The sequence below is a fragment of the Artibeus jamaicensis genome, unplaced genomic scaffold, assembly GCF_021234435.1.
Source record: "Artibeus jamaicensis isolate MK-2021 breed Jamaican fruit bat unplaced genomic scaffold, CSHL_Jam_final contig_777, whole genome shotgun sequence".
Lineage (NCBI taxonomy): Eukaryota > Metazoa > Chordata > Mammalia > Chiroptera > Phyllostomidae > Artibeus > Artibeus jamaicensis.
The window spans coordinates 1,535,206-1,607,294 of NW_026521966.1; the positions used below are offsets into that span (position 1 = coordinate 1,535,206).

The 72,089-nt window shown below is 47.3% G+C and overlaps 1 long non-coding RNA gene across 3 annotated transcripts; it reads right to left on the reverse strand.

Moving 5' to 3' along the window:
- Positions 1–13,028: 13,028 nt before the first annotated feature.
- On the reverse strand, positions 13,029–39,111 carry LOC119035430 (uncharacterized). Of its 3 annotated transcripts, XR_005079800.2 has the most exons (6): positions 38,894–39,111; positions 38,576–38,662; positions 28,273–28,863; positions 26,952–27,002; positions 16,473–18,743; positions 13,029–14,532 (listed from the first exon to the last, which is right to left on the reverse strand). It is a non-coding gene; the product is annotated as an uncharacterized LOC119035430 (long non-coding RNA). The 3 variants fall into 3 exon arrangements; XR_005079799.2 differs by lacking the exon at positions 13,029–14,532 and having other exon boundaries at positions 14,616–18,743; XR_005079801.2 differs by lacking the exons at positions 13,029–14,532; positions 38,576–38,662 and having other exon boundaries at positions 14,616–18,743.
- Positions 39,112–72,089: the final 32,978 nt, after the last annotated feature.

Here is a 72,089-nt window from a genome sequence, read left to right on the forward strand (position 1 = left end):
CAGGGCCAAGCCAGCCATTTGCAGCCACTGGTCGAGGTGCACATTTGGCACCTAATTGTGGGGTAGGGAAGGGTTTGGGACTCCGACAGCCCAGCTGTGTGACCTTCTCCAGAGGAGCTGACCTCTCCGGGTTCCAGTCTCCTCCCGTAAAGAAGGAAGTGATGTCTTTCCTTCCTGTGTCAAGGACACTGGACCCAGAGTTGAGAGCTGGTAAGATATGTCCACGCCCATCAGAGAGGAAGAACGAGGCACCCCATGGACAGAGGGGCTCTGATGAAGGAGAAAGTGGGAGTCTGTGACAATGATGCTAGAGACCCCGAGGGGGGTGACAGTGATACCGATCACTCCCATTCTCCCACTTTCTCGTCCCTCGCATATTCCTGCACCCACTGCTGTTCCTCTCCATGATGAGGGGAGCCAGTTCAGCCACACTGAGTCTGGATCTGCCATGTGACTTGCTGTGTTCAGTGGAATGCACCACAAATGATGTGCCTGCTCCAAACCTAGGTCTCTGCAGAGCTGCCCATTGCCGCCTTCTCTCTTGCCCCTCTGCCACGACTGTGAGAGCGTGCCTGGGCTCGCCTCCAGGGGACAGGGTCACAGGACAGAAAGCTATATCTCCCTGGTTGGCCCAGACAAGCCATTCCAGATTGGCCAAGAGCGCACCTGCTTACAGACATGTGAATGAGCCCAGGCAAGATCAGCAGGGCCACCTGGCCGGCTGCAGCTGACTCCGGACACATGGCAATGAATAACAGATATGCTGCTCTAGTTTCTGAAGCTTCCAAAATCTAAGTACAGAAAACAGGTACCAAAACATCCTTCCTTTTGATCAGATGAAACTTTGAGAATAACAGTTGAGAATTGTAAACAAAACTGGGCTTTCTACCCAGTTTAAATGTAACCACCCATGACTTCCTGGATGAGCATATCACAGAGGAGAGGACACCTGCCACTGTGGTCACGATGCCAGGTGGGGCCAGGGCCCAGAGCAGGTCTGCCTCAGACCAGCCGGTAGTGTGTGGGTTCTTGGCTTCGTGTAGGAAAAATTGCACAGCATGAGTCCTGGTGATTTTGAGAGCATGTTTATTAAAGCTGGGGTCAGTGAGACAAAGGAGAGGATTAAGGTAAAGGAAGTAGCAGGAGAGCTTAGGCAGAGCCTCTGTCAGCTCAATGGGAAGTCAGAGAAAGGGGGACCTTGGAGACAGGTGCCGGCGTAAGCCCGGGACAAGCTGCTGCTGCCCACTGCTCCGCTGGTTACAGGTCTGGTGGTGCCCCTTGGACTTTAGGAGAAAGAGAGCAGATACAAGGTGTGGGCGTGCTCTAGTGAGAGTGCCACGGGTCCTTTGTCTCAAGGTTTTTTATCTTTTTTGGCAGGCTGGGACCCCAGGGTAGATCTCAGAGAATTGTCTTAACAGAATATCCATCAGCTCTCCAGTGTGTCCTTCAATATGTTGATTCACCAAAATGTGCATATAGAGGGGTCAGGGTTATTTTCTGGTTAGTTTTATTTTCAAAGAACGTCATCCAAGAGGGACTAGACCGAGGCTGGAATGTGTAAGCCACTTGCTTCTAAGTGTCCTTGATTAGGGAAGACAAATTGTTTGGCCTTGTTTAATTATTTTGTCTATGTTTCCCTTATTCCACTTGTCAAGGAATTTCCCTAGCTTCTCATTATCCTGCCACAGTCAGACTAGTCAAGGAAGAGAGCGTAGTGTGTCTACAGAGACTGAGCTTCACGCTGACCTCACAACCAGATAAGATACTTCGTCTCCCTTGGGTGGAGACCAGGGCAAACACCTGAAGTTCCTGTGTTTATTTTTAGGGCAGAAACTTCCCAAAGTGATAATATGATGGTGATGGTGATGATGCTGGTGGTGACAAGGACATGGGTGGTGGCCATGACAATGATGCTTTCCATAAGCAAGCCCCACCACCAAAGCCTCCCAGTGCCCTTTCAGGCTGGACTGTCCAAACTGTGAGCAGGCTTCCTGAGGAGCAAGGGGACTTCTGTCCTAGCCCCATGGGCCTTCTTGAAGTTTCCCAGTCACAGAAGTTGCACTTCTTCCTCAGATAAATAATGTCCTTTCTGCCTGGGATATTCTTCTCCACCTCACCCATCTGGAAAGCTGGTCCTCATCCTTCCAGACTCCATTCAATGCTGCCTTTCAGTGAAGTCTTCACTCCACACACAACCTGCCTGGCTGAGGGAGATTCCTCACTTCCAGTTCTCCCCCTGCCCTTCGTGCATCCCCCAGTTTGAATTCATCCCACTAACCTGGCATCTTGTTTACCTACTTCCCCACCAGGACCTTGCAGGCTAAAAATCCATCTTATCCATCAAGGGATTGTTCATGCCCCACATTGGACCTGAATTGCATAAGTGCTTCATAATTGTTTGTTAAATCAGTTCAGTCTCTACTTACCAAACAAAAATAGTAAAAGAAGGGGGTTAGGTGCATGGAAAAGGCTTCATGTGTAACTGTGGAAGCCACACAGTCCAGAACATGAACTACAAGTGTGGTTTAGCTGACGCAGCAATACTGACTCATCAACCAGTTCCTCTATTTTTCTAAGAATTAGCTTTTTGCAAAAAATCATAGTTATTTGAACCGAGGAAGCAAGCAGGCAGGCCTCACTTGACAGGATATTGACTTCCTGTTGTACATTTTATTAAGACCCATCAGGCTGGGGTTCTCTGCACCCTTGAGGGGCCCAGTGCATTCAGGAAGCAGAGTGAAAGGGAAATCAAATGCAGCAGCTGGCTGCAGCCTCTGAAGCTTTCCTAAGCTGCAAGGCTAGCCATTCCACCATGCACATGGCTGGAGAATGCTCCCATCCCAGCCTTCCCCCCAAGCAGGAGTCTTCTCTACTTAGCCAAGTCAGGTAAATACTCCTCCACCGTGCTCTCACCCACAGAATCTGGGATGCCCATAACCATGACCGTGGATCGAGTTTGTGTAAAGCTTCTGCCGTGATAGCTTCCAATACTCAAACACATATTCATGCACATGGGCATAAGTGTGCACACATACACACAGTGCTGATGTCACACAACAAGGAAAGTTAAAAAGGAATTGAAATATCAAAAAGAAAAAAAGGAGAGATTGACTTGATCATTGGACCCATGGCTTATGGGGAGGTCAGGACCTACAAATGTTTTCTTCCCTGCTCCTCCACGGCTGCTCCTCACACTTGCCTCCCTTCCACTAGACTTGCCACATTTTATTCAACAAGTCCTAACCCAAAGTCCTTGATGTCTCCTTGGCATGTCTGGAATGAAGTCCACCTTCAGGGCTGACATTTCTGGGTCTTCACAACCTGACTTTTCTTTCCTTTTTGTCTTTGAACTTTCCTGTTCCACCCCACACAACCCATGCGGCTGTTACTAATAAATGTCATTGTTGTCACCACCCTCACTTGCATTCATTGAGCGCAGACCCTGCCAGGCCCTGGACCAGGGGCTTTCATCCATCACCTTATTTCATCTCTGTAGTTCCACTCGACTGTCCTCAGCTTGCAGACCAGGGAATTGGGGCTCAGGTTGGTTAAAGGACTTGCTGTAAGTTACACAGCTTACAAGTAGCCAACAGTCCCCAGACCAAACTTCTTGCCTTGGCGAATGATATTTCTTCATCAGTGAATTCCGGCTTCTACCGTCTTTACCTGATGATCTTCTGCTTCAGAGCCCCAGTGAATAGTTCTCTGATGTCTGACCATTCCTTCTCTTATCCAACTCCCCTCACTCCAAACAAATACCACTTGGCTAATTCCATTTCTCAAAATGGAGTGAAATGAATCTTACCATAATGAAATGAAACTTCCCCAGAGTTTGGTTTCCACCCTGCAAGTCAGCAAATCTCTGTCGAGAGCCTGGGCTGTCCCAGGCTCTCTGCCCTGTGCTTCTGGAAAGAAGCACATTCCAGAATTTCACACAGATGGGCATGTGCTCATTCATGGGGATTTATGGTATTAAAAAAAAACCTCTCTAGTCTGATTGTGGACATTTTCTCTTTTCATTCTGAATATTGTTCATTTCTACAATCTCTCTCTTTCTGATCAGTGTTTCATGGTTTGTTAAAGTATTGGCCTTTGCAAGCAACTCACTTCGTTGTTTTTGTTTCTGAAGATGTCTATTTGCTTTATTGTTTATTCATTTTTATCTTTGCCTTTATTTTTCTTGTGGTTTCTTTTATTCTTTTCCTAGACTCTTGACTGTTTGGGTTTTAGATTATGTGCAGCTGTTATGATTTCTAAATAAATGTGTTCAAGGCCATAAATCACCCCTGTAAGAAACAGGTAAACAACATCAGACGAGCTTGGATATGTGGCACTTGCCTTATTTTCAATTCATAGTACTTGCTCATTTCTGCTGTAATTTCCTTTTTTAACCCATGGCTAATTTAGAAGTGTTTTTAGTCTCCGAGCATATACATAAACTATCTCTTCATTGCTGATGAGTACTTTTATTGCATGCTAAAATATGTCATAAACTTGCAACAAAACTTATTGATAATAAAAACTCTTTAGAATTTATGGAGACTTTCTCTGTGATCTAGTGCATATACCTTTTTTTCACATGAATTCTCTATTTGTGCAGTTCAAACTTCCATTTATATGCATACATGATCGTTTATTATTTTCAATCTATCAGCTTCGAAGAAAGATGCGCTCAATCCACCCACAAGCATGTTGGCTTGTCAGCATGTCCCCCTGCAGTGGAACGTTTGTCATCGACACTCTCAATACCTTTCACCTGAATTTCAATTTTAAGTACTGACAGTAATTTCTTTTTCAGACTCATTATCATTTTATCTCTTCATGTTTAATATGTTGGTGTAATTTAATTTCAACTGTTTTGCTCTTTAATAGCATGCAGCTGGCTTTTTAAAAAACAAATTTAAAGAAATATTTTGATTGCTAAATTTAATATGTTTGCATTTATTGTAATTAATGATATATTTACACTTAATTTTGCCGTCATATTTTCTACTTTCTGGGCTTTCTGTTTTAAATTTTTTCTTTCCCAGTTTTCCGTGGCCTTCACCAAGTTTTTCGTTGTTACTGCAGGCACTTCTCCTCTATTGGATTAGAGGTAATATATTCTATTTTTAGCTTCTGTATCTTTAAATTAAGGGCAAACCACTTAAGGTTTTTTAAAAAATTTTTTGCATATCATAGCATTAATCTATAAATACAGCCCTCTGCTCCATGGAGACCACACCTTCACTCTAGTTCTCGCCCCACCTCAGTCAGATTCTCTAGAATTTTCCTTTCAAGTCATCAGCCTTGCCCCACTTCTGCGTCAACCCTCCTGAACACAGAAATGTCACCATGGACAAAGCCAGGGAGAACCTGACTCAGAAGTTCTTACTACCCGGCTGAGTCAAAGGCTTGGAGAAGAAATTGGATTCAGTCACAGAAAAATGAAGTTTCTTTTATTTGCATAGCTGACTTTGTGAACTGAGGATATGACCACCATTAGTCAGTCCCCATTCCAAGACTGGGGGGCCAGCACCCCAGGGCAGCTCTCAGCCTTGGTGGTCTCTTGATGAGCACAAATGATTTCACAAGATGCCAACATCAGACAAGGAGACTCTGATAGCAAAACTAAAACGAAACTCCTCATACTCATGTTTGAGCACAGACAAAACCTGAATGTTATCAAAACCACAAAAACCACCAAATAGCCTCCAGTCCTGGCTGATGTGAGTGGCTGTTGCTTCTTTATCAACCACAGCTTTGATGTCTCTCTGTTCCTCTCGCCTTATAGAAAAGAATTATTAAGACACCAAGTCATAGAATTACCTTCACTTCCTGACAGCATCCAGCCCAGAGCAAAGCTTCATTTCCCTAAACCCTGCCCAAAATCTCCTAATTCAAGCCCAAATCCTCTAAGTGCTTCCTAATAATCTCTAAGTGGATGCCTCAAGGTTGCCTGTGGTGGGCTCCTTGTTGCAACAACTGCCTAAACCCAACTTAATTCAGCTGCGTGTGCGTTTATGGTAGTCCCCGGCATGGTGGGATGTGACCCTGGTCTGACTCTAGTCCAAGAGACAAAATTATCAAATGTTGGTTGAATTAAGTTGAATTCTCATAATGGTCCTTGGAGTGCCGGGGGAGGGGAGGAGACGACATGGGCCGCGCCCCTGACTGCCTGCTCCTCGGGAGCCCGCGTCCCACCAGACCAGCTGTCAGGTTCTCCAAGCAGCTGCCTGAAGGGCTCCTTTCACAGCGGGAAGCCTTATGTCCATCCTTCCCATCTCTGCGTAATGGAAGGAAGCCTCCCCCAGGCAGAGCTATTCTCAGCCATTCCCTTAATCCAAGGAGTGGCAAAGCTGAACTCAGAGCTACAGCTCTGTTTGTGGGAATTTGCTGGCCTCTATGCTCAGGGTATGGGGTCTGGTTACTGTGAGGTTCTCAGACTAGGGGCTGCCTCTTCCCAGTCCTGCAGGAGGCTGGTAGAGACCAAGGCCATGACTCAACATCAGTGGACAAGCACAGCATGGATTTGCTGCCAGGTGACTGACTCCTCCCAGTGCCCACCGCTTCGCCCGACTCCTCCGCACACATGGTGGCTCTTGGTGAGCAGCTGCATGGGTCCAAAGGCTCCGGGAACTGAGCTGCTATGCTCTGGGACTAGCCCTAATACATCCCCCCTGTCAGAAACTGCCAAAGAGGTATTGAGTATACTGTCTCCTCTTCACCTCGAAGAAATTGAATCAAGCAAGAGCAGAAATATCCATCTGATTCTTGACAAGAAAAGGTCAGCCTGAAGGTGCACAGCCCACGTGATCTACACAGATACACACACGCACACACAGGGGTGTGCACACAAACATGCACACACTCAGTCCCATTGGGACGCCTCCTGCATTCTCAGACCTGCGGGAATGCAGTCAGACACTGGCTTCCTTCCAGAACTGAAATGTGTCACAGAGCCACAACAACTGCCCTCCACTTTCAGTAAATTCCTAATTTCTCCCGGTGCGTAGTATGGTGTTCAATCAGAGAAACTGTGAGAACACATCACTGAGCCAGAAGCAAGGATTCCAAAATCCCCAGAGCAGGCAGGGCTCCAGAGAGGGACAGAAACTGCTAACCTGTCCTCCCGGCCTGAAACGTCCAGTTCCTTCTACAACACCTTGCTCACATGCCACCTCCTCTGTCAAGGCTTCCCTGATTTTTCCAGGTAGATTTTGTCCCATCCTCTTCTGTGTTCCCATAGCAAATTGTAATGACCTCTTATTGTAGGTCTCTGTTATTTTGCCTGCTGTACGGAATTTGCCTCAGCTGCAAGTAACAGGTCTGTGAATAACCTGGCTTAACAGAACAGAAATTTACTTATCCCCACACAGAAGACCAGGGTCGTGAGGGCAGTTCTACGACCTTCTGGAATCCTCGCTGCTCTGGCTTCCTCTTCAGTCACTCCCGGGGAATGGCGCTAGTGCTGTTGGTCCAGGACAGCAGCTAGAACGACAACCGTTCTGTCACACTCAGTGCCACTAAATGGAGCTGGCATGGACAGGGAGAAGGTGGAAAAGAATTTCTCTTTTAAGGACAACTTATGAGGGCTGCCATATGACACTTCCACTTTAATTACATTGACCGGAATTTAGTTTTGTGGCCGTGCCTGCTGACCAGGAATGCTGGGAAATGTAGTCTTTGTTTTAGGTGGCCGTAAGTCCACTAAAAAAAATTGATGCCAAAGAAAAAAAGAAGAAGAACGAGTACTGGGCCAGCCATCAGTCCTGACTTTCCTACGCAGCACCTCCTCCCCCGACTCTGGTTATAGGGTGTAGGTTTTGTGGGGAAGCTGCCTCTCCTCCTGTGGGTACAGCCCTGCTACACCACCAGCCCAGAGGCCCTGACCACGCCCAGGGATGCTCCCGTGACCCAAAGAGATTCTCTTCCAGGGTATTAAATTGTCACCAAGTGAGCTAAGGCGAAAAATGCCTGGAGTGACCTTGCGCCTGATGCTGGAACCCTGAAGGAACCGCCCATTTCCCCTGCCTTGCCAGGTCCACAGAGCTATTTGCTTACCTGACCAGTCGAAAGTCTGGTGCTGTGGGTGTCCTTCAATTCTGTGAGTCACCCCATATCCTTCCAGTTAATTCCTTTTTTCTCGTTTGAGTTACTCAAAGTTCACTTCCGTTGCCGACAACTAGAAAACCCTGAACTGACATTCCTGCTACGTCCTTTATGAAACCATCCACATTTCTGTGTCGTTAACTAGCAAGCTCTTCCAAGTAGAGTGTGTACTGTGTCCCTGCCCTAAAGACCAACATTGCCCCGCTAGGAACTCTGGAAATGTTTGTTGGGCAAGTGGATGAGAGACTTTAGGTGATTCCATGGACACACGTTGTGATCTTGAGAACGCCCCCCCCCCAAGTTGTGTGGCTCACTATCCCCTCAGGACCTCACTCCGAGTGACGGTTAGGTGGTAGTAATGATGAAAAAGATTCTTCAGTCCACGACTTGCCCCTTCACTCTCAGAAGCACCAGAACAGAGTCTCCTTGGAGAGGAGAACCCTCTGTCAGAGTTACAACCACCGCCTGTTTTATGTCCATTGCACAAGGAAGTTTTCCTACTAACAATGTCAAATTCTCACTCTCCTGATTTTTCAGTTACTTTATGTCTCTAAGTGGACTCGGATTCATCAGATTTATCTTAAATGATTGATCACTAACTGGAATTCAGGAACCAGAAGGCCATTCTCTCTCCAACACCTGTACCAACTCATGGGCAACCATGTTAACACTATACAATCCTCAGCCTGCCATAGTTCACTGGAGCAAGAGCACACATGACCCCACGGTGCACCAGCCGGATTCTATCCTCTGGGACATTTTTACTGTAGTTGAGACACACTGGTGTCACTCTAGGCCGTTCGCAAGGGCAGAGGATAGGTGAATACGGAAGAGATGGGGAACTTCCGCTCCGTGGCTTCTATTAAAGACGTAGAGAAAGTCAATCTGTGGAGAAAGAGGAAAGAAGATGAGCAGGACAAAGCAGAAAGAGACACCTGTGGTCCCAGAGAGGCGGAACCAAGAGAGGCTCCTTCCCTTTCCTGGTGGCTTTACGGGTCCCAGTTCTGGTCTCCTGACTGGATCCCTAGGACTCTCCATCCTTGAGTTGGTTCTGCAAGACACCTGTGAATCCATGGAGTAAATACTCCTTTATTTTCTTCAGCCACTCTGACATGGGTACCTACAACCACAAGTACAAAGAAGACACCTGCTCCAGGTCGGGCCACGTGGTTTTTCCAGAAGACTCTGGCCTCGGCTTCCTCACCAGTCTCCCTGCCTCCAGTCTGCCTCGGCCCCAGCTCCAAATGCCCCTTGCGCGTGGGCTTCCAGGCTACGCTCCCCAGGTCGGGGCCCCTGTGTGCAGAGGAGGCAACCCTGCAGACCCGAGACGGCGCTCCCTCGCTAGGCCCGCCTGCGAGCCGGCCCTTCCCCGTCTGGGAGCTTTGCTATCAGGAGGGTGCTCACCCTAACTGGTCTGAGAGTCTCCCTGTGCCTAAAGTGCTGAGGTGAGCAAAGTGGTTTATGCTAAATACTTGCTTCCCTTACCGGAGTCTGGGGTTTTGGTAAGTCTCAGGCCAAGTTGTCTAAGTGACCAGTCCCCAGTGAAATTCCTGGACACATCATCTCTAATGAGCTTCCCTGGCAGACAACACATGTCATCACCGCTAGTCTCACACCCTGCATGAATCCGCTGGGAGGGGCCCCGCTTCGGCCCATGCACTCTTGCCCTTTGCTGACCTTGCTCCGGCTGTAATAAACCTTGGCTACAAGTGTGACTATAGGCTGAGTCTTGCGAGTCCTCTCAGCACAACATCCACATGGGGGTGGTCTTGGGGACACTTACAAGTACCTTTCAGGAGAAGGCCCATGTCATTTTACATCAGTACCATTATGAGCTGGCTGTGACTGGCCCCTCAGCCTCACCTTCCATGGTCCCCACATACCACCCCACGTCCCAACTACACCACTGCCTCCCGCATTTCCACTGTGTCCACGTCCCATACGGTGGTGAGTTCTAGGAAGTTAGGAACTTGGTCCCAAGGGCTGCAAACCAGGGACCCTATTAACTAGGACAGGCCCTGGCACACAACAGGTGCTCAGTGAAGTTATTTTAGCTTTATTCTTCCTCCCTCCTCTGAAAACCTGGGAATGGATGGCCCTTGCACCTGAGACATGACACTTATGATTTATAATAAAGATGCCAGGATCTTCTGATAAGATCTAGATTCAAATTCAGACTCAATATATATAGCTGAGAATCTGGAAGTAGAAGCCAACATGTGATGTGTCCTTCTCCCCATTTTGCAGGCAAGACTCTCGGAGAAGTTAAGCAGCCTGTCCAAGGCTGCACAGAACTGGGACTCAAGGCAGCCCCAGAGCAGTCGGGTCCCAGAGTCGAGCCTGGGAAGCTCTCCTCACATCACTGCGTGCAAACCCAGCCTGGAGCTCGGGGGCAGGCCTCATCTCTGTCTCTCTCCTCTCTGACCTCTCTGAAGGCAAGGACAGTGACACTGACACTTCTCTCACCACCCAGGCTACCAGGACATGGCAGCGCAGACAGTGCCCAGAAAGTCATACTGGTGATGCCATGTCGACCCCCAAAGGCCTCCATTAACTCCCCCTCCTGCGTGAGTGGGCCGACCGCAGACAGGCCGGAGGCAGGGCTCTGACTCCCTCCCAGCTGCAGCGAATGCTCAGAAGATCAATCCTTGTGGAAAGGGGGTGGCCGTAGCTTCCTTCACTGTAGCCTGAGGGCCAGCTTCAGGGTCCGGCCACCCCAGAGAGCTCCAGGTTTTTTGGGGCCGAATCTTTCTGACATTTTCAATAGTAAAATAAATTTGATTTGCAGAAGCCATGAAGGAACCGGGGTGATGTGATTTCCAAAGTGCACTGTTACTGGATATGATAAAAGACTGAATGAGTCAGTAAACGTAGCAGTTTAGTAACTGTTAAGAAATCAATACCCATAACAGCCTGGAGGAGGAGGAGGCTGTGATGGATGGTGTGGAACAGGGAGGTCTCATGCCTGAACTCACCACACACGCGTGCCTGAATCCACAGCCCCCTCACAGACACACAGGAAACACGGACTCACCCACCCCCTCCTGCATGCACAGGCACAGATACTCACAGACGTGCAAATGCTCAGACACGGGCACACCACATGTGAGTGTGTGTCCACCAACAGCACTAACAACAGGTGCCCTCTGTTGCCAGGTGCAAATGTGCCAGGAACTGACATAAGAATTGCAAACCCTTACTTGATTACCATCTTATTCATTTTGCATCATATATGAGGTGAGGAGATTTTTATTCCCATTTTACAGGTGAAGAAATTGAGGTACAGCCATCTTAATTAACTTCCTCATGGTCATCCCAGCTAGAAAGCAGAGAAGCTTGGATTAGAACCCAGACTGACTTCAGAAGTCTTGTTCATTTGGGGGGGGAGCATATTTAATTAATTCTTTTATAGTTTTATTGAGATATTGGTGTCTTCTAAGCTTCCCATATTTAAACTGCACCATTCGATGAGATTCGACGTGTGTCTGTATCCACAGCATCATCACCACCACCAAGATAACAAACACATCCATCACCCTTAAGAGTTCCCTTCTGCCCCCACCCACGCCCCCTGCAGCATCCAGTCTGCTTTCTATCCTTATCAGCTAGTTTGCTTCATCCAGAATCTTATATAAACACAGTCGTACAGGATGTTGTCTTTGCTGCTGGCAGCGGTGATGTTCACAATGACCACACTCCAGGGCCTCCCCACAAAGATGAGACAGGTGTGAGTGTACTCATGCTTGCACACCCATGTCCAAAAGTCCTTGTACACCCATACCATTCCACTGGGCACTGCACATTCCACGATGACCAAGCCAGCACAGTGCCTACCCCAGGGAACTGGACCGAACCGCCTCCCGAGCCAGCGTGGCCACCCCTGGGCTGTGGCCAGGGAAGGAAAGCCTCCAGCACCGCCAGGCTGGGTGAGGGCCACACTCAGAGTGAAGAAAGCAGGAGGGAAAACAGGAAGACAGGAGAAGAGGGGTGGGTGGGAGAGGAAGCAGTTGGGGCGGCAGACCAAGCTCAGGCGGGCGGGCTGGCTGAAGGGGAGTCTTCCTTCTAGAGTGCACGTGGAAAGATCACGACAAGATGCCTGGGAGGTGGGGGTGGAGAGAGTGGGTGGGGAAGGAATGAGCAGAACTCCCCTGCAGGAGCACAGTCCGAGTGCCGGGGGGCCACACCGGAATGGAGCCCACGGCTGACCCTCAGCCCTCACAGGACGCAGAGTCCACTCAAACCTCCACTCAGCTCCCCCTGGCCTCCCCCTGCGTGCACACAGAATCACTCCAGGAGTTTAAAACAATCCTGAGCTCTGGGTTGTTTGGGGGTAGGGGTGTTCGGGGCATAAGAATTTTTTTAAGTTCCCCAAGTGATTATCTAACATTCTACCAGCAGGAGAGCCGCTGTAATTCATCATTCATCTCTAGTCTCAGGACTGATGCCTCCCCCGAGGGCCCCAAGACACTGAAAAGCCCAACGGGGCCCTGAAAATGCAGCTGGGGAGGAGTCTCCGAATCCTGCCTCCCTACAAATACCCTGTTAAAAACTTAACTGAGTAACCTGTGCTGACTACATACCAATGAATTGGTAGCAGAGGACTGATGGTTTTATAAAAAATAAATTTGATTATCATGTTCTTAACCAAAATTGGCACAAGTTAAGTAACTACTCAGTGATAATGACTTTCTTATCAATATCAGGTATTTAAAGTCATTCACATTTTACTGGTAATTTAACATTCTGACAACTAGATATCAATCAGACACATTACATGTTATTTACATCGGCTGCTGTTTTTGGAATCTACGGCAGTGGAGACTGCGCCTCCTTCTGTCCTGATGGCTGCTGAGGACGTGAGACCTCACAGCCAACGCACTGACAAGCACTGGATGGGATGAACGCGAAGTATGAATCACCACTGAGCGCAGTGAGCACAGAGTTTATTTCAGCTTCACACCCTGGTGGCAGGAGCAGAAGTCCAATCTAATGTATCATCTCAGTTAAGCCAAGGCACTGAGGGACTGCTGTAAAATCCTTTTTATCTTAATTACATTTTACTTTTAATTAATCAGACAACTTTACAGTTACCTTGAGGCCGACTCACGTGAACCAGATTCTTTCGGACGCATTGACCCTCTGCTGCCCTGCAGGTGTTTGACCTGCAGAGACGGTGGTGGGACTGGAGGCACCCAGGCGTCGTTGGGGAGGAAGACCATGGATCTGGCCCTCGGGGCTCAATGGGCATGAGTCTGAGTCATTTCAATGTGTCTTTGCAAAGCAGAGAAAGCAGGGCCTGAGCAAGTTTAGGAGAGACTTCATGGTGAGATGGAAGATGCAGGCTGTAGAGTGGCCATGATTAATGAGATGGAATGGTTGCCCTGAAAACAAATTCATTGGTGATATTTTGAAAACTGTTAAAAATGTTTAAATGGGTGATATCCGCCAAAGGCCATATGATAGAGGGGCAATTGGCTCCTTTGTAGGTGCTGGTCCTGGAGAGAAGGTCATGTCCATCTCCAGTGAAGAAGGTGCTGGGTAAGAATGTGGTTTTCAGCCCTGACCACTGTGGCTCAGTGGGTTGGGCGTCATCCCCAAAGCAAGAGGTGACCAGTTCGATCCCTAGTCGGGGCACGTGGCTGGGTTAAGAATCCTGTCCCTCACTGGGACACATGCAGGAGGTAACAATCGATCGTTCTGTCCCTCTCTCCTCCTCCCTTCCCCTCTCTCTAAAAATAAATTAAATCTTTGAAAGAAAAGAATGTGGGTGTCAACTTTGAGACCTTGGGCCAATTCCCCAAGCCTGGATTTATGCCTCTACAAAATGGGTATAATGACATTATCTCCTTTATTGGGCTGTCGTGGGGGCTACGGGGCAAAGTTCTTTAAAGCCCACAGTGCTGTGCCCATGGCAGGAGTTCAGTTAACAGTACTTGCTACTGTTACTCTGCTCCTATTTCATAGTGATCTTGGTCCCCTTTACTGCCATTCACCTTCAATTTTACTTTGATATTATTGGCACCCCTCCTCCTTGTGACCGTCGTTGGGGGTGAGGCGATTTGGGGGGCATCTTTTTGCCCACCACTTGGTTTTGACCTTTTCTCAATCGCTCTATTCTGGATGAGAGTCTTATAAACACCATGGAGACCAGCTTGGTTTCTGAACTCGGTCTGCCCTGAATCGGGAATTTAGCCGACCATTCTCACAGCAACGAGGGACACTTCGTCTCATTTCTTCCATCTGACGCTCTGGTTGCTCTTTATTGTACTTTGTTGCTGCTTCCTTTCCCCTTTTCTTTGATTTATCTCGCTGTGTCAAGCCACTACTTATTCCTGTCTTCCCCACTCTCCATTATTTTGACAATTGTCTCTTGCTTTTCATTCTTCTCATGCTGATTGTCCTAATTTCCACCAGCATAAAATACCCCATATTCTTCTGTTGCTGTATTAAAACAAGATATTGATGATTAGTCTACTCCCTCCCACACGCCAGAGCTCTTTCTGCCTGGTACTCCTCCTTCTCTCTCTCTCTCTCTCTTTTCTCCTCTTTAAATTTAAGCTCTATATTTTCACATATTTCTACACCTGATCTTGTAATACAACCATTACTTTAATTCTCCAAAGAAATAATCTTCTAATTCATGTCTATATTTTGAAATTCAGGAGCCACTTCCTTCTAAGTTCCGAACATCTCTACTTAGTTACCACTGGACCTCTTCAGGAGCTCCCATTCTCCTTCGTTGTGGTGCTCAAGTCCCCTTGCTCTCGCCCAGATCCGTTTCAGGAAGACACAACTGTCCCAGGTCTTGCTTGGGTCTGCTTCCCCGGTTTCCGTCCCCATCGCTGCAGTGGTCTTCTGCGCCTGCACCAGTTCCACAGGTCCTGGTGCACGGTTCCTCCAGCCATCCAAGCCCGACCAGCGTGAGAAAGCCCACAGCTTCTGCTCCTCTGAGCTCTGCCTCCAGGGCAGCCCTGCCCCAAACTCAATACCTGCGGCCAGCAACTCAACCATAAATGGCAAAATTGCTGTGGCAAAACACAGATTTTTAAAAATAGCCTGCAAATTGGTCATTGGCCAAATTGACCATGTGACAACTTGACCACCGTTGAAGTGATTTGTGGCAAATTGGTTTGCTTCCCCAGAAAAGCACTGGTAGACCAGCCTTGCTTCGGAGAGGGCACTGAGAGGCAGCTGGCGAACAGGCAGGGAGGGGTAGCGTTCAGGCTTCATGCCCCCAGAACCTCCTTGTGTTGCCATGAAAGTCATTCTGCTTTCATTTAGACAAGGCAGACTGTCCTTGTATACCACAGGTACCCGTGAGAGTGTATCTCGATACGTCTGTAATTGCAAGTCTTGTGTTGGTCACCTTTCAGCCTATTAACAAACATGCCATAAGAAGTTCTAATGAGAAAAAAATCTGCCTTAGTTTGGAGTGTGTTTGCCAGAATTCGGACAGCAGCTCTGACTCCCGGTTCTGCCCGCAGTGGGCAGATGATGGGACAGAGCCAGGCAGATGGGCCATGTCCCCAGGAGAAGGCCAGACTGGAGACTTTGTATCACAGAACACCATGGGCCTGGGCTTGGGGGGCTGAGGGCAGAAAGGGTGGGATGGAAATCGGGGCACCCAGCCTCAGCTTGGAGACAGTCAGACACTATGTCCACAGTGGGCACATCAATAGGGTGATGTCCCAGGAAGAGCAGGTTCTCTGTGTCCCCAAGGACTGGGACTGAGCCGGCTGTGGAAGCCGGTCCGTGATGGACCAGTCGAGGAAAGACCAAGTTCCCCTTCATGAAAGGCACGCAAGCCAGACCTGAGACATCACCCGATAGGGATGTTACTAGGAGGTCACCTGATTCCTGGGGATAGATTGGATGATTCCAGGATTCCCGACTGCCTGGGAATCTATAATCCTCAAGATGGCTCACATGCATTGGAGGGAAGGGTCCCGCTTCCTGCCCCTGGACACTGCGATTCATAAAAACTTAGCATGTTGAGCCCTGGCCGAGTGGCTCAGTGGTTTGGAGTGTCATTCCATACACCAAAAGGCTGCGGGTTCAGTCCCTGGTGGTGCACAGACCTAGGTTGTGGGTTCAATCCCTGGTTGGAGCACAGTGGGAGGCAAGTGACGGATGAGTCTCTCGTACAACAATCTCTCTCTCCCCCCCTCTTCCTCTCCAAAGTCAATCAATCTATCCTCAGGTAAGGATTTAAAAAAAAAAGCTTAGCATGTTGAGTTGGTGAGTGTGGTCTCTCGTGCTTAAAAAAAGAAGCCACAACACCTTTATATTTGCTCCTAAGAATCTGGCATTTATCTTACAGAGTAAACTCTTTATTTTAGGAAAATCACCATGATGTGCTTTTTAGTTACACAAATACTCACCGGTTGTTTGTGGAGAAAACCATAAAATCACCATTAACCTGAAAACAAATTTTTTAAACCAAGAATTATCTTAGGCTTCTGTTCAGCAGCGGTGACCTACATGCCCTTCCATGAGGCAGAAGGGTGGTGGGGGTACGAGTGGAAGCTGTAAGAATTTTTTCTTGCTTCTGTAAGAAGTGAATGTGCTGCAAACTGGAGCTGGCTCCTGAGGAAATGCCGGTCCCTTGCGGGGCACTAATCCACAGAGAGGCTCCCGACCTCGGAGAGAGCGTGCTGACATCACTGCCTGACCCCTTGTGGGAGGAAAGACTGGGAAAGGGAACTGGACGGGACCCAGTGTCCTTGGAATGGAGTTATTTGAGGTCAATAAGCCTGACTAACTGTTCCCGGACACCTGTGGAGTGGGGCTTCCCTTGAAGGGACTGGATATTTCCACTGTCAATCATGTTGGGAAATGAGTGGCCCCAGGGAAGGAGGTGGGGAAAGGGGCAGATGATAGACGGGGATGAGGGGACTCCAGCCTTCTCTGAGCTGAGCCGGCCTTTGTTACATGAGGCAGCTGGAAGTGAAGTTGCCCTTGCTCGGCAGGGTCCGCAGGTCCTTCGGATCTGAGCACAGCCCCGTCTAGAGCAGGAACAAGTTCCTCTTGGTACAATTCTTCCCTTCTCTGAATACAGAACCTTTAGGAAAATGTATCTAACGTTGAAGTTTCTTCTTGGCTGAGCTATAGAGAATTAAGAGAAAGGCCAGCCCTGTGCTTGGGTTTGCATCTGGGATGATGAGGGATGGGAGCCCCTAGCGGAAAGCAGTGACACCACAGCCCCCATCAGCCATCACGGGCAGGGCAGTGGAGGGACAGCCAGGATCAGCACTGAAGACTCATGAACAAGAACTAGCCTCACAGGATTTCCCAGACAGTAGGAGTCTAGCAGGTAAGCATTTGCAGTCAGTGGTAATTGGGTACTTTATCAAGATGTGACTTCACGTTGTCATCAGGGATGGATGAAGTACCTTTCCACAGGTTGCTTCTCAGCCGTCATATGAAGTGAGCTAGTGTACCTGAAACCAAGACTCGGAGACATAAAGCGATGGGCCCCAGCTCACCCAGCCAATATGTGGTGCAGCTGGACTGAGGGTCCGTGTTGTACCCTCTTTGCAGTGAACCGCGGTGCCTCTCTCCTGGCTGGGGTCATGGTAGATCCAGGCAATATCTACCACAGACAATGGGTAGAAAAATGCAGCAGGGAGTTGGGGGCAGAGCTGAAGAGGCCCCAAAGTGAGGGGTGGTTAATAGCCAGAAACCAAACAAAACCACAAATCCAATTAGGGAAAACAGACTTTGGAATTATCCTCTTTCAACGGAAATAGAGGAGGCTGAGGCCTGTTGCGAGGCACCGAGGGGGTGGAAGGCTGGGTCTCCTGAGCAGATAGAGGAGTGTCTGAGTCCATGACTTGTTCCAAACCCCACCAGCCTGTAGGACAAGTGGCCTTGATCACACTGCCCACAGACCCTTCAGAAATCTCTACAAAGTGTCACTGGTGACTCCTAGTTAGCAGGTGCTCATTCCCAAGAATGGCCTACACCTAAGACAAGGGCAGCCAATCATTCAGGTCAGGTCAGTGGACATTTAATGAGTCCAAGTGCATCCCAGGCCTCAGGCTTGGCCTGGAAGAAATGTGGACACAGCACACATGAATGAGGAGTAAGGCAACAAGAACAAGAAGGTGAGACAAGGGTTGTGACAGAGTGACCCAGGGACACTGGGGACACACAGAGGACAGAGGAGGAGAGGCGTGGAGGCTGCCTCTCCTTGGCCCGCTCAGCCCACCCATCACAGAACTTACCACACGGAACTGAGTGTGAGCCCGAGCCCTGTGCCAGACTCTGAGCTGTCCAAGGACGGGATGGGGCCGGGTTCCTGTGTGCGTCCCTTACCGCAGGACAGAGTCAGTCATGCAGGAGGCACATGGTGAAGAAAGCACACACAGAGTGTGTAGCATGGACAGGGGTGATGGGAGCAAGGCCTGCAGAGGTGGCAAAGGCTCCATGTAGGAGGTCCTGCAACCCCAGGCTGAGGTGCGGAGCTCTGTCCAGCAGGTGACAGGGGGCACCAAGCAGGGATCAGATTGAGGGCACAGCGGGAGGCAGCTGTGGGGCAGTGATCTCTGCCTGTATCCATCAGCCTGTGGGACATCCTGCAAGGGACTAGCAGGACAGTAGGCACTCCAGAGCTGTTCCATCCAAAGTGTGCCCTGGAGCAGGAGAGGAACCTGTGGAAAAGCAAGCTGATATAAATCAGAGCTAACCTGTGCTGATCACTGACTCCCTAAATCAAGAACCTGGCAGATTTTCTGGGCGGGAATCAATCTTTCTGTCCCCACAGTAAATACCGTAATCTTTTTTCCAGTGTGGTTTAGAGAATGTAACTGCCGTGCTCATGATTTATTCGAAAATATTCTGCCAGGTTCTGTGAATGAATGGGGAGTCGGTGTGCTTTTAAATAGGGGGTCAGAGCATGTTGTACAGTGGTGTTGGGCCTCCCTCCCTTGGGACCCCTTTCCAGCAGGCTGGGGGCTTCCACGCTGGCCCGTGAAGGAGCAACCTGTGGCCAGCCACCTGGGCCAAGAGGGACCTGGGGCCTGAGGACAAGCGGCCCAAGGCACCAGAATGCCCACTCCCTAGCCAGCAGGGGACAGAGCAGAGGCAGTGGAGACTGCCAGCACCAGGCCTGTCCCTCCAGCCCTCTTTCCACAGAAGCCAATTCAAAATTTGTATTTTTTTGTAACTTTTAAAATTATACAGCTAATACAAGAACACGTTCTTGTTATGCATCATTCAAACAAGGCAGAAGTTTCCAGAATAGTATGTAAAATCTCCCTCCAGCTCCCTCCCCCCCCCCGCCACCCCCCTTCCTACTTCCTCCCTCGGGGACAGTGCTGCACACTGTCACCACCTCGTGCCCACAAACACCGTGCCTTTGCCACAGGAGCTGGCCCACACCGCATGCAAGGGGTGCACAGAGTCATGTGACTTCCCGGTGTTTCAACCTCTCTAAAAAAATACTGCACTAAACTTCTTTTATATGTAAATGTATTTTGAGGCATATGTATGAGTTTTCTTTTCATATAAATTATACATAAGATGTTCCTGCTTACGGTTTTGACAGGTTCTGCTACGTCGCCCTGCAAACATATTTGCCAATAAGATAGAAGCCTCTCTTTCCCCACAGTGCAAGTGATACGTTCGTTCAGCCTTTGCTGCACTGACGGGCAAAGAGACCTCATAGCTGGTTCTTGGGAAGGTGGGGCACACTTTCCTCCCTGGCCATTCCTGCCTTCAGGGTTCTATTAGGCTGTCTTTTTCCTGTAGAATTTCAGGATTTTAGTTTTGTCTTTTGAATAGATTGCAAATATTTCATTTCAGTCATTGCTCGTTTTTTAACCTTGTTTGTCTTCCTTGTCCGGAGATGTTACACGTTTTAAGGAATTCAGACCTATCTTTTTATTTATGCCTTCTGGGTTTTGGGACTCACACCGGAAAGCATTCCTTCCCTAGGATTACACTGTTATTTTTTTTCTGTATTTCCTTTTGATGTTTTTATGTTTCTACTGTTGCGCCCATTCCTTGCCTCCCAAATCTCTGTCTGCTCCCTCGCTTTTCCCCTCTGACCTCCCACTCTCTCCCCAGGTGATTGACTGTCCTCCAGCCATGACTGCAGTCACTGCCCTCAGGCTCTGCCTCCAGTCTTTGCCCTGGGCTCCAGACTTAGTGCCCACCTGTCTACTTGACGTCACAAAGAGGTCACAAACTTGACAAATCCAAAACTGCAGCCGGGGTCTTTCTTTCTAAACCTGACTATCTTTCTCTCTTAGGAAAAGGCTTGCGAGCCCAGGCCCGGCTCTTTGCAGGGCCCTGCTCTTTGTGAAGCGCTGTCCTTCACCCTCTACATCCACACCCCACCAAGAGCGTGCAGGGGGTCTCAGTGGCTGTACCTCCTACACTCCCTGCCCACTGCTTTCTTCCCACCCTCCCCACCCTACACCCTAGACCAGGCTGACTGCACCTCTGGTCAGGGCTTTGGCCTCAGCCAGCTAGCTTGCCTTTCCAGCTCCTCTCTTTCCTGCTGAATCCTCTCTCTACACAGTAGTCAGACCGACCTCTTCGAGACACAGATAAGATCACATCACCCCCCTTTTTCTGAAGACAATTAAGATAAAGAATAAAATCCTGGGGATGGAAATGGGAGGGAGGTGGGGAGGGCTGGGGGGTGGGCTGGGATGGGGGTAAAGGGCACAAAACTGTACTTGAACAACAATTAAAATAAAATAAAATAACCATTAAAAAAAGAATAAAATCCTTCCTGTGGCCAACAGGAACTTGTATGACCCGGTGCCTGTCTACTGGTCTGGTCTCAGTCTCGCTCTGTGTGCACCTGCCATGCAGTCCTCTTCTGTGTCTCCAACCACAGGTCCTTGGCACATGCTGTTCTAGCTGTCACGCTCTCTCCTTTCCACACCCTATCTCTTCTCCAATTAAATACTGTTCTCCCTTTCTCTCTCAGTTCAACTGTCACTTCCATGACTGCATAGATTAGCTCAGGCCCCCGTGTTATATTTTCTCATAGTATCATGCACCTTTTTCTCACAACACCCATCCCAGTTTGTGCAGATTACATTTCAGTATTTGATTATTTGATGTCTATCAGTCTCCCCACAAGACCACAGGCTCTGCAAGAGCAGGAGCTGGGTCTGTCTGGCTCAGCGCAATGTGCAATGCAGGCATGTGCTCAGTAAATCTCTGCTGTGAGAACAACTCGCTCTTGGCCTCTAGCAACTCTGCTGCTTCCTCGGCACCAGCAGCCTGGCAAGGCCAGGGATGCTCTCTCTTTTGAGATGCAGCAAAGACAAGAAGATTTGTTTCTCTTTGCCGGAGAAAGTCTCAGATCCAGGTCTCAGGGACACCGGAGAGACAGAGAGGGAGAAGGTATGGGAGGAGGCCAGTTGCTCTCTTCTTCAGGGAGAATTGGAATGGAGTGATAAAGCTTTGAGATGCAGCTTGTCTCCCCTCTCGTGACCTGATCAGCAGAGGAAACTGTGAGCACATAGCTGCCGGCAGGGATCAGGGAGGGAGCAAGCAGCTGTGAGAGGTCCTGGCAGTTTGTGCTTAAGTGGCGGGCAGTGTCCTGGCAGTCCAGCCATGCTGGACTGAGCTGAAATGCCTGCCAATTCCACTGTTGTGAGATGGCTACATGGACAGCTAAAATGCACCATGCTTCCTAGTGGAGACGAGTAGGATGAATTCGTTAATCAGTGGAGGAAAGGAAGGAGGCATGAATGATGGCTGCTACATTCATTCTCACTTTTTTGACAGATATTTGTAGAGTTTCTAGTCTGGGGTAGGTCTTAGACTCGGTTCTCCTGGCAAGAGATACGAGGAAAGCCAGTGGCATTGTCAAAGGAGTTCCCACCACAAGCCCCCTGGCAAGAAGACCCCACCACAACCAGCGGCCCAGCCCAGGGAGCTTCCTTGATCCCACAGGCCTGAAGCTCCCTCCGCACGAAGGGCACTGAGCAGCCCGGCCTGGGCTGTGCCCTCTCGGCCAGCACCACAGAACAGCGGGAGCCACAGTGACACCAGGTACACCGAACAAACCAGTTTCATACCACACAAGTCTTAACCTTGAACTGCCATTAGAACCACTGCCTGCATAAGCAAACAGGGTGTCTGCCTGCTAAATAAAACAATTAAATGCTACCCAATGTCTCCTAACGTAAAAGATAAAATATCAAGCATACCACCAAAAATCACTTATCACACCAAGAATCAAGAAAACAACCATTTCAAAGCGGTGCAGAGAGGAAGTTATACAGAACTGAATGTTTACATTAGAAATGAAGAAGGTCTCAGGTCCGTCGTCTAAGCTCTGCTTCAAGAAACTAGGGGAAAAAAAAGTGAAACAAACCCAATGCAATAAGAAAGATCATAAAAATCAGAGCAAAAATTAATGAAGTTGAAAATAGGAAAATGATAAAGAAAATCAATGAAACAAAAATCTGGTTCTTTGAAAAAAAATCAATAAAGCTTACAAACCTCTAGCAAAACTGACAAAAATAAAAAAGAGAGAAATACAATTCACCAGTATCAGCAGTGAAGTAGGGATGTCTCCACAGACCCCGGAGCCATGAAAAGGAGAATAAGGGAAAACTACAAATACCTTTACACTCATAATACAACACAGTGAAGAAAAAATGGACCAATTTCTAGAAAACTCTAACCCATCCAAACTTAGCCAAGATTAAAGATATTACCTGAATAGCCTCAGAACCATTAAATAAATTGAATTCGTAATGAAAACCTCCAGTGAAAGGAATCCCCAAGCCCAGGTGGTTTTATGGAAGAATTCTATTAAACACTTAAACAATAACTAACACCTCTCAAAAGAAAATATACAAATGGCCAGCAGGCATATGAAAAACTGTTCATCATTATGCATCATCAGAGAAATGCAAATCAAAACGGCTATGAGAGATCATCTCACACCCTCTGCATGGTCATCATCAAAAAGACAACAAAACAATACCAAGTGTTGGCAAGGATATGGAGGAAAAGGGAATCTTTGTGCACCATTGGAAGGAATATAAACTGTTACAGCCATTATAGAAGCAGTTTGGAGGTTCTTCAAAAATTAAAAAGAGCACCACCATATGATCCAGCAGTCCTACATCTGGGGACACCAGTATACACAACAGAACAGGATATCTGAACTCCCAAGTTCATTGCAGCGTTACTCATAACAGGCAAGACATGCCATCATCCTAAGGGCCCTCCGACAGATGAATGGGTAGAGAAAATACATAGAGACAATGGAATATTATTCCACTTCAAAAAGGCAGATCTTGCCATTCGAGACCACGTGGATAAACCTGGGGCTAAGTGAAACAAGCCAAATGCAGAAAAACAAATACCACATAATCTCACTTATATGTTAAATATTTTAAAAAGCCAAACATATACTGAGAGTAGAATGTGGAACGGTGGCTGTCAGGGACTGGGGGTTTGGGTAAATGGGGGGTACTGGTCAAAGGGTACAGAGTTCCAGCTATACAGGATGGGTTTCTGATGATCTCATATACCACATGGTGACTAACTAATAATACTGTACTGAGTACTTGAAATTTGCTAAGAGAATAGATCTTAAGTGTTCTCACCACGTGTTAATTAGATGGATTATGGGAACCATTTTACAGTGTATACTATATCAAAACATCATACTGTACATGGTAAATGTATGCAATTTTTGTCAATTATACCTCAATAAAGCTAAAAACAATTAACCCAAATTTTATACAATCTCTCATAAAACAGAAGAAGAAAAAGCACTTGCCAACTTATTTTATAAGACCAATATTAAACTGATACTAATATCTCCCATAAATTAAGATGCAAAAGTTAACAAAATGTATCAAGGTGAATTCAATAAAGTATAAAAGATATTATACATGATAATCAAGTGGGTATGCAACATTGATTTAACAATAAAAAAAATCAATTGTAATCCACCATACCAACAAACTAAAGAAAAATTATATGATCATCTTAATTAATGTAGAAAAAACATTTGACAAAATCCAACACCCACTCATGAATTTTTAACAAACCAGGAAGTTAGGAATAGAAAGAAATTACCCCATTGATAAAAGCAGCTCAAAAAAATCTGTGGCTGTCATTAGACTTAAAGGTTAAAGATGTTATACTTTCTCAAAATGTCTATTCTCACTACTTTTATTTGACATAGTACTAGGAATTCTGGCTACTGCAACTGGCAAGAAAAATATATAAAAGACATACATATTGGAAAGGAAGAAATAAACTGTTCTTATTCACAGATGATATGATTATCTATGTATAAAATCTCAAAAATCAACAACAAAAAAATACTCATAGAACTAACAAGCCCAGCAAGTTCTCAAGATAAAAGATCAGTTCACACAAACCAAATATATGTGTTGTTATGTACTAACAACAAATATACAGAAACTGAAATTAAAAACACAATATTACTTACAACTGCTTCAAAGATGATGAAATACTTAGGTATACATTTAATATAATATGTGCAAGATCAGCATATTGAAAATTACAAAATTCTGGTGGAAGACATCAAAGAAGACATAAATAAAGAGACATGTGTTTATGGATTAGAAGATTTAACATAGTTAAAAGGTCTCCAAATTGATCTACAGGTTTAATGTAATTTCTATCAAAATACTAGCAAGGTTTCTCAGGGCATAAACTAGCTTATTCTAAAATTTATATGGAAAGTTATAGACCATAGAATAATTAAAGCAACCTTGATGATGAAGAACAGAGTAGGAGGGATCACTTGATTCAATATCATTGTCATAGTAATTAAAACCATGTGGGGAGAGACACACAGATCAATGGAACAGAATAGTGAACCCAAAAGTAGACTCACAAAAATATGCTCAACTGTTCTTCTGACAAAGGTGCAAAGCCAATTCAGTGGAGAAAAGACATTCATAGGCAAAGAATTGCACCCCAATCGCCCTTACCAGTGAGGCTCAGTTAGTTGGGCATCCTTACAGGTTCGAGCCCGCAGGTCAGGGCACATGCCTGGGTTGCTGATTTGGTCCCCAGTGGGACCTGTATAAGAGGCAACCAACTGGTGTTTCTCTCTCACATCAATGTTTTTCTCCCTCTCTTTCTCCCTCTTTTCCCCTCCTTTTAAAAATAAATAAATAAAATACAATTTGTACCTCAATCTAAATGTTATACATTATACAAAATTAACTCAAAATGTATCACTGACTTCTATTAAAATGTAAAACTATAAAGCTTTTACAAAAAATAGGAGAAAACCTTCTGTACCTAAGTCAAGGCAAAGAATTGTTTGAGTTGTTACCAAAAGGATGTTTCAGAAAAGGGAAAATTGCATTGGACTGTACCAAAAGGAAAAACTTTTGTTCTTGGAAGGATGTAGTTAAAGGATGAAAATACAAAGCAAAGACTGGGAGAAAATATTTACAAACCATGTATTCAACAAAGAACTTGTATCTCTAGTATACAAAGAACTTCCAATACTCAACAGTAAAAATAAACAATAAAATTGGAAAATGAGTAAAATCATAAACAAATATTTTGCTGAAGAGGATATAGAGATGGCAAATAAGCACATAAAAAGATATCCAACATCAAAATACAAAGGGAAATACAAATTAAAACAATAAGAGATATCCTACACATCTATCAAAATAGTGACCACGCCAAATGCTGGCAAGGATGTAGAGAACTGGATCACTGCTCCAGTGCAGGTGAGAACACTGAAAGGTGTTCCACACTGTTTGTTCATAATAACCCCAAAATGGAATTAACCCAGATGTCCTTCAATAGATGAATGGTTAAACAAGCTGTGGTACATTCATAAAATGGAAGATTACTCAGCAATGAAAAGGTGTGAATGACTGAGATATGCAACATCCTAGAAGATTCCACATGGAATTATGCTGAATGGAAAGAAGCCAGTGCCAAGAGGGTATATACTGGGCAGTTTCATGTATATAACATTTTCGAAATGACAAAATTTTAGAAACAGAAAACAAATTTGTGATTGGGATTAGGACTGGGGGCAAGAACAGGAGGGAGGTGTGTGTAATTTGAAAAGGCAAGATGAGAAACTGCTGTTCTGACGGGACTGTTAGAGTATCCTAATTGTGGTGGTGAGCAGGTGACTCTGTACATGTAATAAAGTTGTACATAGCTAAACACACACATATACACAAATTCACACAAGTAAAACAGGAGAAACCTGAACAAGATGGATGGATTTTATCCAGGCCAACATTCTGATTATGACATTGTGCTATAGTTTTGCAAAATGTTATCATTGGAGGAATGTGGGTAAAATTATACAGGCTCTCTCTGTATCATTTTTAAAAACTGCATGTGAATCTATAATTATCTCAATAAAAATTTCAATTAAAAAAAAGTTAACCATACCCCTTCCATAAGATCCGGTTGTTTCAGTCCTGATTGTTTACCCAAGAGAAATGCAAGACGATGTCTTTACAATGACTTGTGGGCCAACACTGGGAGCAACCCAAGTGTCCATCAACAGGTGAATGGGTAAACAAACTGTGGTATATCCACACATTGGAATATTATTCAGCCATGAAAAAGGAATGAAGTACTGATACATGCTACAACGTGGAGGAAACTTTCTCTCCCCTCTGGTTAAAGTAAAGAAGCCAGAAGGTGAAGAACAGTGAGTGTGTACTGTAGCATGCCATTATATAAAACTCTAGAAAATGCTAACTAATCTACAGCCTAAGAAAGCAGACCAGTGGTCGGCTACAGGTGAGAGTACATCAAAAAGCATAAGGGAGCTTCAGGGCAATGGGTGTGTTTATTTCCCTGATTGTGGTGATGGATTCATGCTGCATGCATATGTCAAGGCTTACCAGATTGTACACTTCTAGTATGTCCTGTTTCCTGTGCCTCTCTCTATAAAGCTGGAAATAAAAAGAAAAAAATGGATGAGTATATGAATTAGTAAATAGATCAAGAATGCATATGTAAGTTTAAAAATGGATGAATGAAGAATAAAGGAGTGAGTGATGATAGATTAGAGGTGAATAATAAACAGATGAAGGAGAAAATGAATGAATAAAAAACAGGTGGAGCCCTGACTGGTGTGGTTCAGTGAGTTGGTGTCATCCCAAAACCTCGAGGTTACTGGTTTGATTCCAGTCATAGCACATGCCTTTGTTTCGGGCTGGGTCCCTGGTTGGGGGTCTGTGGGGGGCAGCCAATCAATGTTTCTCTTGTGCATTAATGTTTCTCTTTCTCCCTTCCTCCTCCTCTCTTTCAAAAAGATAAATAAACAAATAAAACTTAAAAAAAAAAAAGCAGGAGGAGAGCATCTAAGCTGAGGCCAAGCTTGCAGGTCCATTCTGGGTCCAAGTCCAAAGTTCAGACTTAGTCTCTGCCCTGGGTTTCTGTGGAGTTCCTGAATTCAAGACCCAACCTGGCTGAAACCCAGGACCTTCCATTCCCCTTCCACAGGCTCCTGGGTTCATTGGCACTTCCCGAGAAACGCTGCCAGGATGCTCTGAAATGTCCCCCTAGCTCAGAAAGCAGCAGCCCAGACATCAGAGCAGGAAGGGGTCAGGGACCACCCCATGGGCCCAGCACAGGATGGCAGCTCCAGGGATGTGGTCAGAGATCAGTGGACTTGAACACCCTCTAGAAGATCCCAGCCCTCTTCCCCATGGCTGCTCTGTGCTGAGGGACAGAGCAATCAGCTTGTGAGGTTGTGAGGCTATGAGATTAGGTACTTAGGAACAGCCTTGGATGCCTGAGTCATGGTGCAGAGGAGAGGGTTCCAGAACCACAGGAGAATGAGGAGAGAGAATGAAGGGGAGGCACTGTGGGTGAGGGGGGAGCAGCGGGGGAGATGGGAGGAGGGGGACAGAAGAAACCCCCTTTCTGAAGCCACGTCGACCACAAACTCCCAGCATCACCTGGGAAGTGCCTGCCAGGCTGGAGGTGTAGGGCTTCACCACCCCAATCACCCCTACCCAGGGATCTGGAAGGGAAATCACAGCCCAACCTGGGGAGTGGATCCGGGGCTCACTGACACCAGGCTCCTTCCTGTGTGACCACCCCAGGAGTGAATTTCTCTAAGAATTGATCAGACCTGATGCTGAATCATCCCAATCTCACAGCCCATTTCCAGATGCTCCTTGTCCACTGACTTGATCTCCTCTCTGTCATTCATACCTTCAAAATGACAGAAGACAGGTGCTAGGAGCAGGGACAAGCCACAGCGGGGGTTTGGTCTCTTCCGTCAGCTTTGTAGCCAGGGGATTCTGAAATGCTGAGCCACAGGGTGCAACCTTGGTCTTGGGTCAGCTTCCAAGGTCTCCTGAAGGTGAGTGAGGGGCCCCTTGAGGGAGCCAGCTGAACCTGGTCATTGTCTCTGTGTGGTTCCATTTCCCGGGAGGGAGTCGTCGGTCCCACCTACATCAGGGAACTTCACGCACTTACTTTACACCAAGAACTCCAGCCTCTGGAATAATGGGCCCATCACTGGAACACCAGTGACGAAGTCATTTCACAGGAACCCATTGTTTTGGGGAAGCCTTAAGCACTGTGTAGCTTCCCACATGCTGACTTCCACTCTGACACAGCTGCACCCTCAGGAGGTCCAGCCCCCCCCTCCCAGGACACACTGACCAAGAAGGCTTTTCTGATGTAGATCTGAAACTCTCTCTGTGGACCTTCCATGGCCTGAGCCTTGCCTCGAAGACCTTCAGATATGCAGAGATGCTGGCCGAGGTTCCTGATGCCCTGAGCCTGGGTCACTTTTTCCTGCAAGAGAAGAAAGAGCAAAGCAGTCAGCGGCCCATGGCCCCTGGGCCTCCCCACCTCCTCACGGGGGCAAGGGTGTCCCACATTTTACTCGAGGTTCTGGTTGCAGGTGACAAAAATGCACTGGGAGCAGTTCACACAAATAAAAATGCGGGCAACTGAAAAACTAAAGGGGTGTCTCCTGGAACACAAAATAAGGAGGACCCTCCAGGCCTTGAAAGGAAATATAACCACCGCGAGACCGGCTAGGAGCTGAGGCCACTCCCTCCCCGCCTCTCCAGGGCCTCTGGTTTCCTCACCCTTCTCACACCTGCTGTTTCTCTCCGTCCCATCCCCTCCTCTCTCTCTCTCCCAACCCCCACTCTCAACGTCAGTCTGTCCTAGCTCTGACTGCATATTACTTCCACTCAAGGGCCCAGCTAAAGCTGACCATTGTCTCTGCACAATTCCATTTCCTGGGAGAGAATCTGTCAGGTTCAGCCTAAGCCAGGTGTCCACCTGCAGTCTCCTCAGCTGTGATGGGGGTGTGGTGCAGGGGGGGCAGCCATGCAGCCACAGGGCCCAGGACTGCCCAGGGCCCCTGGGTGTCTGAGGGGAATCCTAAAAAGGGGAATGGATGGAACACGCACACGGAGAGTGTTCCCTACCACGTGGATGCCTCACTTGAAGGCCACACACACCCATGTCCCTGTTTTGAGAATGCAGCAGCCCCACCAGGCCTCTGGCCTTGAGACAATACCACTGCATCCTGGTCTATCCGGCCTGTATCTTACATCCTGCTGAACAAGTAGGATATGAAATAACTTATTATTTCCATAAGGTGACATACCCAGAGCTGGCAGAGTCCGCAGTTCTAAAGAAGCCCTGGGCTAAGGATTATAAAACATGGGTGCGAGGGCAGCGGGGCATGGCGGGAGAGCCCTGGCTTTGGGGTTGGGCTGAACTGTGTGTGAGTACCGGGGTCCTTCTCAAGTCGCCCTAACCTCACCGGGGCTCCCATGGAGTGGGAGAGAGAGAGAGACCCAGCGAGAGAGGCCAAGTGCCAAGCACGGTGCCTGGTTTGTCACTGGCGGGGGAGGAAACAACTTCGGCCCTCAGGAATGAATCCCCTGAGGAGGGGATGTCACCGTGCAAGCTGTGGGTCCCAGTCACATGGCTGCAGACTGAATATCCCAGAGCAGGGGCAGCACTGGGAACTGAAGGTGAAGGACGTGGGATGCCAGGCCTTGGCACACTCACCACTGGGAGGGGAAATTGGTAGCAAGCCCAGGGTTCACACCATGCCTCTGACACTTCCTCATTACGACCTTTGGCAGGTCCCCTCACTTCTCTGGGCCTGTTCCTCTTCTGTGAGAGAGGCTGCGATAGTGCTACCTACCCCCTTCGAATGGTTGTAAAGATTAAGTGATGAAGTACTTAACAATGTGACCATCATACAGTCCATGCTATGTGTTACTTTCAAAAGCAGAAAGAGAGGTGTATACGGCGTCCATGAGAGCACAGTGTGGAGAGGGCGGTGTGGATGCCAGGGGTGAAGGTTTGCAGAGGGAGCTGCTGGGTGCACGGAGTGCAGAGGGGAGTCAGGGAACAGGGGGCACCCAATGCTAGGTGGAGGCTTGAGCGCGGGCAAAGGAGTGGAAGTGGGTTACAAACGCAGCACGCCCTTCAAGGAGCAGGAGTCAAGGAGGACAGGACATTGGGTTGCTGGTGGGAGCACCCCCTGGACAGTGGTCTGACTTGGGGGGAATGAGGAGTTGAGTGTGGGGCGGTCTGCAGTGCGGGAGAAGGCGGTGCTCACAAGGCGTGAGCTGCACGGAGCTCAGCAGTAGGGGCTGAGGACACAGGCGTCCTCGGAAACGGGCTCTGCTCCTTCCCCGGGCTGCCTCCGGGATGATCCCGCGCCTCTGACCTTCCCACTGGAGCATTTCCTCCCTCCGGCCACGACCCTCGGAAGATCCTTGAACGTGCAACTTTTTATAGATCACATCTATTCTGCCGGGGAAACCAGCCCTCAACCGAAACGGTACCCAGGCATGAATCATAGTGACCAAGCGCAGAGAAAATGCAGCAAGTCAGCAGTTATCGGGTGGGGCCCCAGGGTTTTCATTCACAAAGAGATTTTTCAATTTTATTAAAATCAATAAGAGTTTTATTATGGTATAAATGCAGAGAGGGCCCCTTGCTTCTAGGATGACAAACCATGCTGCCATAGCGGCTGGAACGAGAGCCCCTACTGGAAGGGACCGTCCCTGGCAAGGAGGATGTTCACGCCCAGGGTCGGGCTGGCCGTTCGGGCCTGAAGACAGAAGATCTGTGGCTGAAGAAACACACCTGCCACAAAGTTCCCAGCAAAGGGCCACGCCCTACACGGTGCGACCTCTCCTCATGTTCTCGAGGGTCTCTGGGAAATCATGACATCGTTGGTGGGTTGAAGGTTTTTGTGGAAACCAGTCAACTTCAGCATTAAGATTAGCTCAGAACAGAGACTGTCCCGAGGGAACGAATGGCACAGATAACAAGTGTGCAGGGAAGCCCTTTGCAGACTGTGAAGTGCAGTCCACCTGCTGTGCTGATTCCTTTACCCTTATTATTGCTCATAACCCTGGGCGCTCAGGCCCTATAAGCAGAGGCTTGGAGAAAGGACCACAGAGACTACAAGCTCAGAGTTGACAGTGGAGGCCCAAGGGCAGTCCCCACAGAAACCAGGACAGAGGGCCCAAGCAATAAACGCACAAGGCACGAAGGAGAGAAGAAAAAGAGGAATCCAGTTACATCAGCCCCCGCACACACACACACACACACGTGCAGCTCTGGGAATGGGGGTGGGGTGGGCGTGGAGCTCCTCTCGGGGCAGGGTCCCAGGGGCGGGTAGCTTGGCTCTCAGAGGCGGCCCAACTGCCCAGGGCAGCTGTGGCAGTGGGCTCCTGGCTGCCTGCACCAGCTCCCAGGACCCGTCCCTGCAACTCAAAGGGGGCTGTGTTAGGGGTGGAAGTTCTAGGCTGGGCTGTGGAAGCAGCCCTGCTGGTTCTAGGCTCCAGGCTCCAGGCTCCAGGCTCCAGCCCACTATCTGAGACGGCCTGGCAACACCAGCCACCAGGATGAAGCTGGTCAGTTTAAGAACCACAGTAATAATTTGTCTGGAATGACAGTCAGGTCCTGCTGCCAGGGGACTGGACCCGCAGAGGCAGCAGGTGCCAAGGCCTCAAAGCTGCTGGGAGTGCGGAGGCTGCCAGGCCTCCTGGGAAGCTGCTGGCCTGGTTGTCCACATCCGGGGCTATCAGCAGCCTGGTTTCCGAGAAGCCGGGCAGGGCCCAGACCCAAGGAACTGGGCCTCCAGGTGGCCCCAGGGGACAGATTCCAGCCAGGGCAGGGACTGTGGCTGGGAAAGAGAGTATGATGTGGATCCTGCAAGCCTTGGACTTTTTAAATTAAAACAACAATAACTGCCAAGGCACTGAAAATTCCAACCCTAACAAAATGGTTTGCATTTGCATGTCTATCCTTCCAGCCTGGGTCTGCACAGGCACACTTTTTCCTTCATCACGATTGTGATATGCGCGTAGTTTGGTGCTCACATGGGGGTTTTGTCTGCTTAGACACACATGAAAAAGTTTTCTGCGTTCCTGCACACTTTTATAATCAAATTTAATAGCTGTGTAAACCAAAATAGCATGGATGCCCCCTAATTTACTAAATAACTTTCCTGTTACTGGGGATACAGGTTACTTTGAAATTTTAATTACTGAGTCATGCCATGTTGAATATCTTCAAAGGGATCATTTTTTTCCTTTCAGAAGCAAACTAATAGGACCAAAGGATGTATATTTTCAACTCATTGCGCACCGTCCCCTTAAAGAGTGGGGCTACTCACATTACCTCTGAGGGCAACAGAGTTTGGCTGCACCCAAGCCACAGCCCACACCCTCACCCCAAACTTGCCACGGTGACTTGTCACAAGTGTACGTTTGGGGGCGATGTTTCCTGCTACTTTAGCAACTATCTAACAGCACCTCAAGCTTGCTTTAATTTTAATTGCTCTGATTCCTAGCAAGGCTAACCATTTTCCCCGTGTTTGTTAACACACTGACTCGCCTCAAGTGAATAGCATGCTTAAATGTGTCACCTACTTATCCGTTGGGTCATAATCTCTCTTCCTTATAAAAATTTAATGAACTCTTTCTGTGGCAGAGCTATCGACCCTTCGTTACTGCTGTCGGGGCAACCACCTCTGCGTGTCCGGCATTCTCTCTTCTGTTGCACTCTGTTCGTGGGGAGGAGCTTTTGTGCTGTTTTTGCTGTTTGTTGTCTGCATATTCCAGTGCTGTCTCTCCCTCGCTTCAAAGCTGAGAGGGGTCTTTCTTTATAAATGTAATAATTTTTGCATTTTGTGCTAACTTTTCTATTTTTTTTAAAGATCTTTAGCTCTTTAATCCATCTGTGGTCTATTTTGGTATAAGGGGGAGTTCAAAATTAAAATTCTTCAATGCTAGCCAATTTCCCATCATTCATTTTTAATAAATTTTAAATTATTATTTTATAAAGTGCTCTAATGTTGAGCCTTCTAGATCTTGAGACTTGCCCTTCTTTTTAAAGAACATCTTTGATGCTCATATATCCACAGAACAGAACAGAAAGCCCAGAAACAAACCCACGCCTTTGTGGTCAATTAATATTTGACAAAGGAGGTAAGAGAACGCAGTGAAGTAAACACAGTCTCTTCAATAAACAGTGTTGGGAAATCGGACAGGTGCAGACAAACGATAAAACTAGACCACGAAATGAAACCATACACAAAGCCGGAATGGATAAATGACTTAAATATAAGTCACAAAACCATAAAAATCCTACAATGAAACGCAGGCAGTAAAATCTCAAAAATCTCTTACAGCAATATTGTTCCAGTACATCTCCTAGGGCAAGGGAAGCGAAGGGAGAAGTAAACAGATGGGATTGCAGCAAACTAAGAAGCCTTTGCACAGCGAAGGAAGCCGGCAAAAAAAACAACAAAGAAACCCACCGAATGGGAGGACATATTGGCCAGTGATACATCTGATAAGGGGTTAATTTCCAAAACATATAAAGAACTTATACATCAACACCAGAAAGGCAAACAACCCAATTAAAAATGGGGGTTTTTTTACAGGTGGCTAATAGACATATGAAAAATGCCTAGCATCACCAGTCGTCAAAGGGATACAGATTAAAGCCACAATGAGGTACCACCTCATACCTGTCAGAATGGCTATCGTCAATAAATCAACAAACGACAAGTGTTGGCAAGAATGTGGAGGAAAGGGAAGCCTGGTGCAGCCACTGTGAAAAACAGTATGGAGTTTCTTTGGAAAATTAAAAAATGGAACTGCGTTTTGACCCAGCATTTCCACTTCTGGAAATAGATCTTAAGAATCCTGAAACACTAATTTGAAAGACCATATGTACCCCTATGTCCATAGCAGCATTATTTATAATAGGCAAGGTCTGGAAACAGCCTGAGTGTCCGTCAGTACATGAATAGATAAAAAAGCTGTGGTACATTTACACAATGGAATACTACACAAGTGTAAAAAGAAAAAAAAGGAAGGAAATCTTACCTTTTGTGACAGCATGGATGGACCTGGAGAGCATTATGCTAAGTGAAATAAGCCAGACAGAGAAAGACAAATACCATATGATTTCACTTATATGTGGAATCTAATGAACAAAATAAGATGACAAACAAAATAGAAATAAAGGTATGGATACATGGAACAGACTGACAGCTGTCAGAGGGGAGGGGAAACTGGATGAAAGGAGATGAAGGGATCAGCCAAAGAACATATGTGCATAATTCACAGACACAGACAACAGTGTGGTGATGGTCAGAGGGAAGGGCAGAGGGAACCTGGGTGGAGCTGGGCAAAGGGCAGGGGGAATGGGGACATCTGTAAAAGTATCAACAATAAAAATAAAGTTAAAAAATTAAAAAAGACTGTTCTTTTGAAATCATTATCTGTTTCTTTACCAGAGCCTGTAACGTTCAGAAAAATACTGTTGGGATCGATTGGAGGTAGGTTATGTTTGCAAAATAACCTAAGGCACAGACATTTTCACAACACTAAGAGTGTGCATGTTGGAATATCTCATGTCTGTCACCCTGCCCCCACCCCACAGGGTCTGCAATTCTCTTTAAAAGGTCAGGCATATATTATGGTTATTTTTAAGTATGTTAGATCACTTGTTTCTGTCATGCATGGATTTTTTCATTGTTTTCTAGCGATTGCTGGTATTTAGAAAGATTTGCCAACTTTATGTATACAGCTTGTATTAGTATTCTTTCTTAAACTCTTTAACTTATATTTTTGCTGATTCTTTTATATCCACTATCCATACAAAGGTTCTTGTGTTGTCTGTTTTTTCTTTTATCTTTTCTTACTGAATTAACCAGGATTCCAAACCAGAGCAACTTGAACTACCTTTAATTCTTTCTGGAACTGGGCAGGCTATAAACAATTTGTTCATTCATTATTAGTGGAAAGATAAAGGAATCCACTTTTGTTCCTAATTTTGAAGTTACTTTACCAGTGCTGCTTTGGGGTTTAAAACAGGTATGCTTTATTCTATCGAAGAAACTTTTAATTCTGAGAGTATAATGTTTTAAAATGATTGAGTGTCATCAAATTATTTTCAGGGTAACTATTAAGATGATACTATGCCTTTTATTTTGGTCCTCATGTTGAATGAATAGTGACATTTTCCTCCAGTGACAAAGCTGGAATTTCAACCTTGTTATTTTATCGAGTTGTCATTTTAGGAAAGCATCTTTAAGGTTGCCAGCCCTTGAGTATGGCTTACAGTTGTGCAACAACCAGCAAACACAGCCAGGTAAGAGGTGTTTCCAGTAGAATTCTTTATGCTTGTAATCATTTCAGGACACTGGTGTTTCAAGGGCAGTGGTGAAACGAAGATGCATCTGGAAGACTGACTCTTAAATTTTTTTTAATTTTTACTTATTGATTTGAGAGAGAGAGAGAGAGAGAAACATCAATTTGTTGTTCCACTTATTCACACGTTCATTGGTTGACTCTCGTATGTGCCCTGGCCAGGGATAAAACCCACCACCTCAGTGCATGAGGACGACATCATAACCAACTGAGCTATCCAACCAGGGCCTGACTTAAATTTTAAGTCACTCTTGTGAAGACCAGAAGATTAACTGAAAATGATGGAGACTTCTCTTTGAAAGAAGTGTTACAGAACAGACCTGTGGTAGGATGTGAATGATATACTATTACCGAATGGACTCACCCTTCTGTTCCAGGGTCCCCATCCACGCCCCCCCCATGCTAGGTTTACCTTGCCCAATGCCAGGGAAAAGCGTCTCTCAATGCCAGAGATTGGTGAAAAGGAAAGGAATTGTTTATTTAAAAAGTAGTACAGACTTAGAGTAATGATCTAGTGTCTTCATTAAAATACTAAAGTCCATTAAAATACCCACAAACGCACAGCCCTTCCTTCTCCCTCTGCCCAGTCTTGGGTACCTATTTCAGGAAAAGAAGAAGTCTGTGGTTCAGGCAGCCCCTCAGTTCCAGCATCATCAGCTGTGTTGCCATCCCAGTCTCCAGTTAATCCAAAACCATGTGGTACCTTCCCATGGCCCATCAGCAAAAATCCTTTCACCCCTTTTCTTCCAGGCAAAGTCTCTCCTGCCTCCTAAGCCACATGGCAAAAAGGGCACACCCTAAAGCTGCACAGTCCCAACTTTCACCAAAGCCATGTTGTCCCAAGAAGCCCACATGGCTGTCGCACCTGGGTTTAAATCCTAGCGCCAATCTTTCTCTACAGCCCCATTTCCAACTCCTCCTGTTACCGAACAACAAGAGGAGGTCCGAGGGAGGGGCAATACAATATTTGGCTCACCTAGGGATGCCCAAAACTGCTATATAACAGGGGCCCCTCCCGAAAACAAAATACTAAAATCTACTGGGCCCTTCTGTCCGCCGCCAATTGGAAAGACATCTCTTAAAGCCAGAGATTTGTGAAAAGTAAACAAAATGTTTATTTAATGCTATTCAGGCCTAACGCCACTACTAAAATATCAAAGTCCTTTATGTATACACCTACACCCACACAGCGCTCCCTTCTCCCACTGTCCCAACTCCGGGTACCGTAAATCAGGAAAAGAGCACACGTCTGTATTGCAGGCTGCTGCCACCGTCAGCTGTGTCACTGTGCAGGATCTCGAGTTAATCCAAAGTACTGTGGTACCCTCTCATGGTCCACTGGCAAGAGTACTTTGTACCCAGTTCCAGTCAAAGTCTCTCTTGCTTTTTCAGGCCCCGCGGCCAAAGGGGCACCCCAAAGCCGCGTGGGCCTCTTCTACCAAAGCTGCAGGAGTCCGCACTCCACTAAAAGCATGTGGCTTTCTTCTTCACCTGGCTGCAGGGATCTCCATTCTGGCAAAGCTGCGTGGTTCTTCCCTTTCACCTGGGAAAGAGGGGGTCCGCACCCTGCCAAAACCACGTGGCTCCCTCTTTCACCTCACCAAGAGGGGGTCCTCACTCTGCTGAAACCGCGTGGCTCTCCCTCCCAGGCCTTCTCACTCAGGAGCACAGTCCCTCGTTACATCCTGAGTCCTCAAGCCCTTCTCACTCAGGAGTGCAGACCTTAATTACATCCTCCTGAGTCCCCGTCCACTACCTTCTCCCTCAGGAGTGCAGCCCCTAGTTACATTCTGAGTCCAAGCCTTTCTCACTCAGGAGAGTAGCCCCTAGTTTCTTTCTCCTGAGTCTCTGCTAGTTCCTTCTCTCTTCTCCCTTCTGCTCCAAACTTGGCCACTGCTATTTAACATATCTATGAAACCAGTTAAAGGTTATAGATATGTTAAATAACCATTCCTCCAGAGGTTAGCTGCAAAACTGTTGCTATGCAAAACAGCTCTCAATGGCCCTGGCTCCATTCATCCCTTCCCCCTGGGGGGGGGGGGGGCGGTGAGGACATCTTAATATGTCTCTCCAATATTCCTATACACCTTGAATTCTGCACACCTTTCTAAATCTTTTTTTTTGGGGGGGCCCCCCTGGCTGCACCCTGTATCACTCCCACAATCAGTTACACCTGCCAGCATTCCCGTATTCTTCCAGTTTTACTGGGTTCCCATAGTAAGTCCAGGCAGGCACCATCCCATGTTGTGGAGCCAATCATCTGCAAGCTTTTACACAGGTTCTATAACCAGGGGGAGTTGCCTCCCAGTTACATCCTGGGTGGAAATCACTCCCATCCTCATGGTTCATAGCAGTGGTCACAGCTATTTAACATATCTATGGAACCAGTTAAAGGCTATAGATATGTTAAATGACCACACCAGAGGTTAGCTGCAAAACTGTTGCTATTCAAAACAACTCTCAATGGTCCTACTCCATGTGTCCCATCCCCCAGCTCAGACATCCTATATATATTTTTTTCCTTTTTAATATTTCCTAGACACCCTGAGTTCTGGACCCCATTACAAATCCCCATTTGGGCCCCCCACTTGGTTACACTCAGTTACAGGAGAGCTCAATGAGTTTTAATTAAAATGTAACTGAGACCCAAGTGCACAGCACAACAGAAACCACCACACACCGCACTGGGACATCCGTTGCCAGTTATCCCTCCCACAGCCAACACTGCTCAATGGCCTGCCAATGCCCACCACCCTCTCTGCTCCCACAGGAGTCTGCCCCCAGGCACTCACCCCAGGCCTCTTCTTTCTGCCTCACTGCAGGAGATGTTTGTTCTGCTCCAGTTAGCGAGAACAGTTACTGATTCTCTGGGATCCCAGCTGAAAAGAGAGCCATGTCCCATATGGCCTGGGTGACCGCCACACAGCCATTGATGGTGGCAGTCTGTGTGAGCCGAGCCCAGTCACTTCCTCACTCCCACCACCCGGCGGACCACAAGTTTCCAAAACGATCCCAAGGACCCTTCACCTGAATTCCATGTGACACCTGTGAGGCAGGTAGACTGGGGAAACTGAGGCACACAGAAAATGAATGGATCACCTAAAACTCACCCAGCTGGGAAACAGCAGAGCAAAGTTCCCAAGTCAACTCCAACAGGATTCCAAACCTTCTTTTTACCACATCGCACTGTCTTCCTGCAGGGTAATCTCCCCTTCTTTCAAGCTTGAAATAGAGAATTCAAACGTCTACAGTTGAGGGGGTTAAGTGTGCATTTGATTTAAGCAACGTGAAGCTTCCCGGCGTGTGGAGTGTGCAGGGGCCACCTCGGGCTGGATGGGGACCGGGAATCCCTCTGCTATTTCAGTTCTCACAAGCACAGCAAACTGAATGTTCTTATCCTCTTGGTGACCCAAATGCTGAGCAGAGCAGCCAGTTGGGGGTGGGGGGGTTGTGCAGGGAGCCTAGGCTGGCCTTTGGAGAAGGCTTTGGTCCTGCAGGTGGAAGCTTGTTTGCTCTGCCCTGAGGGCGTGGGGAGTGGCATCCTGAAGCTCCGAAGAGTGATGGCCCTGTTTCCTGGGGAACAGAAGGAATCCAACTGCAGTCGCCCCCCTACCCCAGGCCCCAAGCTCAGACTCCCCCTGGAGTGCCAGTGAACTCACTGTGCCTGCCAGGTGAGGAGGGGCTGGCCATGAGAGGCAAATGCCGACTGAGCTCATTCCGTGTCACGGAATCCTGGGAGCCTGTCCAGAGAAGGGCTGCAAAGTGGGGGCAGGAAGTGGGCTTGAACTGCCTTCGATGGGACGGAAGGAGGAAGCAGTGGGAACATTAAGGGGAAGAGTGTGAACAACAGCACAGAAGGCGTCCGGGGGACTGGATGGGAGACCTAGGACATCAAGGGTCATGGTATGTGGAGGTCGGAGCAGGTAAACGAGACCCTGCAGGGGCCTAGTTCACAAAACAGCAGTGAGAGTTGCAGGTGCCTGCCAGGGTAGAGAAGCAGCCAGCCCACTGACAGGCAGGCAGCTAGGGGAGACCAAGGGAGAGAACCCAGCGCTCCTGCCTTGGCCCAGGGCTCTTCCGGCAGCTGTGCCTGCAACTCCCTGGAATGTCCAGCAGGTCCAGAACTCTGACTGCCACTCAGGGAGTCCTGCAGGCAGCCCTGACTCTAGGGGTGGGTGCTGTCCTGAACAGTGAGAGCCCTGGGGACCCTGAAGAAGGAGGAAGGCCACCCAGAGGTGGCCGTAACAGATAGAAGGGGGAGAGCCGAGCCCGCAGCTGCAAGTGCAAGCCATGTCATGGCCTCCTGCCCCGATGAATCACTAGCTACTGCCTAAAAACAGACTCCCTGATTTCTCACCTGAAAAAGTCCCCACCATGGCTCTATGATCTCCTCTCCGTCCAGGCACCGCCCCACCTGTCTGCTCCCACACGATGAAGTGTAGCTGAGCTGGTTGCACTTACTTCCTTGCTCACCACTGGCCCACCGGCTCCCCCATGCTGGCCTGGCTCCCATCCCACCGCCACAGAAACTGGCTTGTGCTCAGTCCAGTGTCCACAAGTGCCCACTGCTCACTCTCCACACCGTCTTGGCAGAGGCTTCTCTCCCCATAGGCCCCTGAACTCTGCTTGCCCCTGAGCCTGAGCAAGCACGAAAGAAGTGGAATGACCTTCATTCCACCCCCTCTCTGTCTCCTTATTCACTCTCCTGGAAATCACTGACAGCAGGACACTTTCCCACCAGACCCTCTGGTCACTTCCCCTCATTTGTCTAGCTTCCCCCGCAAAGATTCTGCTTATCTCGATTCACATCCCCCCTCTTCACCCTGTGAAAGAAAAACCTTTTGCTTCTGCGAGGCTTGCAGGTTTCTGAGACCAGAGCGTTTCCCTCTCTGAGGTGAAATTTGTTTTTATGTGGCATCACAGTCACCAGCTGGTCAGAAGTGGCATCCAGTGGATGGAGAGGCCTCCCAGAGATGCCAGGAGCCTGCAGAGGTGGGGACCAGCAGGAGAATAGACATTCTTCTTGACTAGCGATGGAAATACAGACCCAGCTGTGTCGACCCCTCAAGAGCCAGACCCAGAGGAAACAGCTGATGCTCTCAACATTGTGCGTTTTTGAAGACTGAGAGCCCCAGGCAGAGGGGGCAGGGCCTCCCCCAAGGGCACATGGCAAGTCAGTGACCCGGTCAGGGCCAGATCTCCTGTTTGCCGACCCCAGTCCTCTCAGGGCTCCTTCCAGGCCCGCTTCCTCCCTGCGCACATTTGTGAATGAGAATATGAAGGCACGGAGCAGGGTTGACAGTGGGGCACTCCAAGCAGGGACAACTCTCAGGACGGAGAAATTCCCTGCCTCTCCGGGGAGGAGCCGCAGTCAGGCAAGCTCCCAGTTTCCCCCATTCCTACTTAATTCGTGCATTTAGCCTTTATAATTAATGAGCAAACATTCTTTGCAAAACAATGTTTAAACACCTCAGGATTAATTTAATCAAATATTTAATTGCCCTGTAATTAATCATCTGAGCGTAATGAATTGGGCCTCCATCTCTGGGATTTGGGTTTACCCCAGTGACTTCTGAAAATAAACACGGGATGGGGCCTTTGTAAGCAGACTTTCTGCTCCCATTTGGAGCCTTGTGGGGTCCTTCTGCTCCCTGTGTCCAGCTGGCAGCCTGAACTCAGCTCTCTGGGACTGAAGAGGTGCAGGACTAGGAGAAGCAGGTAGGCCAGAGGGGAGTCCTGGGGGCCATGTCAGTCCAGGACTGGGAAGGCTGAACAAGCTAGACAGCTGCAGGACAGCTGCAGGACCACGAGGTGGTCCGCCTGCCTTGACTGCGGGCCTTTGGGCAAGCTACATCTCCTCTGCAAGTCTCCACATCTCCATCTGTGAAATGGGAATGCTCCTGAACTGCCAGCCTCCTCGTACTCTAGACACGTTCAAAACCTCAAAAGGAGTAAAAGGGTACTGTAAAGGCCTGTGCACCAGTGAAGAGGACACTGCGTCCTCTGGTATGTGAACCCCTGCTCACTGTCCTAAGAGTCCCCCAGGCATTGAGCAAGCAGCTTGAGAGGTGACTCAGCCCAAAAGTCTCGGTCCCCTGCCTGCAGCAGTGCAGTGCACAGTGGCTCGCCATCAGGGACCATCCAGGGAGCTGATGGAGACCCCCTGCCTGGTCTGGGAGCTGGACAACTCCCAGGCCTGCTGGCAGGAACCTCAGAGTCCCGGCAGAGGGGGCCTTAACTCTCAGCCCTGCCCTTTTCTCAGGACACTGGGTGGAAGACTGGGGCGTCTGTGGATGCCCAAGGATGCTTCCCAAGAAACCAGGACAGACACGACCCCAAGGAGGGAGACCCAACAATGGCTAACAGTGAGCACAGCTGATGGATGTGGCAGGCCCTGGCCTCCGACTTCACACATGGTCACTCTTTAAGTTCTTATAAGCCTTGTGGCTGGGTAGGGCCAAGCTAGATCATTGTCTTCATTATTCTCCACCTGTCTTATAAATTAAATAAAGAGAATCAGGACTTCAGGCCAAGATGGAGCCATAGGTAGACACACTGTGCCTCCTCACACAGCCAAAATTAAGGGCAACAAAAATTTAGAAACCAAAAACCAACCAGAACGGACTGAAAATTAAACTGTACAGAATTCCAACAACTATTCATTCAGACCAGTAAGAGGGGTGAAGTCGGCAGCGGGCAGAGAAGGGTCGGGGCAGGGAAAAGGTGGTGGCTGGCAGACCCGGGTGTGCAGGTGGCAACTGGCAGACCCCAGGCATGGGGTGGGAACAAGCAGACCCAGTGAGGTACGCAAGGCGGTTGGCTGACCATGGTTACACATTTGCAGGCAGATAAGCCAGATGAAAATGGTCAGCGAGACAGACTATAACCCAGGGCCCCAGTGCCCAAAAATAAAACCTAAAAGCACTCATTGAAAACACTTGTGGGGGTTGAGGTGCTGGGAGACACTCCCAGCCTCACAGGAGAGTTCACTGGAGAGACCCACAGGGTCCTAGAACCTACACAAACCCACCCACCCAGGAATTAGCACCAGAAGGGCCCAATTTGCTTGTGGGAAGTGGCAGAGGGAACAAAATCTGAGAGAGAGCAGAGCAAGTACCATTGTTCCCTCTCTGACCCCACCCCCACATACAGCATCACAACCCAGCAACTGGGTTGCCCGCCCTGGTGAACACCTAAGGCTCCACCCTTCATATGTAACAGGTGCAATGAGACCAAAAAAATGGCTCAGATGGAAAAACAGATCAAAGCTCCATAGCAAATACATCAAAACACTGGTGATCAGGATGCTCACAGAACTGATTGACTTTGGTCACAAATTAGATGAAATTAGATGTAGCCTTCACAAATGAAGGCTACACTAAGTGAAATGAAGGAAAATGCACAGGGAACCAATAGTGATAGGAAGAAAACTGGAACTCAAATTAATGGAGTAGACCACAAGAAAGAAAGAAACAACCAAACAGAAAAAAATGTAGAAACAAGAATTCAAAAAAATGAGGAGAGGCTTAGGAACCTTTAAGACATCTTTAAACGTTCCAACATCTGAATTGTTGTAGACCACTCTGCCTGGTTTTAGGAATTGTATCTCTACCCCTTGTGGCTAAGGGCGAGGGACGACCTTTGGAATGCCAGCCACAGGAGACAAAGCTTGTCTCTAGTAGCAAACGCTGCCTCAGTTCCTCTCCCTGCCCCCAGAGCTTGGTCGGAAGTCAATGACGGATAAGACCCCTCACAGCGGGGGCAACCTAAGACAGACTCGATCATTTGGGAGGCCTTCATAGAAGGACTCGAGGGGTTGCAACAAAGAGCAATGGATCTCACCCCCCAGCTTTGACATAGCCTGAGTCCCCATGTTCTCTGGGAGAAGCACTTCCTGGCTCTAATCCCCTTAAGCCTGAATACCTGATGGAGAGAAGTGCAGCTCCTTGCCTTGCTAGAGTGTATCTTGGGGAAAAATCTGGCATCACAAAGACTTCCTGATAAACCTGTGAAATCTGCTCTGCTAAGAGTGCTTTCATTCATATGATAAGGATCCTAGAGGAAATGAGTATGTCTCCCAAAGTTTCTGCAACTCTCTTCCTGACAGACACTGACTCAGACTCTGAAGCCCTCAGATATCTTTGAAGTGTTATCTACTGTTTGATCCTTGCTGCCCTGTATTCCTGAGTATTACAACCCAATAAAAGGCTATGGAAGAGGGTGCTTGGGGCCTTTTTCTCCCCAGAGAAACTGCCTGCTGCTGGCCTTTGTCTCCCCTGAGAAACTTGCCGCAGCCCACGCCTCTTCCCTAAGCAGATCACATCATATCTCTGTCATATTCATTCTCGTGTCTGTGGCACTTGGGGGGACTCGTGAAGAAGTTGCCCCCACACGGAATTATAGGGGTACCAGAAGGGGAAGAGGAAGAGCAACAAGTGGAAAACTTATTTGAACAAATGATAAAGAAAAACTTCCCCAATCTGGCAAAGGAAATAGACTTCCAGGATGTCCAGGAAGCTCAGAGAGTCCCAAAGAAGGTGGACCCAAGAAGGAACACACCAAGGCATATCATAATTACATTAGCCAAGATTAAAATGAAGGAGAGAATCCTAGAAGCAGCAAGAGATAAGGGGACAGTCACCTACAAAGGAGTTTCCATCAGACTGTCAGCAGATTTCTCAAAAGAGACCTTACAGGCAAGAAGGGGCTGGAAAGAACTATTCCAAGTCATGAAAGGCAAGGACCTACATCCAAGACTGCTCTATCCAGCAAAGTTGTCATTTAAAATGGAAGGACAGGTAAAGCACTTCTCAGATAAGGTCAAGTTAAAGAAGTTCATCACCACCAAGCCCTTATTATATGAAATGTTAAAGGGACTCATCTAGGAAAAAGAGGATAAAAAATATGAACAGTAAAATAACAGCAAACTCACAGTTATTAACAACCACACCTAAAACAAAAGTAAACTAAGCAAACAACTAGAACAGAAACAGAACCACAGACATGGAGATCACATGGAGGGTTAGCAACAGGGTAGTGGAAGGAGGAGAGAGGGAGAAAAGGTAGAGAATAAGCAGCATAGATGGTAGGTAGAAAATAGATAGGGGGAGGGCAAGAATAGTATGGGAAATGTAGAAGCTAAAGAACTTATGACACATGGACATGAACTAAAGTGGGGGAATGTGGGTGGGAGGGGGTGTGCAAAGTGGAGGGGAATGAGGGGGGAATGGTACAACTATAATAGCATAATCAATAAAATATGTTTTTTAAAATAATAAATAAATAAATAAATAAATAAATAAATAAATAAATAGAATCAGGGAGGTTAAGTAACTTGCCCAAAGTCTCAGATCATGTAATAGATGAATCCAAGATCTGGCTGCAGGGATGTGTTCCAAACCCTGTGTCACCCCATCTCCTAGGAAACATGGAAGCTCTCACAGGGCTGGATGAGGAGAGCCATCAGCTGGGGACACATGCAGACAGCAGACAGGCAGCATTGGTGCTTTAGCCCTGACCCTGGCTATAGGAAGATGAACCAGCTTCTCCCAGGAGATCAGTAGGAGGGTCAGAGAGCTGCCCAAACTCACTCCATGAGCAAGCTAAATTTTTGTCTGTCTCTAGGCCAAGGAAAGCATCAGAGGTCAGAGTCCTAACTCCCCAGTCCTACCTTCCCCTGACCAGAGGTCATACAGGCTCTCTGCAGTGACATCTTCTAAGAGGCAATTAGCCCTCAACATGTGCAGCCTCTGACCCAACATCCAAGCCTTCAGCTACACGTCGGCAGAGGATGGATTAACTCAGGCCTGACTTGGGAGCTGCCAGGCCAAACGCTTTTCCCGGAGTTATTTATGCCACCCCATTAGCTCAAGGAGAGGCAGGATTCATAGAGCCATCATGGCCTCAGAACTCAGTGAAATTAATATACCTGTGGCTGAAGTACACATGAAGCTTGTGCCTCTTCCCTTTAATAGGGAAGGAGGGGAAGGAAGAGAAATTCCAGGCTCCTGGTTAAAGAGGAGAGGCTTCTGGCTAGAGGGGAGAAGGGATACCCAGAATTCACCCCTTGATCTCTGTCTACATAGCCAACACCTTGGTCTTGTTCTCTTAGTCTCATCAAACCATTGCTGCAGTCCACTTCTCCGTCCCCCAGCCTCCAGGCTCACCCCAACCAGTAACCCTTCCTGACGTTTCAGGACCTGGGACAGAGCACAAACTACCAAGACTCCTTAGTGGATCGTTGAAAGACAGGGATGAAGCCAGGCTTTCTGTTTTAGGCCGTGCTTTGAAAACCCTTTTCTAATAAGTACGTTTAAGAGAAGAAGAGTATGAACTTGACGTGGAGGTCAAGAGACCTGGCTATAGAATCAGATGGTGTTGTGTTCACATTTGAGCCCTTAGTATTTGTAATAGCAAAACCCAGGAAGCAAATCAAGTGGAGAGACTGGGAGGGAAAAATGATCGTGCGTGCACATCAAAGAATACTATGCACCTAGAGAAGCAGGGGGATTACCTCTTTTCACTGTTCTGCAGTAATCACTGGGGTATATTCTTAAGCTTTAAAAAAGGCAAGAGGAAAAAAGAAAGATGTTAAGTTAAAATAAAAAATAAGGTGAAAAAAGTGTACATGGTTTATATAAGAAAGTAAGAAAATAAAAATATATACCTCTTTGCTTTTTTAATGGAGGGATAAACCATGAAACATGTTAAAGTGTACCCAAGGAAACAGGAAAAGACAGGGCAAGGAAGGAGAGTGGCGATAAAAGTCGGCTTCTTGGAATACAGGTTGCTTTATTGTTTTTGCTTTGGAACCATGTGAATATTTTACCTAATTGTACAAAAACATAAAACAAACTTAAATCTTAAACGGCAATCCCTAAGGAAAAAAATAGAATGAAACATAGGAGTCTGGCTATGTGCCCCATTAGTGGCACTGGCACCCAGAGAGGAAGTCGCCCAACTACTTGGAAACACAGGAGTTTGAATGCATAACCCTAGTGGGATCATGTCACCTACAGACTCATAGAAATACAAACAAACAACCCCAGATAAACCTTTTCAGTAATCATGACGTTGGTGGAAATGCTGGAATTGTGCAAAGACAGAGGTCGGGGACTTCATGCGTGTGTCACCAAAAAAAAGAAAGACAGCTTGCACCACCATCTGGAATGGTCTGGAATGTTAGTCAAGGCACAAAACCGGGGTGATCCTGGACCCCCTTGTTTGTTTCACACCTTCCGGGAACCCAGAGATTGCTGTACTTACTTGCTTCATGCTCACTATCAGTTGCCTTGTTGTTGCTATTGTTTCAGGCAGGATAGTAAGTCTGGTCCCCATCATTCCATCTTGTCTAGAAGCTAAAGACACAGAATTAAATTCTTTATTTTATTCAACTTACATTTAAATAGCCCCATGTGGCTAATGGCACCATATTGAATAGCCCATACCACATATCCAACCAAAGAGAGAGGAAGCAAAGTAGTTTTTGTTCAAGTTCCAGAATCCATCCCCCTCCCCTGCCATCTCTTTCTTATTTAGGAGCAGGCCTGGGTGACGTGGTCCCACCTTGCCAGAGCTCTGTGTCAGGGTGTATATAGCACATGAGCTGCCTATACTGTCTCTTAAAAGCAAGGACCTAGCATTAGCTTGCCAGGCTGCCAAAACAAAGTACCATGGACTAGGTGACTTAAGCAGCAGAGATTTATGTCCATCTCTCACAGTTCTGGAAGCTTTTCGTCTGAGGCCTCTGAGGAAGGATCTGTCTCAGAACTCACCCCTTGGCTTGCAGACAGCCGTCTTTTATACCCGTCCACGTCGTCCTTCCACTGTGTGCACCTCTCTTTGTCCAAATTTCCTCTCTTCAAAAAAAATAAGGACATCAGTCACATTGGTTACCTTTTTTAAAAAACTTGATTACCTGTGTAGAAACCATATTTTTAAACATGATCACATTCTGAGGGACTGGAGGTTATGACGTGTGTGTGTGTGCGTGTGTTTGTAACTGGGGGACAGAGGGACACAGATCACCCATGTAGGTTTTCATTCCCACCCTGCTTGTGCTCCTTGTCTGTGTAGCTCCTTCTGGAAGCTTGGGCTGGAGGGATAACAGTCAGGGTACGATCACATCTCCTGGTCCCTGCCCATAATGCATGAAAATGACACCAAAGCCCTGACTCCCTTCTAAACAACCTAGGAACAGGCGCTCTGGGTAAAGGAGTTCTCAGCCAGCAGATGTGCTGGTTCTTCATCCCCAGTGTCACCTCTGCACCAGACTTCCCCTCTTCCAACCAAAATGCTGCAGCCTGGCTCTTTAGGATCTTCATTCCCCCCTGCTGAAACTCACTAATCCATTCATTCATTTATTCATTTATTTATTTACTCAACAACTTGTACCCTAACAGGCCCAACATGGGGCCCAGGACACAGCAGCAAACAAGGTGTGAACTCTGCCTTCAAGGGGTCCCAGCTCAGTGGCAAAGAGACAAAAAAATGAAAAATCCCAAGGTGAGATAAGATCTAGAGTAGGGGAGTACAGTGGTTCTGGCAACACAGAGGGGTTTCCTGGCCAGCAGGTGAGCAGGTCAAGGGGCCCTGCCTTGCTCTTATGCACCCCATCAATGCTCTTTTCATTAGCCACATGTATTTTGCAGAAGTAATGCATTGGAGGCCCTTCTCAATAAAGAGAAAGGCCAAGGATAGCCAGGGGTGGCCATACAGTGGCCTGGGCACTTTCCAAATTCTGATCTTCATGGCAGAGGTCCCTAATTCTGACTGGCCAATCATGATCCTGTTTTTTTTATTTTTTATTTTTTGGCAAAAGGAGAGGTATTCACATGCTCCATGGACTGCATGCAGACCAGTTCCCAGCAAAATTCTGATCTTTATAGTAGAGGTAGGAAAACTATGGTCTGTAGGCCAAATTCGGCCCCTTGCCTGTCTTTGTAAATAAAGTTTTATTGACACAGTCATGCCCATTCATTTAAATTTGGCTATGGGTACTTTAAGAGTATGGGACAAAGATCAGTAGTTGTGACTGAGATCAATCACATGAGCTGCAAAGCCTGAATTATTTACTCTGGCCCTTTATAGAAAACACTTGCCTGCCCTGCTTTAAACCATGAGAACAGCAAAGCCAAAGTCGCTTAAAGGATTTCACGCCATGATCCGAACCAAAATGCCTAGACAACTGTCCAGCGAAGAGGTGAGAGTCATGTCCTGGGTGATTTCTGGTGTGATCACTGTTGCTGGTAACTAGGTAGACCAGTCCCCTCCCTGCTGAACCTCAGCCCCCCAACCCAAGAAGAGGAAACCAGTGGATTCTGTGCCGTCTACTGGCTGTGAGCCACTGTGTCGGAGTCTGAGCTGTTCTTTATCCTGCCAGAGGCACTGTGAGCCCACAGGTGAGCTCTGTGGTCTCAAAGAGACCTCATACCTACATTAGCGAGCCCAGAAAAAGGGGGCCATGAGAATGATTAGGGCAACTCAGCTCAGGCAGGCTAAATCATCTTCCAAAGATGGTGCCCTTTGGCAGGGAATTTAGTGCTGGTAATGAAGACCATGTGTAGCCCACAACAAAGCATCTGAATGAAAAGTAAAATAACAGAGGCACTGTCTTGTCTAGTCAATGCCTAACATCCGAGAGTTTCTGAAGCAAATGCTCATTTAGGGAGAGAGGTTAGTGGAGTTGAGGGAGTATAGGGCTGTGACTGGGGAGGCCGGGCTCCTTTGCAGCTCTGCCACTATTAGCCAGGTTGCCTTGGTCAAGTCATTAGCCTCTTGAGTTGCAGTTTTCTCACCTTCAAAGTTATTAAGTTCTTCCACCTGAGCTCATTGGAAGGACTAAATGGGGTGATGGGTAAAAAAAGACATATGTAGCACATAAAAACTTCTCCAAAATATAATCAGCTCACCTTCGCCTTTGCATAGAAATTCATTATTTGCATAGCTTTCACATAGACTAATTCATTAGGTAGGTAAGAAACGAGCACACAGAGAATTTTCCTTCACTAAGCACCTACTCTGTGCTCAGTGCCCCCTGTCTTATTGGTAGAGGGGTATAAATACTGCATTGAAAATCACCTTTGTAAACCTCACAGGGCTTTTCTTAAAAGTATGATGACAAAAGAGGGAGCAGGAACCACGACAAGGCCATTCTGCACCCAGTGCCTCCCTTCTCTGCTGCTCTAAGGGCAAGATGTCCAGTACTGGCTGGTTCAGCTGCATGACAGCAAAAAGCAGCACCAGCCACCCACTGCCTGCCTGCCACACGTCAGGCCCTGTGCTGGGTGGCTGACAGACCCTCCCCCTGCTCTCTGCAGTGGGAGTCGGCAATCCTAACGGGACTTCCAGAGTCAGAACCAGTGGAAATCCATGTTGATCTCACACATTGTTGGATCTTGTATTTCTGAAGGCCCCACCGGGTGGGACTATTATATCATGTTGACAATATAAATTAGACTGATTAGAGGCTGACAACATCGTTAGGAATGATATACTATTTAGTAGCTGGCATTATTGCCTGTTAAATTTACACATGACAAACTGCTTTCCCTCTCTGCCCAGTGACACTTTGGCACCAGCCCAAATCATAGGAAATGCTGAGGTGTAAACCTCAGGCCACTCATTAACTGCCCCCAGGAGGTCACTCAACCCTTCCAGCCCTGCTGATAGATTGGCCTTTGGTAAAATTGTGAAGCAGAAGAAGCTTATGTTTCCCTGGGGAAGCCAGGGATCTCACTGGGCTCCCAGGCCCCCCTTTAAAGAGACCATTGTCATACATAAGAAAGAACACTCTGCATTTCACTAAAAGACAGGCCTCCCTCATCTCCTGACCACCATAAGTCACTTTTTCTCCCTGAGCCTCAATTTTCTCACATAAAGAAGAGAATTAAAATTATCTATCTGTATCATGGTGGGGGATACAGTTCGTCAGATTGAATGAGCCAATGGATATGAAAGCACCTTGTATAAGTCAGTTTTTGCTGTGTAACAACCAACCACAAAAATTTTAGGGTCATAGAACAAGAAACATTTCTTTCATTCACCTATCTATAGGTAAGCTAAGGTTGTCTGGCCCTTGGCTGGGCTGGGCCGGGCTGAGCAGTTCTGCTTTAGGCTGTGTGTTTGGCTAGAATTGGTTCCTTGTTACCAAGCTGAGCTCTGGTCTATTTCTTGGATGTTTATTTCAGAAACCAGGATGAGGAGGAGGCATTGACCTGGGAGAAGCTCTTCTCATGGCAATGGCAGGAGTACAAGCCCAGCCGCACTGGCACATTTCAGTGCTTGTAGTGAGTCTGTTCCTGCTCCATACTGAGTCACATGGCCAAGCCCAGCATTAAGGTGAGGAAGAGGTGAGGAAGAGGGCGTGGATAATTTTAAATAAAAATCTGATCTACTACACACATGTGCTATTCACAGGTAAGAAAGGACTCTTTCTTGTTATTTCCTCAACTTTATCCAGGACCAAGAAGACAAACATTATGTTTTTTATCCACTGTTTTGGCATCAGAGCCACCTATCTGTCTGTAATCAATCCAACTGACCACTAAACCACTGGATTAATCGACAGTTTGGTCATGTCCAGTGGAACTCGTTACCAGAGGTGCACTAGGTCCTCTGAGTCCTCACTGCAGCCACCTCCAGCCCATGTAAAAGGCAGGGTATCAGAGGAGAGCTTTCTTTCTTACCCCTAATTGTTCCAGCTCAGCTTCCTCAGACAGGGAGCTACATAACAATACCAACCACGCTTACCCAGACCTTGGCAGGCAACCAAAGTCTTCGGAGATGCAATCCGTTTGTCATCTCTAAGTAGCCTTAATCATGCCCATTTACACATAAGAAAATTGAGACTCAGAAGGCCTCCAGTGACAAGCCCTAGGTCACACCAACATGGAGTGGGAAGCCCTGAGCTTGACTCCAGAGCTCAGCCTCTCCCCTCCCCACCTCTGTGGACAAGGTTCCTGCTGACCAGGTCCTGGCTCTGCCTGACCCAATAGCCCTGCCCTAATATAACATCGGCCTCATACAACAGCCTATCTACCACAGCCACAATGGTTTAATTTCTGCTGTTTATGTGAATAGAAATTACTCACTAAAATTTAATTTGGTAAATTTCAGTCTTGGTAAGCAGTTAATTCCATGATGACACGGCCCAGCCAGTCAGCAGTTACTCCAGCTATTTCCGTGAGGACAACCCCCAGATAACAGAGAATGCTCCAGCTTCCCAGACTGTTTGAAATTCACATTCCTTCATTAGTATGTCAAGGAAGTCATTATGTGCCTAAAGAAAATGCTTCCTGTCTAGAAAAATAAAATGTAATCTTGTACAATGGATTAGCATTTTCTGTCAGGTATTACAATAAATGGGGAGCTTTTAAGAAGCATGATTTCTGAATTATGTGGTCTGATAATTATTTAACCACAGTGGCTGGTGACACATATTTACCTAGCCCAGAGTAATACAGTTCAAGAGACCCATTGTTAGGCTCTATGGATCCTGTCAGAGGCTCCTGCCAGGAACAAGACTCCCAGAATCCTTTGGGACAAGGCAGAGGGTAAAGGGAAATAGGGTAAGTCTCAGGTCAGCATTGATATCTACAACATGCACAGATTTGCCAGTATGGATCAGAAACTGATGAATTTCTTACTCTGTATGCGTGTGTGTATGTGTGTGTGTGTGTGTGAGAGAGAGAGAGAGAGAGAGATTCATTATAGACCTCTTAACCAGGTCAAGCTAATGGGATCATGAGTTTTTAGGAGCAGCTCTTATTCATCGTGCCATGAACTCATGTGCAGCCATAGCTTTGAGACCGAGTGTCACATAGTGGTAGCTGCAGTTGACCACTGAGATGTGGGCTCCATCTGCATTATTGTCTTGTCCCTTGCTCCTTGCTTCATCTTCAGATCCTGGCCCAATGCCTGGCACAGAGATGGCACTCAATAAATACTTACTGAATCTTGTCTGAATCTGCACTGAGTGTGGAAAGTAAAGTGTCCCTAAAACAAAGACCCTGGCGCCTGTCTCAGAAAGGAGGCCAGAGGAAAGGAGGAGCTTGAGATGATACACAGCATGGGAAAGTTGATGCTTTTTCTGAAGAAGAAGTCTCAGGGTCAAGATCACTGCCTTGACCCCTAACATGGCCACTATTAGGCAGGAGTGACCCTATACTGAGTAACTTCGGGGCAGGGGAGGCTATTGCCAGAGGTAACCTTTGAGGGGGAAAGAGAAATAAATTCTAAGGTATCTGTCAGAGAAGGAATGACTTTCCCAAAGAGTTAGCACCAGGTGTCAAGAGAGGCTTGACTTTGGGAAGAGTGTCAGAGAGGGCAGGACAACGTCAGTCAGAAGGTTGAAGCAGGTGACCTTCAAAGTCCTGTGAGAGTCCATGATGCATAGTCCACGGTTAATTCATTTGCTTCTGCTGGCACAGAGGAAGCTGAATCAGGTCTCCTGAATTAAGGAGAAATGTTGAATTCCTCAGGACCTTGAAAACCCTGAGCTGGAGGTAACTACCAGTCGGAACAGTTAAGATGGGGGCCATGTGTGAATAATCACATGCTGTGGTGCTTGGCTGAGTTATGTGTGTCACAGGCACACAGGGGTTAGAGGTCAAGGCTGCTGCCATCTGGAGACCCCTGGAGAAGTTCAGGGAGGCCAGAGCAATCAGGGAGACCTCCCTGGAAGTAGTTGGTTGAATATTCAGGAAGTGCTGGGGGGGTGAGACCCAAGGGCCAATAATCAAGCAGATAGTGTGGCGTTGGAAGATACGGGCTCCAACAAGCACAGAAGGGGTGAAGCACAGTTCCAGGGAGGATGGGGAGTAAGCCAAGTGCTTCAGAAAGAGTGCAGTCTCCCCAAGGGTAAGAACTGGGACTGGGGATGAGAGAACAAGATGTCAATCCCAGGATAAACAGCACCTGGTTGTTTTCTTGATGAACTGCCAGTGACAGTGTGCATAGGTCAGCAATGGAGGCAACGATGGGTTCTGATGGATAGAGAAGGTGGGGTGGAGGTTTTAGAAGTGGACAGTCCTGGTCTGCAGTCCTGGCTCTATATGTCCTGGGTGTGTGGTCTTGGAAAGCTGAACCTCTGAGTTTTCATTTCCTCAGCTATAAAATAGAGCTTTAAAAAATCTCTCTAGCCCTCTGAGGACAGCTGTGAAGATTATACGGGGTCACAGATGTTAGCACTATTTGTGACTCTCAAGTGCCCTGCACTTATAGGGGCAGCCTCTAATGGCATGCTCACAGAGTCTCCAGATTGGAGAGCGACAGGGGCTGCCTTCTGAGGCCTGGGGCTCCAAGTCAGGCCCTGAACTTATCATCAAACTGGACAAAATTTTGTTCTTCCATTTAGGAGTTGGTCTGATGGGCCTGGCAGTGGTCCCACATGGGAGTGACTATCCTGGGGACAAACTCATGCTAGGATGTCAGCTCTCCTTCTGTTCAGCAATTTGGTGTGAGACCAGTGTTGACAAGAGGTGGCCTGCAGCCTGTCCAAAGCTCACTGACAAGCCCTGCCCTGCTGGCTGCCGCATGGACAGTGCTTCCTCCCTCCCCAGGACCTTTGTCCCCAGCCTTCCTTAGCACTTCATGGGGAAGCCACATTTTGAAGCCGACACAATTTTAGTGACTCCTCCAGGAGACCTATCAGCCAAGCGACTTCTGGACTTGAACTTTCAGCCCTGACCCCATTCTAAAGCTCCAAATGGCTACATTTAGCAGTTTACTGGATATTGCCATACAGATGAGGATCTCAAATAAAATACGACCCAAGTGGACTTCCTGGATGCCCCTTGGCTCCAAATCTGTCCCAACACCAGTCATTTCCCACAACTGCCATGCACCCAGCCTCTCTGGCCAAGCCCCGAGACATCTTCTGCAACTCTGCTCTCCTTCCCTCACCCCTGCACCCAATTCATCTGAATGTCCTGCCAGCACTACCTCCCAAATACACCCCCAGTTGGGTCCCTTTTCAACAAGCCCCCCATTGCCACCCTTTCCACACCAGCATCCTCTCAGCTAGTAGCATGGCAGCTTCCTAAGCAACCTTTCTGCTTTTTCTTTTGGCTTTTTCAAACTTATTCCCTATGAAGTAGCCAGAGGGATGTTTTTAAAACATAAATCAAGTAATGTTTATCCTCCTAAAACCCTCCAGTGGCTTCAAGTGTACGCAGAATGAAAACAAACTCCTGAGGGGCAGCCAGATTGCACTGGGTAGAGGCGTGAATAGCATTCAGGACGTGAAGAACAAGAGTATGGAAACACTTGTGAGAAGTATGGCTGGGAAGCAGGAGGGGAGGGAGAGAGCTGTCGGGAAAGCATTGCTATTACTTCAGAGGGGATTGGCTGAAGCAGGCTAAAAGGTAAAGGCAGAGCTGGTGCTGGGTGGGGTGAGGGGCTGACTCAGGTGGCCGATGGCTCCTGCTCTTCTCAGGAGAACAGACTTGGAGCTAATTCATGTTGTGCCTGGTGGCATTGCTGCCCCAGATAAACCTGTTTTTGCCAACTCAAAAATATACAAATAAAATAGATCCTCCTCACTAAAGCCTGCAAGACCCTCCAGGACCTGGCTCTGCCACCCCTCCAGCCCCATCCTGTGGCAGCCCCCAGCTCACTGACCACCATGCCAGGGGTCACAGGCTTTGTGATGCATGTGAATTAGAGGAGAGCTTGTGAGCACACATTCCAGTTGCTCCTCCTCCTCCTTTCCTTCCTTGGCCCCCTTCCTCGATACCCTTCCTGCACACTCTGTCATATGCACATCTTCAGTGAGGCACAGAAAGCACATGGTGGCCCAGAGCAAGGCGGCATGAAGACACACGAGGACTGCCCATCACAGGGGGCATTCTGTACCCTAACAGGAGGAAGAGGGCATCCACACGGCAGGGAGTGAGGCAACATGAATATCATTACCACACAGGGTGAAAAGGACACCACCCCAGAGGGGCATCCCTGCATGAAGTGACAGACCAGACTGGCTGAAAAGGACATCATGCAAAGGATGGGGTGATGGGGGTATTCACTGAGGAAGCATCCTGGTGTCCAGAGCCTGAGCCCAAGTCTGAGCAAGGCAAGAAGGGCATCCACATAGGTGGGGTGTCAGCACCCACGTGGGGCAGATGACGTCTACACAGAGGTAAGGTAACAGCCTGAAATGAGACTTCAGAATCCAAGGGAGTTAAGTAAGAGAATAGGAGGTGCCAGCTGAGATGTAAGATTAATCACATTCAGGAGGACTGATCAAGTCGACATCAAGGACAGTAAAGGCTGTCCTTTAACCAATGTTACAGGTTAAATTATGTCTCCTCAAAATTCATATGTTGAAGTCCTAACCCCCAGTACCTCAAAATGTGACCTTATTTGGAAAGGGGGTTGTTGCAGATGTAATTAGTCAAGACGAGGTTATGCTGGCACAGGGTGGGCTCCAATCCTGTATAACTGATGTCCTTACAGGAAGGAAAAATCTGGACACACCTGTAGGGGGAACATGAAGGCAGAGATCAGGGAAATGTGTTTACAAGCCAAGGAATGCCCAAAATTACCAGATAACCACAAGGAGGGACAGCAGCATGGAATGGATTCTCCCACGCAGGCAACAGATGGAGCCGACACCCTGACCTTGGATGTCCAGCCTCTACAGCTGCGAGGCAGCATGTTTATGTTGCTTCAACCATCCCGTTTGTGGTGCTTTCTCACAACTTCCCTAAGAAACTAATGCACCAAGTTTGTCATTATTGGGGAAGAGAGTTCACAACACTGAAAGGGAGAATGAGACTAGTGATGTTAAATTTGAATTAGATGTATTGATAGAAATCCATGGTTTCCAATATTTAGAGATAGATATAGAAATAAATGTAAATGTAATGTGTGTATATAATACATAATAATATATATTATAAACATGTATAATATACAATAATACATAACATATATGTATATATACATATATACAGTCATTTAAAATATAATATAATACATAATTTTACATATATAATTTAGCTCTGTCCTCTGAAAAAGCCTGAAGCAGTGACACTTTAATAGCAAAGAACATATCTAGCACCTAGATTGTGGCTCCTAAGGACCATTTCCCACTAAAAAGAAAAAAAGGGACTTTCAGAGAAATAGTTGATTCCAGGCCTGGGGTAGGGAAAGTACTAGTTGAACCTATGGTATCTTGTGCCCCAAAGCAAGAAAATGCTTGAAGACAGACGGGGACATGTCAAAAGGACACAAGTAGTCTCACTGGCCAATAAGGAGGTAGTTTGAGCATCAAATTAAACAATGGTAGTAACAGGTTAGAACCCATTGAATAAAATGGGAAACCATGAGTTCATATAGATATATACACATGTATTAATAAATTGAAAATGTGATAAGGAATCAAGTAATTCATAATTTTAAGATACCTCCCTGCAAAACATTTATTAAAAAGAGCAACTTTCTAGTAGAGAAGTGTGGCAGGGACCATCCTAATTAAGTGATGAAGGTGATCATCTCCAGTAACAGGGCAAACTGAAGCCACCAGACAGGATGCAAGAAGACTGCAGAGTCGCTTTTGTGCTATTCCTGCCAATGACACATGAACTGAATTTAACCATCAGGAAGCATCAGACAGACCCAATATAACTGTCCTGCATGTAGTCTTGAGAAGTTGCAAGGTCTTGAAAGTCAAGGAAAAGCTGAGGAACTTTTCCAGACAAAAGGAGACTAATAGGACATGAAAATGAAATACAGCCCATGGTTCTGAAACAGATCTTTTTGCTACAAACTATGTTATTGGAACACCTGGAGAAATCTAAATGGGCTCTCAGGATTACATGCACAGTGCATCATTGTCAACCTCCTGACTCTGTTGTGGTGTTGTGATCAGGTAGGTGAATGTCCTTATTTAGATTAAACATACATTAAAGGATGATAGGACATCAGGTCAGTACCTTGCTCTTAAATGATTAAAGAAAACATAATGTTTTGTACTATACTTTCAACTTTTCTGCAAGTATGATTGTTGCAAGCAAGAAAGGTTTACCACAAGCAGATTTCTAGACTCCACCCCTAGGAATGATTTCATAGGGCTGGGATGGGACCAGGACATTTACCTGTGTAACCATTTCCCAGGTGATGCCGATGCCACTGGTCCATGGACCACACTTCCAGAAGCAAGTCTATACACTGACCTACTTTTTGTCTCTGGAGTAATCAACTCATCACCATTGCAGGTCCTTTGTTCCATGACCTCTATCTGTAAGCTTTTCTCCTAGATATTTCTGAATTTTCTTCTTTGTGTCATTCAGATCTCAACTCCAATGCCATGATCTCAGGGATGACTTCCTTCCAGAGGCCTTAGGGGAGAATTCATTTCCTTGACCTTTCCAGATTCTAGAGGCTGTGAAATCCACTCTGTCCACATCCCTTGACTCATAGGACCTTCCTCCATCTTCAAAAGCAGCAACAATCCATCTCTCTGTACCTTTCTTCTGCAGCCACATCTTGCTCTGACAGGAAGGTCAGAGGACCTTCTACCTTCTACTTTTAGGGATCCTTGTGATTATGCTGGGCATGCTCAGATATCCAGAATAACCTCCCTATCTTTAGGTTAGCTGATTCATAACTTTAATTACATCTGAAACCTTAATCCTTCCTTGCTCTGTAACCTAATATACTCCCAGGTTCCAGGCATCAGAACATGAACATCATTAGGGGTCTACCATGCCATCTGAAGATTTGTCACCACCTAAAATTTTTGCTTGCTGGAATTACCTTTTTATTATGCTTATTTGAATACTTGTTTGCTTAACAAGCTTCTAGATGAAATATCAGTCCACTCTTGAAGGTTTGGAAACCACATTTTGGGGGTTCAAATTCTGGCTTTCATACAGGCAAAGGTGCAATGTTGGATTGCTTATCTTCTCTGATCCTCAATGTCTTCATCCACAGAATAAGAATAAAGTTCAAATAATATGTCTTCCCTACAGCGTTGTCTCATTTGGCCACTGAGCAGTTTTTCTATAGCCAGTGACCTCCCTAGTTACTGAAATAAGGCTTTTAAAATAAATCTTCCCATCCCTAATCTCTTCTGTATTAGTTTTCCTTTATGTCTGTTCTTCTCTCTCTTATAGTTCTTAACTCATTTGGGAGAGTCACAAGTCTCTCAGAACTGCTGAGGAAAGTTGTATGCTTGCTGCCTGGAAACCTGACCATGCCACACACACACACACACACACACACACACACACACACACACAATTTTGCAAATAATTTCTGGGCATCAATGATCCACTGAAGCCCTCTCATAGATCTCAGTTCAGAAACCACTCCCCTCCACCAGCTCTTTCCAACCGAAGCAGACCTCTGCCCCAGTCTAACCAGTCTCATTTTCCCCGAGGGCATAGAATTAATTACTTGGGAAGCTAATAGATTGAAGAATAATAGTTAAATTTCACACCCATTCCTATGGGTGCTCACAGGTGAAAAGGAAAACAACAGATGCTGACTCAGGCAGCAAAAAGAGAAAGGATACCTCTTTAGACTTGCCAGAGATAGAAGGGGTGTAAAGCAAAAGGTGCTGGAAATAGCTATTATTTCTACCACATGTAAAAAGTAATGTTCAAATGAATTGTGATCTTAGTGAATTGAAAATTTTCAATTGCACACTCTGACTTTTAGACTATAATGAGCAGCTTCCTCTTGAGAAACCCAGCTTCAAGCTGAGTCCAAGGACACCAGCCTCTAAGCTGACGCCTACACCCAAATGGTAATTAAAGCACATGCACAGAAGAGAAAATTTCATCATATAGTACAGTAAAAACTCAAAGTTTTACTCTTCCAAGCTTCAGAAATAATGATGTCTTTCTTTATGTTCAGGAGAAAAAAATTGTTAATTCTACCCAATTTTGAATCATAGAGTCAACTTTGTAAGAGCACCATATTGCACTAATCTGTGAATAACGGAACATGCACACACTCTTCCTTATCACCAAATTCTCAACTCTCCAGCACCCTCCCAGTTTCTAATCCTGAGTGACTTGGGGTCTTAGAACATCTGGAATTTAAAAAGCCTTGGAAGAGAGCTAGTCGCTGGCTGTGGTGCTGAAATAAAACCTGCCCTTCAGGGACAGCCCTACCTGCTTTCTCATTTCTGAACCTTGTCTGCAGCACAGAATTACATCAGGTTGCATAAAATGCATTATTCCCTAAAAGCAGACATTTCCCAGGACTTTCCCTTTGACTTGCAGTTTATCCGGTGCTCTTCTAACCCTCCAACACCCTCTCTAGTTACTCCCCAGCAAGAATCTCCTGCCCCAGTCACACAGCATAACTTGTAATTTTTCCCACAGAGCAAGCTGCTTCATGGTTCTGGGCCTCCATGCATGCTATTCCCAGAAATATCTCACACACATGCCATCCCTTTGCTTTGCATGACTCCTTTAGGAAGCAATCCTGATTACCCACTGAGTTTCCTTTACCTGTAAAATTCCTACCCTCTACTACTTTAAATAAAATTAAGTAGCCCCAAATCTACATCCCTACAGTGTCTTGTGATTCCCTCTCTCATGTAGCATACCACCCTTAAATTTCCTGCACCCTCCTTCCTTCTCCCAGTGTATTCTCTTGAAGTCATGGACCCCATTAACAGAGCTCCCTGACCCAGTACAAATGCAGTGTCTGCCACATAAAAAGTACTTAACTTATTGAGAAAAGTATAGGATGACTCTGCATCTCCTCCTAGAACTACAGAAACTGAAGCCTCTGGGTATAATTCTGCCAAGATTATACATTAATTATAAGAAGGATAGAAGAGAAGGAATGAACAATTAAGGAATTTCACCAACGTATAAAGAAGATGAAGTAGTCGAGGGAAGAGAAGGTAGATGAGAATTTTTATTTTATTTTTTACTAAAAGGTTGACCTTGAAGTGGGCAGTGGGTTCTCAGATGAGAGACAGAAAATGAAAGGCACTTATAGGGGAAAACAATTAAAAATGTTTTCCATTACAGGCTAAAGACTTTCACTGTCTCTTTATTCAAAGGTCGTGGGGCGGGGGGAATTTCCCTTAAATGCATCTGGCAGCCTGTTGGCAACTTCTTATGCTATCAGCCCCCATGGGATTAGGAGAACTACCAAGTGGGTGGCAGCATTTAGGTTCCACTGTTTCCCAATTATGTAACTTACCAAATACCTTGGGTGTAGGGAATTTGCTCCCTTCCTCCTTCCTCCTCCACCCAGATTAGTGGGAGATGATGACTTGGTCTGCAGATTTGAGCTTTCTTCTCAGTTGGCTGGCCCCAAGGTGTAGAGTAGATATAGGGATTAGCAAATCCTCTTGACTCTCACCTAATATATAATCCTCTAACTTGGCCTTTTTTAGTGATAGTTTGATGCTCCTTCTTCCTATTCTGTTCCTCCTCTTTTAGTTCTGAATTCAGCTGAGGGACAGAGATACTATTTACCAGTTGTCCTCAAAAAAATTAACAGGTGTTAACTAGTTCAGTCATTCATCCCATGAATATTTATTGAGAATCTCTGTGCAAGGAATGGTGTTCAATCCAGGACTGAGAATACATAAACAGAATGTGATATGTTTACTATCCTCAACAGACTATACCTGTAACTAACAGACCAGTGAGTGGAAGTCCCCCTGCCTGGGAATAAGGAGACAGGGAAAAGCTTTATTCTTTAACTGTAAACATCTTGGATTTTCTTTTCTGTTAGCACTTTTAATTTTCTACCTGATCTGAAAATCCACTCCCCATTTCCAGGTGGACCTTTCAGTGAGAGACACGAAATGAAAGATAAACTGTTGAAATGCAGTATGTTATCATTGCAAGTGTGCAGAGTGCAATGGGAACTCAGGTTAAATGGATCAAGTCTGCCTTCAGGTACAGGGTATGGCTCAGATTGAGAGGGAGACATTGGGGTCAGGTCTTGAAGAATAATTATGGATTTTCTATACAAATTAAAGTCTAGAGACTGTTTCAAGCAATACAAAACTTCATCAGTTTTGAAGTGCACAGCACATTGAAGACACAACCAATATTTTGTGTAACGTCCTAGAACTCAGAGAAAGGGAGGAATAGGTGAAGATAAACATGGAGAACTTGGTACCAGATGATAGGAGTCTCCAATGCCAGAGTGAGGGATCCAGAATTTACCCATCTGTATGCAAAAAGGAAGGCCAGAGAGACTCTGAAATTCATACAGACTCCACCTTCTCAGGATCTGACCATTGCCCCAGCAATCAACTACTTGCAGTCTCTCTGAGCTCCTCCTGTCATTTGAATGAAAGAAAAAAAAAGAAAGAAAGATCTGAGGAGGCTGGAGACCTTGTACAATTATCCTTTCGACGGTGATTTTCTCTGAAGTGTTCTCTTGGCTGTGGCATAATTAATCTTTCTGCAACTATAATATAGCATTTCATCAAAGCACAGCTGGAGTGACACCTTCTGGACTATAGGAACATGCTTAAGATGCCAAATACACCCTCATTAGATTTGGAGAAAACCGCATAAACATTAGAGAAAAGATAGCCAAATCACCTAGAGAATATTGTCTCTAAGGCATTATCAATTTCTGCAACTCAGACTGAAGTCCTTCTAATCTCAATGATGTGAAAGAATTATTTTCTGTGTGGTGGAGACACTCAATTCTGTCTTTAGCTCTTGACGCTTGCCTGAAAGCAGAGAGGGAAATAAAGGGAGAGAATGAAATGCTGCCCCAGGCATCTGCCCCAACCACCTTGCTCATGCCCCCAATCCTCAGCACCCACTCCCAGAGCTAGTTCTCAGCATGAAATACCACAGTTCCTTCCCTTGACTGCAGTGAGCAAGGGCTGCCTGGGATTGACTGAGACTACCCTGTCTGCCAGTCACCTAAGATCCCACATCCTTGAAAATAAGGCCTACAGTGTGCCTCTTATCAAGATCAGCTGTCCGGGAAAGCAGGCAATGAAAGCCTGGGCCCAGCCTTGGGGAAATAAGAACAGACACCAGGCCCTGGCTGGTGTAGTTCAGTGGATTGAGCATGGGCCTGTGAAGCAAAGGGTCACCAGTTCGATTCCCAGACAGGGCACATGCCTGGGTTGTAGGCCAGGTCCCCAGTAGGGGACACATGAGAGGCAACCATACACTGATGTTTCTCTCCCACTCTTTCTCCTTTCCTTGGCCCTCTCTCTAAAAAATAAATAATTAAAATATTTTTTAAAAGAACAGACTCCAGGAACAAGTTCTTGATCCTAAACTTCTGTCAGCCTAGAAGAGCTCTCATTAGCAGGAAGAGGAACTAGAAGGAGCAGAGACCAAGCTCCTGGCCCCAGGGAATTCAGTCTGGGTAGCAGGAGAGTCTCGAAGGTGAACCTGTTAGAGGAGCCAACCTGTTGCCGTGAGGTAGAATAAGAAGCCATGGGAGTGAAGTACAGTGTCTAGGTCCCTCCACTGGACTGCTCTACCCAGCAGGAAAACTCAGCTCCTCCCCGAGAACCCTCGTGGCAGAACCCTCACGCCCTTCTCGGGGCTCCTCCACACCGGCATGAGCCCGTACTTCTGGACAGACTTGCGTTGAGGTCTGCCCCTTGTATTACATGGTGAATTTCTTGAAGGCAATGACTATGTTAAGCCTCATGCTTGTCTCATAGTAGGTGCTCAGTAATAAATGCTAAGACTGTAGAGTACTGTATAATGTATTATGCCCCTGGATCAGGCCCACTTGGTAGCTCAAGCAAGAGATACTTCAATTCTCCCTCCCAGCTCAGCCTTAGGCCCAATATCACTTCCCGTGTTACTTATGGAGATGCCAACTCAAAGACTCTTATGAGCCAGAGAAGTGAGGTCCCTGAGAAGATCTGTTGTATTATGTATGACTCCACAAAGCCTCTTTCTTTGTGGGAAGGACATTCCCGTCTCAGGTGAAGCGGTTCCTGTGCTGCCACTGACATGATGGGGAAACCATCCACTAACTGGACACCCTTCCCTGGAGCACAGTGTACTGGTCACTTATTATAGACCACATGCTCTGCTAGGTACCATGGTGGGACAAGAAATGCAAACATCAGACCTCATCCTCACAGGATTCACATTCGCACACTGGAGGTAAGGCATGTGCATGAATGTTGTGATATAAGGCAAAGCAGGCAAATCCAGAGAGATTTCTGTAAAGCACTGAGGGAACTGATGTGAATAGTCTGGGAACTAAGCGGACTTACTGAAGGTTAGGACCTTTCATCCTGCACCTCTAAGGATTTTGTTGACAGAAGGAGATGAGAAACTATTGCTGCAGACTCCACATAGGTGTCATTAATCTGCATCTTCTGAATCACCCCCCACATTGCTACAGGTTTGAGATATGGATTCTTAATTCCTAAACAGGTCCAGTGCCTTAATCAATTTGCAATGCAAGTGTTGATTTATGTGATACTGGCAGCAGACAAGGCAGGCAGGTAGAAGACAGAGGTTCTAGTCTCAGACACTTAACTGGCTATGTGGCCTTAAACAACTCAGATTTCTTTTCTAAACCTCAGCTTTTTCACCACACCCAGCACAAGTCATGTAGGTGCCATGAAATGCAAGTAAGATGCTGGAGGCAAGAGCACTTTGCAAACTGGAAGCTCCTGCCCACCCACTGACTGGCTGGGTAAATGGGAAGTTCTCTCCATCCCCAGTGTCATAACCCAAGGCTGACACCAGGAGCCCGCGCCACAGCACATCCCCTGGACTCTGGCCAGAGCAAATGCCAAGTGAGAGGATTTTCACTGGCTCCAGGATTGACCACACCCCAAGAATGTTTCCTTCAATGAGCATAGAACTTCTATTCAAGAAAAAGTCACAGCAGATTTGCCTACAACACTGAGCCAGTGTGGCAGCTAAATGCCAAGGAAAGCAGTTGTTTGTTTGATTCTATTATCTACTTTTTATCCTAAGAAGCTGAAACTGTACATGCTCATTAGGAATATATTTTTAAATATTCAGATTGAACAGTGGCATTTGAATGAAAACTTTTCCTTGGAGACTTTACTGATTCCATGTTGTGCCAAAAGATACCCTCGGTTTTTTTCTTTTCTTGAACTATTTTTATCTTTAACTTACTCATTGATTTGGATAGCCAGAAAATTGTGAGCAAGTCCTTTGGCCTCCAACAGCCACCAGGTGCACCACAGACAGAAGGTCCCCAGGTCATTATCATTACCATCGTTATCCTTGAGGTTATTATCACCATCAAAACCCACAACTCACGAAGGACTCCCGCCAAGCTAGGTATTCTGACAGGTGACCTCTAACCTAAGAAGGGTACCTCTAACTCCTACAGCATCCCTACAAGGAAGGCACTGGCTTCTCCATTTTACAGATGAGCACATGGCATATAAACCTGCTCATATGATCTGTTCAGGGCAACCTTGTAAGTGGCAACACTTGAACCTGAATGGCTGCCTCTCCGTACAATGTGCACAGAAGACGATGCCGGTGTGCTTCACAGTGGCCATGCTCCTTGGGGGTGTGCTGTCGTTCCTCCCCACCCCCCACCTCCTGACTTCCAGTCACAGTCTTTGGTTTTTATCTGGGGACCCATCATTTCTTTGGTCTCAGTCCCTGTGGTTGCCTCAGCTCCAGATATGATGTATGACTGGGGTATGACGAATGAGAACTCTTTAGATCCCATGAGACTTCAGCTGAGGCTTCTGGAAGGGAATGAAAAGACCTTTTTCACCCAAAGTCTTCAAGGTGAAAAGAAAGAAGGTCTGGAAGCTGCTGCCCTGGTCTGGCCACCACTGAAGCTCGAACGCAGTTCTGCCTATAGCCATTTCCACCCCTGGGCTGAGCAGGTAGACGGCCAGTGGATTCCCTGCCCTGTCCCCTTTCCTTACATGTAGGGAAATTGGGGTTAGCTTTCTTGCCACACGCAACAGAAAAATTCCTACTTATCCCACCTTCCTCTCAAACCCAAGGTTTTTGTTTCATGCCCTATATTGGCTTCCTATAGCTGCTACAACAAATGACCATGAAGTCAGTGACTTAACCCAAGACAAATTTATTAGTCTGCACTTCTGAACGCCAGCAAGGTGTGAGCATGGCTATGTTCTGGAGGCTCAAGGGAGAATCGTCTGCTTGTTTTTCAATGTCTGGAGGTCCCTTGCATGTCTCAGCTCACGGCCCTTCCTCCATCTTCAAAGCCAACAGCAGAGTATCTCCGATCAATCTCCTCTCTCTCTCACTCTCCCTGTCTCTCTGTCTCATGCACACACACACCCCTCTGCTTTCCTTGCCACATTTCCTCTGACTGAGACCTCCCGGCCTCCTTCTTACAAAGGCCCTTATGATTACCTGGGGCTCATCCAGATAATACAGAATAATCTCCCCATATCAGATCCTTAATTTAATCATGTCTACAAAGTCCCTTTTGTCACAGGAGGAAACATATTTACAGATACGGGACAGGAGGGTGTGCAGGTCTTTGGGAGGGCCATGGGTCCACCTATCACGAGCCCCAACCCAGCTTCTCAGAGGGGTGTGGCCTCGGGAGTCTCAAGGTTAGGGCTGCTCCCCAGGCCTGAAATCCAGCTTTCTGTTCCTCACAGTATCCTAGAAGAAGTTCTTCTTCACTGGGCCACACCCTGGTCTGGACAGAGGCCTCTAGAGGATGCCACAACCACAGGTGACCCTGAACACTTTGCTGCCCTTCTCTGGCCCTCAGTCTCCCTTGTGCACAAGAAGGACACGGGCTCTGCTGATCTCCAGGATGCCTCTGCTCTGATAGCCTACTTCAGCCTCCAGGCAGAGGAGGGAGGTTCAAGCCTGCCCCTCGTGGGCCGGCCCAGCAGTGAGAGCAGCAGTTTCCAGGGAGAAGTCATCGGCGGGGACCCAGGAGCGGGAAGAGAAAGAAGTCCCTGGCCTTACATGTCTAATGAAATCAGCACAAGTTTCATTTGGACGCAATTTTTAAACCATGAGCCATACAAATGGGCCTCCTGAGGGAAAGATGCCCTTGGGGGACTGTGAGAGGCCCCATTTTGTGCTTTAATCAATGGGCCCTGGGAGGAGACTGTTGAAGAGCCCACGGGGAAATGTGGAAGTTCAGGAAGGCACTCGGTGAAGGTCACATACAAGGTGGCCCATCGTGTCGCTCACCCTGAGCAACTCCCAGGGATCCCGCACACGCAGTTCCTCCCTCTGGCCTCCTCTCCGTGAGTGGCCCCGGCTTCATTCATCTGCTCTGCTCCCTGCACCCCACCCCCTGCCCAGCCAGGGGGTGCACTGCACACTCCAGCCACGAGCAAAGTTTCAAGGTGGGGGAACTTTGACCCCAAGGGAATGACCCCTCAGTCCACCCTCCTTCACCTCCATAAGCCTGCCCAGTAGGGACCAAAAGACTGACTTACCCTTTTTCAACCTGTGAGTCTTTTCCAGCTAATTTTTATGCACAGGGGTTCCCCACCACCACTTTTTTTTTTTTTTGAGAAATTTCAAAGATACAGGAAAAATATACAATGTTATTTGCTTTGTCTTCTTTTATTAAAAAAAAAAGGTATTTATCTACATATCTCTGTATGACTTTACGGATGGATTCAAAGTCCCCTCTCGCTTCACTCCCAGTGCCATCCCTCCTGCTCGGGCCACCACAGCCATGCGCGGGTTGTGCACCGTCCGGGTCCACTCTCAACCTCTGTGTGGACGCAGGAATCCTGACAATGTGCAGTATTTCAGGGTGTGCATTGGTTTGCACGCGGAGCAGAGTACCTCGCACACCAGTGTTCAGTATTTTCTGCCGTTCACTTGTCTCGTTCTCATCACTACGTGAATCTACCTCATTTCCATTCATTGTTTTTAACCCTACATTGCATGACCACACAGCACTGCACTCCCTCTGAAACGGGGGTTGCTCCAGGGACTGGTCACAACATCCACGCTGTGGAGACGCCCTTGCACACACACAAGGCTTCCCCAGGGTACACACCTCCATGCAGAGGTGCTGGGCCCCGGGTCAGGCTGGTCTTCAGTTCTGCTGGGTATGGTCAAGCTGCTCTCCACAGTGGTTGTGGCAGTTGTCACCACGGGCAATAACACCGAATTGTGCCTACGTCTAGAAGGCATCCCTTTGCAGACGAGGAAACTGAGGCCTGGGCTGGGAATCACCCAAGGCCCTCAAGCCAGGCACTGGTGAAGCCCAAATTAGGATTTGGTTTCTGAACACTGCCCCCCCCCCAAGGTCTCTGGTGACCACGCTAAGGAAGACACCCCCAGGACCCCTCGCTTAGCTCAGCCAGGAGCAAACCGTCAGCAACAAATCTCCCCTTGGCCACTGTCTGACCAGTCTTTTCCCAATGTTGGGGACCACTCTACTCAGTTCCTACTTGGCCAGAAAAAAGAAAACTCAAAATAAAAGTTATTGGCTGATTAAAATCTCTTGCATCACGGGAATTTTGCATACATTTTTCAACAGTAAAAGTGAAACTACATTTTTCTTTACAAAGAGCATGTCTGTTCTGCACTTGTCTCCCAGGGAAGGAACTCTGTGCACCCGACTCCACTTTGCAGCCGTCCTGGAGAACTGAGACGCCGTCTGCAGGAGCACAAAGAAGCTGTAGGGACAAAAATTATACAGACACGGAGACTTGATATCAAATAAGTGTTGTTATCTGAGGTTGAATTTTTGTGGCAACAGCTGCAGCAGTCACACTGGGCATGTGAACGTCACACCCTCAGATGTGCAGGCCACCCCGTGCCCAGGTGCCAGGAAGTTTAGCTTCCAAAGGCGCAGCACTCCCCGGATTCTTCCCAAGATTGCTGGCACCCTGTAACAGCAGTGTCCACTCATGAAGGGTGAACGTGCACACAGGGCCGAGACGTCGAAGCTGGCTCACGAAGAGGCCCACAGGGAGGTGAAATGGTTCCATGGGAGAGCCCGCTGGGAAATGGTCAGCCAGAAGCCAGGGGCTGGGAGGAACCTGGTGAGCCAGGCCCACCATGGGACCCCCCAAGTGTCCCAAGAGAGGAAGGACTGGCATTTGGAGCGCACCCTCCCCAGGAAGTGACTCTCCAGCCCCTGGCCCTTTACTGTGCCAGGTCCCCTGGAGAGACCAGCAGAGGACGGGGGTGGGGGGAGGCAGGAGAGACAATGGCACGGAGGTGGAAAGTGGGAGAAATCCAGTCAGACCACCTTCCCCATGGCAGATGTGTCCGAGGGAGGCCCAATGTAAGAGGCGACTGGGAAGATGAAGTTGTTTTGAATTGGGTACAAGATTAAAGCTTGGGTAATTCAGAGAAACAGACTTCTTAATGACCAGGGGTAGGGGAGGGATGAGACCATCTATTAAGCCCTAAGACTGTGCCAAAGCTTTCATCCAGGAACAAGAAAGAATTATTCAAGAGACTGAATTAATGGGGCATAGGTAAATGTTAAGTTATCTTCTGCTTGCAGACTACCACATCCAGCTCACTCCATAAACTGGTTACACACAGTAACAGTTTAGTACAGTAGTTAAGAGAGTGGACTCTGGCACCATTCTGCCCAGGCTAACTGCCCAGGATCTAACCCCAGCTCTGCCAAGGGCGAGCTGTGTGACCTTGGGCAAGTTGCATCACCTCTCTGTGCTTCATCCATTAAAATAGGACTAGTAATATAAGCATAGGGTTATTGCTATAAATTAAATTGCAAGGAATTAAGTGGTTCTAGTAGAGGCTACCTCATAGTAACTAGTAGATACTATTATTTATGTCCCACATAAGAGAGAGAGGGGAGAGTAAGATATGACTCTCCCCACTGTGCGGAGGGTCAGAGATGTTAAGTAAGTTGCTCGGGTGATGCAACTAGCAAGTGGCAGTGATGGGATTTGAACCCTGGTCAATCCAGCTGCAGACCCTCCTGTTCTTTAGTCAGGCTATGCTGCCTCCCTTGCAATCTTGGAAATGACACAATCTCTGTAAGACTTGGCATTCCCATTAGTACTGCGGAGGCGAAGGTAATTCCTCCTTCATAGGGTTTCTGTGACATTAACTGAGTTAATACAGAAGACACTTAGAACAACCCCCAAATAAATAGCATCCACAGCCAGTATCTCGGGGTCCGAATTCCAACTCTGCCAGCTGTGTGAACTTAACAATTGACTTCTCTGTGCTTCACTTCCTCACGTCTGAAGTAGAGATACTAACAGTGCCTACCCTGTATAGTTGGCACAAAGATTAAATGTGTTCATTTACACAGAGCACTCAGACTGGAGCCCAGCACACTGTCAACGCTACACAATGGTTCAGAAGTATCTGAGCTGGTGTTCAAAGCCAGATCTGTTGAACTGCAGAATCTACAGACATTCAGGAATACAATTGAAAAACATGACCAAGAAACATGACCACAAAACATGACCAAGAAACACCCACTAGGCTGCCACAGTCAAATGCAAAGCTACATATCTGCCTATCTGTAAGGGATTCGGGAATGCCTTCCTTCACCTCACACTGCAGGGGGCAGGGTGGCCCACTTGCTGAGGGCTCTGTGGCTGGGTCCCTAGCATGGCCCCAGGGGATGGGCTCATGCCAGGGGATTAGGGTTGGGGCTCGCCAATTGCAATAATACCAATTACTGTTTATACTTGCGGCATGCCAGGTCCTTTCCAGTCAAGTGGGGATGGTGGGTGTCAAGCAGGACTGAGGTCAGGCTGCTAGAACCAGGGCAGAGGTCTCCCTCCAGCCATAGTTGGTGGGTCCGGGAAGGCTGCCGTCCGCTGGCCAGATGCCACAACCTCCCCACCACCTGCAGCAGCTGTCTGTCCTACAAGCAGATCACTCTTGCAAGACTACCATATCAGGAGTCCGCCACAGGCTTCCCGGGCAGAGCTTTCTCTTCCTCTCTGCAGGAAGGGTTTTGCAAGCCCTGCCTCCCGCCCAGGAGAGGAGGCTGTGAGCCCGTGAGGCTGGGAGTGATGATGAAGCCCCAGGCAAAGCTCGCTACCCCTCTGCGGTGGGGAAAGATGCGACTATCTCCCCTTCCTGCTGCGGCTTTGAAGGGCTGAGGACATGGAACCCCCTCCTAGGCCCTGCATTGAAGCCTCACCGCTCACTCGGCCCCCCAGAGAAGCAGCCCTGCATGTGCAGCTCAGGCCTGAGGGCTGTGAACTAGAACGCAGTTCTCTTCTGACACTCAAGGCCCCTGCTCACAAAGTGGCTATTGTTTCATCATCAATAGGTTGTCCTGGGGCCAGCCCGCAGGGTCTGCGGCCTGTGAACTGCACAGGGCCACGTGAAGAAGGGCCTGTCCTTCCCTCCACGCTGTCTGTAAATTCTTAATCATTTGGGGCCCTACCGCTGTGGAGGTGAAGGGAAGGAAGTAGGACGGGATGGAGAGACAGTGACTCTCGAAGCAGTGTCCAACTAGGGCCTTAGCCAACCCCGCAGAGAGTTCTGCAGCCAGTGTAACCCTCCGCAGCCATGTTAAGTAAGGGTAAGAAGGCTAGGTCTTTGGCCACGCCCAGAAAGAGGGCGTGATCTCCGGTGAAGCCCCTCCCCTCAGCTGCGCGAGCTCTGGAAGGAGGAAGGCACGGAGGGCTCTGTGCATGCAGGCGCTTCCAACTCCCGGAGGACCCGCCTTCATTTCTGGAGGGTGATGCCTCCCAGTGTCCACCACAGGGGTCAGGAGAAGGCGGGGGACAGGGCAGGGGGGAGCCTGTATCTTTCTAAGGCTTAGAGTAGTGAGAGGGCTGCCAGGGGCCCAGGGGGTGATATCCTCAACACCCCACAGTGGAGAAAGCATCTGCTGCAAGTTCACTACAAATAACAACAGGGAAGACTTCGAATGTATCCAAAGCAGGGCTATTCCAGGAATGATGACTTCTCAGTGACATTTCTAGGAGGAAACCATCTCAGAGTTTAATCCACTTCTTGTCCAAACCACAAGTCATTCTTGGGCTGTGGGGAAGCCTGCAGACTTGTTGGGTCATCTGCCCATGACTCTGGACGCAGCAGCTTCCAGGCACAGGACTTGGAGATACACTGGCAAACTGTCTCTTGGTACATGGAGGGTGCAGGGGCTTTGAAGCTACCGTCCCAGTTTTAATTCCTGTCTCCACTGCTTGCTAGCTGTGTGACGTTGGGAAGATTACTTGACCTCTCTGAACTTCAATTTCCTTCCCTGTAAACTGGGGGTTATAATACCTGCTCATAAAAATGTTGGGAGGGTTAAATAAGATACCTGGCATGGGTTAAGTGCTCAAGCCATGTTAGTTGTCCTGTTGTAAGATCTCATTAATTAACTGTACTTAATTGAAACATATACACACACTCCCTCTCATTTTGTTGCTGTGTTTGCTGAGCGCTCGCTGGGTTCCCAGCC